Source organism: Pseudophryne corroboree, chromosome 4, assembly GCF_028390025.1.
Source record: "Pseudophryne corroboree isolate aPseCor3 chromosome 4, aPseCor3.hap2, whole genome shotgun sequence".
Lineage (NCBI taxonomy): Eukaryota > Metazoa > Chordata > Amphibia > Anura > Myobatrachidae > Pseudophryne > Pseudophryne corroboree.
This window is the reverse complement of record NC_086447.1, coordinates 8,186,968-8,259,056: the sequence shown is the minus strand read 5'-3', so window position 1 is coordinate 8,259,056 and position 72,089 is coordinate 8,186,968. Positions and strand designations below refer to the sequence as shown.

Genomic DNA, 72,089 nt, shown 5'->3' with positions numbered 1-72,089 from the left:
TGACACAGCCCCGGGCCGTTATACCACTGACTGACACAGCCCCGGGCCGTTATACCACTGACTGACACAGCCCCGGGCCGTTATACCACTGACTGACACAGCCCCGGGCCATTATACCACTGACTGACACAGCCCCGGGCCATTATACCACTGACTGACACAGCCCAGGTCTTTATACCACTGACTGACACAGCCGCAGACCACTATACCACTGACTGTCACAGCGCAGGGCCGTTATACCACTGACTGACACAGCCCCGGGCCGTTATACCACTGACTGACACAGCCCCGAGCCGCTATACCACGGACTGACACAGCCCTGGGCCATTATACCACTGACTGACACAGCCCCAGGCCGTTATACCACTGACTGACACAGCCCCGAGCCGCTATACCACGGACTGACACAGCCCTGGGCCATTATACCACTGACTGACACAGTCTCGATCCGTTATACCACTGACTGACACAGTCCCGGGACGTTATACCACTGACTGACACTGCCCTGGACCGTTATACCACTGACTGACACAGCCCCGGGCCGTTCTACCACTGACTGACACAGCACCAGGCTGTTCTACCACTGACTGACACAGCCCCGGGCAGTTATACCACTGACTGACACAGCCCAGGGCCGTTATAGCATTGACTGATACAGCCCCTTTGGCAGCCCCACAACACCTGATGGACACTCTGACTGACAGCCCCACAGCACAGCACCTGATGGACACTGACACAGCCCGACAGCACAGCCCCTAATGGACACTCTGACATAGCCCCACAGCACAGCCCCTAATGGACACTCTGACACAGCCCCACAGCACAGCCCCTAATGGACACTCTGACACAACCTCACAGCACAGCCCCTAATGGACACTCTGACACAACCTCACAGCAAAGCCCCTAATGGACACTCTAACACAACCTCACAGCACAGCCCCTAATGGACACTAACACAACCTCACAGCACAGCCCCTAATTGTCACTCTGAAACAACCTCACAGCACAGCCCCTAATGGACACTCTAACACAACCTCACAGCCCAGGCCCTAATGGACACTCTAACACAACCTCACAGCACAGCCCCTAATGGACACTAACACAACCTCACAGCACAGCCCCTAATTGTCACTCTGAAACAACCTCGCAGCACAGCCCCTAATGGACACTCTAACACAACCTCACAGCATAGCCCCTAATGGACACTGACACAGCCCCACAGCACAGCCCCTAATGGATACTCTGACATAGCCCCACAGCACAGCCCCTAATGGACACTCTGACACAACCTCACAGCTCAGCCCCTAATGGACACTCGACACAACCTCACAGCACAGCCCCTAATGGACACTATAATACAACCTCACAGCACAGTCCCTAATAGACACTGACACAACCTCACAGCACTGCCCCTAATGGACACTCTAACACAACCTCACAGCACAGCCCCAAATGGACACTCTGACACAGCCCCACAGCACAGCCACTAATAGACACAGACACAACCTCACAGCACAGCCCCTAATGGACACTCTGACACAGCCCCACAGCACAGCCCCGAATGGACACTCTAACACAACCTAACAGCACAGCTCCGAATGGACACTCTAACACAACCTCACAGCACAGCACCGAATGGACACTCTAACACAACCGCACTGCACAGCCCCTAACGTACACTCTAACACAACCTCACAGTACAGCCTCTAATGGACACTCTAACACAACCTTACAGCACAGCCCCTAATGGACACTGACACAGCCTCATAGCACAGCCCCAAATGGACACTCTGACTCAGCCCCACAGCACAGCCCCTGATAGAAACTGACTGACAGCCCCACAGCACAGCCCATAATGGACACTCTGACTGACAGCCAAACAGCACAGCACCTGATGGACACTCTGACACAACCTCACAGCACCTGATGGACACTCTGACACAGCCCCTGATGGACACTCTGTCTGACAGCCCCACAATACAGCCCCTGATGGATATTCTGACTGACAGCCCCACAGCAAAGCACCTGATGGACACTCTGGCTGACAGCCCCACAGCACAGCACCTGATGGAAACTGACTGACAGCCCCACAATACTGCCCCCTAATGGACACTCTGATACAGACCCACAGAACAGCCCCTGATGGACACTCTGGCTGACTGCCCCACAGCACAGCACCTGATGGACACTCTTGCTGACAGCCCCACAGCACAGCACCTGATGGATATTCTGACTGACAGCCCCACAGCACAGCCCCTGATGGACACTCTGACACAGCCACACTGCACAGCACCTGATGGATATTCTGACTGACAGCCCCACAGTACAGCCCCTAATGGACACTCTGACACAGTCCCACCAGCACAGCCCCTAATAGACACTGACACAACCTCACAGCACAGCCCCTAATGGACACTCTAACACAACCTCACAGCACAGCCCCTAATGGTCACTCTAACACAACCTCACAGCACAGTCCCTAATAGACACTGACACAACCTCACAGCACTGCCCCTAATGGACACTCTAACACAACCTCACAGCACAGCCCCTAATGGACACTCTGACACAGCCCCACAGCACAGCCACTAATAGACACTGACACAACCTCACAGCACAGCCCCTAATGGACACTCTGACACAGCCCCACAGCACAGCCCCGAATGGACACTCTAACACAACCTCACAGCACAGCTCCGAATGGACACTCTAACACAACCTCACAGTACAGCCCCTAATGGACACTCTAACACAACCTCACAGCACAGCCCATAATGGACACTGACACAGCCCCACAGCACAGCCCCTAATAGACACTGATACAACCTCACAGCACAGCCCCTAATGGACACTTTGACAGCAAAGCCCCAAATGGACACTCTAACACAACCTCACAGCACAGCCCCGAATGGACACTCTAACACAACCTCACAGCACAACCCCTAATGGACACTCTGACACAGCCCCACAGCACAGCACCTGATGGATATTCTGACTGACAGCCCCACAGCACAGCACCTGATGGACACTCTGACATAGCCCCACAGCACAGCACCTGATGAACACTCCTGACACAGACCCACAGCACAGCCCCTAATGAACACTCTGACTCAGCCCCATAGCACAGCCCCTGATGGAAACTGATTGACAGCCCCTCAATACAGCCCCCCTAATGGACACTCTGATACAGACCCACAGAACAGCCCCTGATGGACACTCTGCCCCACAGCACAGCACCTGATGGACACTCTGGCTAACAGCCCCACAGCACAGCACCTGATGGATATTCTGACTGACAGCCCCACAGCACAGCCCATGATGGACACTCTGACACAGCCACACAGCACAGCACCTGATGTACACTCTGACTTAGCTCCATAGCACAGCCCCTGATGGACACTCTGACACAGCCCCATAGCACAGCTTCTGATGGAAACTGACTGACAGCCCCTCAATACAGCCCCCTAATGGACACTCTGATACAGACCCACAGAACATGCCCTCATGGACACTCTGGCTGACTGCCCCACAGCACAGCACCTGATGGACACTCTTGCTGACAGCCCCACAGCACAGCACCTGATGGATATTCTGACTGACAGCCCCACAGCACAGCCCCTGATGGACACTCTGACACAGCCACACAGCACAGCACCTGATGGATATTCTGACTGACAGCCCCACAGTACAGGCCCTAATGGACACTCTGACACAGTCCCACCAGCACAGCCCCTAATAGACACTGACACAACCTCACAGCACAGCCCCTAATGGACACTCTAACACAACCTCACAGCACAGCCCCTAATGGTCACTCTAACACAACCTCACAGCACAGCCCCTAATGGACACTCTGACACAACCTCACAGCACAGCCCCTAATGGACACTCTGACACAGCCCCACAGCACAGCCACTAATAGACACTGACACAACCTCACAGCACAGCCCCTAATGGACACTCTGACACAGCCCCACAGCACAGCCCCGAATGGACACTCTAACACAACCTAACAGCACAGCTCCGAATGGACACTCTAACACAACCTCACTGCACAGCCCCTAACGTACACTCTAACACAACCTTACAGCACAGCCCCTAATGGACACTGACACAGCCTCATAGCACAGCCCCAAATGGACACTCTGACTCAGCCCCACAGCACAGCCCCGAATGGACACTCTAACACAACCTCACAGCACAGCTCCGAATGGACACTCTAACACAACCTCACAGTACAGCCCCTAATGGACACTCTAACACAACCTCACAGCACAGCCCATAATGGACACTGACACAGCCTCATAGCACAGCCCCAAATGGACACTCTGACTCAGCCCCACAGCACAGCCCCTGATAGAAACTGACTGACAGCCCCACAGCACAGCCCATAATGGACACTGACACAACCTCACAGCACAGCCCCTAATGGACACTCTGACACAGCCCCACAGCACAGCCACTAATAGACACTGACACAACCTCACAGCACAGCCCCTAATGGACACTCTGACTCAGCCCCACAGCACAGCCCCTGATAGAAACTGACTGACAGCCCCACAGCACAGCCCATAATGGACACTCTGACTGACAGCCAAACAGCACAGCACCTGATGGACACTCTGACACAACCTCACAGCACCTGATGGACACTCTGACACAGCCCCTGATGGACACTCTGACTGACAGCCCCACAATACAGCCCCTGATGGATATTCTGACTGACAGCCCCACAGCACAGCACCTGATGGACACTCTGGCTGACAGCCCCACAGCACAGCACCTGATGGATACTCCTGATACAGACCCACAGCACAGCCCCTAATGAACACTCTGACTCAGCCCCATAGCACAGCCCCTGATGGAAACTGACTGACAGCCCCACAATACTGCCCCCTAATGGACACTCTGATACAGACCCACAGAACAGCCCTTGATGGACACTCTGGCTGACTGCCCCACAGCACAGCACCTGATGGATATTCTGACTGACAGCCCCACAGCACAGCCCCTGATGGACACTCTGACACAGCCACACTGCACAGCACCTGATGGATATTCTGACTGACAGCCCCACAGTACAGCCCCTAATGGACACTCTGACACAGTCCCACCAGCACAGCCCCTAATAGACACTGACACAACCTCACAGCACAGCCCCTAATGGTCACTCTAACACAACCTCACAGCACAGCCCCTAATGGACACTCGACACAACCTCACAGCACAGCCCCTAATGGACACTCTAACACAACCTCACAGCACAGCCCCTAATGGACACTGACACAACCTCACAGCACAGCCCCTAATGGACACTCTAACACAACCTCACAGCACAGCCCCTAATGGTCACTCTAACACAACCTCACAGCACAGTCCCTAATGGACACTCGACACAACCTCACAGCACAGCCCCTAATGGACACTCTAACACAACCTCACAGCACAGCCCCTAATGGTCACTCTAACACAACCTCACAGCACAGTCCCTAATAGACACTGACACAACCTCACAGCACTGCCCCTAATGGACACTCTGACACAGCCCCACAGCACAGCACCTGATGGATATTCTGACTGACAGCCCCACAGCACAGCCCCTGATGGACACTCTGACACAGCCACACTGCACAGCACCTGATGGATATTCTGACTGACAGCCCCACAGTACAGCCCCTAATGGACACTCTGACACAGTCCCACCAGCACAGCCCCTAATAGACACTGACACAACCTCACAGCACAGCCCCTAATGGACACTCTAACGCAACCTCACAGCACAGCCCCTAATGGACACTCTGACACAGTCCCACCAGCACAGCCCCTAATAGACACTGACACAACCTCACAGCACAGCCCCTAATGGACACTCTAACACAACCTCACAGCACAGTCCCTAATAGACACTGACACAACCTCACTGCACTGCCCCTAATGGACACTCTAACACAACCTCACAGCACAGCCCCTAATGGACACTCTGACACAGCCCCACAGCACAGCCACTATTAGACACTGACACAACCTCACAGCACAGCCCCTAATGGACACTCTGACACAGCCCCACAGCACAGCCCCGAATGGACACTCTAACACAACCTAACAGCACAGCTCCGAATGGACACTCTAACACAACCTCTCTGCACAGCCCCTAACGTACACTCTAACACAACCTCACAGTACAGCCCCTAATGGACACTGACACAGCCCCACAGCACAGCCCCTAATGGACACTTTAACACAATCTCTCAACTCAACCCCTAATGGATACTCTGACACAGCCTCACAGCACAGCCCCAAATGGACACTCTGACTCAGCCCCACAGCACAGCCCCTGATAGAAACTGACTGACAGCCCCACAGCACAGCCCATAATGGACACTCTGACTGACAGTCCCACAGCACAGCACCTGATGGACACTCTGACTGACAGCCCCACAATACAGCACCTGATGGACACTCCTGACACAGACCCACAGCACAGCCCCTAATGAACACTCTGACTAAGCCCCATAGCACAGCCCCTGATGGAAACTGACTGACAGCCCCACAATATAGCCCCCTAATGGACACTCTGATACAGACCCACAGAACAGCCCCTGATGGACACTCTGGCTGACTGCCCCACAGCACAGCACCTGATGGATATTCTGACTGACAGCCCCACAGTACAGCCCCTAATGGACACTCTGACACAGTCCCACCAGCACAGCCCCTAATAGACACTGACACAACCTCACAGCACAGCCCCTAATGGACACTCTGACACAGCCCCACAGCACAGCCCCTAATAGACACTGACACAACCTCACAGCACAGCCCCTAATGGACACTCTGACACAGCCCCACAGCACAGCACCTGATGGATATTCTGACTGACAGCCCCACAGCACAGCACCTGATGGAAACTCTGACATAGCCCCACAGCACAGCACCTGATGAACACTCTGACTTAGCCCGACAGCACAGCCCCTAATGGACACTCTGACACAGCCCCACAGCACAGCACCTGATGAACACTCTGGCTGACAGCCCCACAGCTCAGCACCTGATGGATACTCTGACACAGCCCCATAGCACAGTCCTTAATGAACACTGATACAGCCCCACAGCACAGCCCCTAATGAACACTCTGACTCAGCCCCATAGCACAGCCCCTGATGTAAACTGACTGACAGCCCCTCAATACAGCCCCCTAATGGACACTCTGATACAGACCCACAGAACAGCCCCTGATGGACACTCTGGCTGACTGCCCCACAGCACAGCACCTGATGGACACTCTGGCTAACAGCCCCACAGCACAGCACCTGATGGATATTCTGACTGACAGCCCCACAGCACAGCCCCTGATGGACACTCTGACACAGACCCACAGCACAGCCCCTAATGAACACTCTGACTCAGCCCCATAGCACAGCCCCTGATGTAAACTGACTGACAGCCCCTCAATACAGCCCCCTAATGGACACTCTGATACAGACCCACAGAACAGCCCCTGATGGACACTCTGCCTGACTGCCCCACAGCACAGCACCTGATGGACACTCTGGCTAACAGCCCCACAGCACAGCACCTGATGGATATTCTGACTGACAGCCCCACAGCACAGCACCTGATGGACACTCTGGCTGACAGCCCCACAGCACAGGCCCTGATGGATATTCTGACTGACAGCCCCACAGCACAGCACCTGATGGACACTCTGGCTGACTGCCCCACAGCACAGCACCTGATGGATATTCTGACTGACAGCCCCACAGTACAGCCCCTAATGGACACTCTGACACAGTCCCACCAGCACAGCCCCTAATAGACACTGACACAACCTCACAGCACAGCCCCTAATGGACACTCTGACACAGCCCCACAGCACAGCCCCTAATAGACACTGACACAACCTCACAGCACAGCCCCTAATGGACACTCTAACACAACCTCACAGCACAGGCCCGAATGGACACTAACACAACCTCACAGCACAGCCCCTAATGGACACTCTGACACAGCCCCACAGCACAGCACCTGATGGATATTCTGACTGACAGCCCCACAGCACAGCACCTGATGGAAACTCTGACATAGCCCCACAGCACAGCACCTGATGAACACTCTGACTTAGCCCGACAGCACAGCCCCTAATGGACACTCTGACACAGCCCCACAGCACAGCACCTGATGAACACTCTGGCTGACAGCCCCACAGCTCAGCACCTGATGGATACTCTGACACAGCCCCATAGCACAGTCCTTAATGAACACTGATACAGCCCCACAGCACAGCACCTGATGAACACTCCTGACACAGACCCACAGCACAGCCCCTAATGAACACTCTGACTCAGCCCCATAGCACAGCCCCTGATGTAAACTGACTGACAGCCCCTCAATACAGCCCCCTAATGGACACTCTGATACAGACCCACAGAACAGCCCCTGATGGACACTCTGGCTGACTGCCCCACAGCACAGCACCTGATGGACACTCTGGCTAACAGCCCCACAGCACAGCACCTGATGGATATTCTGACTGACAGCCCCACAGCACAGCACCTGATGGACACTCTGGCTGACAGCCCCACAGCACAGCACCTGATGGACACTCCTGACACAGACCCACAGCACAGCCCCTAATGAACACTCTGACTAAGCCCCATAGCACAGCCCCTGATGGAAACTGACTGACAGCCCCACAATATAGCCCCCTAATGGACACTCTGATACAGACCCACAGAACAGCCCCTGATGGACACTCTGGCTGACTGCCCCACAGCACAGCACCTGATGGATATTCTGACTGACAGCCCCACAGTACAGCCCCTAATGGACACTCTGACACAGTCCCACCAGCACAGCCCCTAATAGACACTGACACAACCTCACAGCACAGCCCCTAATGGACACTCTGACACAGCCCCACAGCACAGCCCCTAATAGACACTGACACAACCTCACAGCACAGCCCCTAATGGACACTCTAACACAACCTCACAGCACAGGCCCGAATGGACACTCTAACACAACCTCACAGCACAGCCCCTAATGGACACTCTGACACAGCCCCACAGCACAGCACCTGATGGATATTCTGACTGACAGCCCCACAGCACAGCACCTGATGGAAACTCTGACATAGCCCCACAGCACAGCACCTGATGAACACTCTGACTTAGCCCGACAGCACAGCCCCTAATGGACACTCTGACACAGCCCCACAGCACAGCACCTGATGAACACTCTGGCTGACAGCCCCACAGCTCAGCACCTGATGGATACTCTGACACAGCCCCATAGCACAGTCCTTAATGAACACTGATACAGCCCCACAGCACAGCACCTGATGAACACTCCTGACACAGACCCACAGCACAGCCCCTAATGAACACTCTGACTCAGCCCCATAGCACAGCCCCTGATGTAAACTGACTGACAGCCCCTCAATACAGCCCCCTAATGGACACTCTGATACAGACCCACAGAACAGCCCCTGATGGACACTCTGGCTGACTGCCCCACAGCACAGCACCTGATGGACACTCTGGCTAACAGCCCCACAACACAGCACCTGATGGATATTCTGACTGACAGCCCCACAGCACAGCCCCTGATGGACACTCTGACACAGCCACACAGCACAGCACCTGATGAACACTCTGACTTAGCCCCATAGCACAGCCCCTAATGGACACTCTGACACAGCCCCATAGCACAGCCCCTGATGGAAACTGATTGACAGCCCCTCAAAACAGCCCCCTAATGGACACTCTAATACAGACCCACAGAACAGGCCCTGATGGACACTCTGGATGACTGCTCCACAGCACAGCACCTGATGGACACTCTGGCTAACAGCCCCACAGCACAGCACCTGATGGATATTCTGACTGACAGCCCCACAGCACAGCCCCTGATGGACACTCTGACTTAGCCCCATAGCACTGCCCCTAATGGACACTCTGACACAGCCACACGGCACAGCACCTGATGGATATTCTGACTGACATCCCCACAGCACAGCACCTGATGGACACTCTGACATAGCCCCACAGCACAGCCCCTAATGGACACTCTAACACAACCTCACATCACAGCCCCTAATGGACACTGACACAGCCCAACAGCACAGCCCCTAATGGATACTCTGACATAGCCCCACAGCACAGCCCTTAATGGACACTGACACAGCCCCACAGCACAGCCCCTAATGGACACTCTGACACAGTCCCACCAGCACAGCCCCTAATAGACACTGATACAACCTCACAGCACAGCCCCTAATGGTCACTCTAACACAACCTCACAGCACAGCCCCTAATGGACACTCTGACACAGCCCCACAGCACAGCCCCTAATAGACACTGACACAACCTCACAGCACAGCCCCTAATGTACACTCTGACACAGCCCCACAGCACAGCCCTGAATGGACACTAACACAACCTCACAGCACAGCCCCTAATGGACACTCTAACACAACCTCACAGCACAGCCCCTAATGGACACTCTGGCTCAGCCCCACAGCACAGCCCCTGATAGAAACTGACTGACATCCCCACAACACAGCCCCTAATGGACACTCTGACTGACAGCCCCACAGCACAGCACCTGATGGACACTCTGACACAACCTCACAGCACCTGATGGACACTCTGACACAGCCCCTGATGGATATTCTGACTGACAGCCCCACAGCACAGCACCTGATGGACACTCTGGCTGACAGCCCCACAGCACAGCACCTGATGGATACTCTGACACAGCCCCACAACACAGCACCTGATGAACACTCCTGACACAGACCCACAGCACAGCCCCTAATGAACACTCTGACTCAGCCCCATAGCACAGCCCCTGATGGAAACTGACTGACAGCCGCACAATACAGCCCCCTAATGGACACTCTGATACAGACCCACAGAACAGCCCCTGATGGACACTCTGGCTGACTGCCCCACAGCACAGCACCTGATGGAAACTGACTGACAGCCCCACAATACTGCCCCCTAATGGACACTCTGATACAGACCCACAGAACAGCCCCTGATGGACACTCTGGCTGACTGCCCCACAGCACAGCACCTGATGGACACTCTTGCTGACCGCCCCACAGCACAGCACAGCACCTGATGGATATTCTGACTGACAGCCCCACAGCACAGCCCCTGATGGACACTCTGACACAGCCACACTGCACAGCACCTGATGGATATTCTGACTGACAGCCCCACAGTACAGCCCCTAATGGACACTCTGACACAGTCCCACCAGCACAGCCCCTAATAGACACTGACACAACCTCACAGCACAGCCCCTAATGGACACTCTAACACAACCTCACAGCACAGCCCCTAATGGTCACTCTAACACAACCTCACAGCACAGTCCCTAATAGCCACTGACACAACCTCACAGCACTGCCCCTAATGGACACTCTAACACAACCTCACAGCACAGCCCCTAATGGACACTCTGACACAGCCCCACAGCACAGCCCCGAATGGACACTCTGACACAACCTCACAGCACAGCTCCGAATGGACACTCTAACACAACCTCACTGCACAGCCCCTAACGTACACTCTAACACAACCTCACAGTACAGCCCCTAATGGACACTCTAACACAACCTCACAGCACAGCCCATAATGGACACTGACACAGCCCCACAGCACAGCCCCTAATGGACACTTTAACACAACCTCTCAGCACAACCCCTAATGGATACTCTGACACAGCCCCACAGCACAGCCCCTAATAGACACTGATACAACCTCACAGCACAGCCCCTAATGGACACTTTGACAGCAAAGCCCCAAATGGACACTAACACAACCTCACAGCACAGCCCCGAATGGACACTCTAACACAACCTCACAGCACAGGCCCGAATGGACACTCTGACACAGCCCCACAGCACAGCACCTGATGGATATTCTGACTGACAGCCCCACAGCACAGCACCTGATGAACACTCCTGACACAGACCCACAGCACAGCCCCTAATGAACACTCTGACTCAGCCCCATAGCACAGCCCCTGATGGAAACTGATTGACAGCCCCTCAATACAGCCCCCCTAATGGACACTCTGATACAGACCCACAGAACAGCCCCTGATGGACACTCTGCCCCACAGCACAGCACCTGATGGACACTCTGGCTAACAGCCCCACAGCACAGCACCTGATGGATATTCTGACTGACAGCCCCACAGCACAGCCCATGATGGACACTCTGACACAGCCACACAGCACAGCACCTGATGTACACTCTGACTTAGCTCCATAGCACAGCCCCTGATGGACACTCTGACACAGCCCCATAGCACAGCTTCTGATGGAAACTGACTGACAGCCCCTCAATACAGCCCCCTAATGGACACTCTGATACAGACCCACAGAACATGCCCTCATGGACACTCTGGCTGACTGCCCCACAGCACAGCACCTGATGGACACTCTTGCTGACAGCCCCACAGCACAGCACCTGATGGATATTCTGACTGACAGCCCCACAGCACAGCACCTGATAGACACTCTGACACATCCTCACAGCACCTGATGGACACTCTGACACAGCCCCTGATGGACACTCTGACTGACAGCCCCACAATACAGCCCCTGATGGATATTCTGACTGACAGCCCCACAGCACAGCACCTGATGGACACTCTGGCTGACAGCCCCACAGCACAGCACCTGATGGATACTCCTGATACAGACCCACAGCACAGCCCCTAATGAACACTCTGACTCAGCCCCATAGCACAGCCCCTGATGGAAACTGACTGACAGCCCCACAATACTGCCCCCTAATGGACACTCTGATACAGACCCACAGAACAGCCCTTGATGGACACTCTGGCTGACTGCCCCACAGCACAGCACCTGATGGATATTCTGACACAGCCACACTGCACAGCACCTGATGGATATTCTGACTGACAGCCCCACAGTACAGCCCCTAATGGACACTCTGACACAGTCCCACCAGCACAGCCCCTAATAGACACTGACACAACCTCACAGCACAGCCCCTAATGGTCACTCTAACACAACCTCACAGCACAGCCCCTAATGGACACTCGACACAACCTCACAGCACAGCCCCTAATGGACACTCTAACACAACCTCACAGCACAGCCCCTAATGGACACTCGACACAACCTCACAGCACAGCCCCTAATGGACACTCTAACACAACCTCACAGCACAGCCCCTAATGGACACTCTGACACAGTCCCACCAGCACAGCCCCTAATAGACACTGACACAACCTCACAGCACAGCCCCTAATGGACACTCTAACACAACCTCACAGCACAGCCCCTAATGGTCACTCTAACACAACCTCACAGCACAGTCCCTAATAGACACTGACACAACCTCACAGCACTGCCCCTAATGGACACTCTGACACAGCCCCACAGCACAGCACCTGATGGATATTCTGACTGACAGCCCCACAGCACAGCCACTGATGGACACTCTGACACAGCCACACTGCACAGCACCTGATGGATATTCTGACTGACAGCCCCACAGTACAGCCCCTAATGGACACTCTGACACAGTCCCACCAGCACAGCCCCTAATAGACACTGACACAACCTCACAGCACAGCCCCTAATGGACACTCTAACACAACCTCACAGCACAGTCCCTAATAGACACTGACACAACCTCACTGCACTGCCCCTAATGGACACTCTAACACAACCTCACAGCACAGCCCCTAATGGACACTCTGACACAGCCCCACAGCACAGCCACTATTAGACACTGACACAGCCCCACAGCACAGCCCCGAATGGACACTCTAACACAACCTAACAGCACAGCTCCGAATGGACACTCTAACACAACCTCTCTGCACAGCCCCTAACGTACACTCTAACACAACCTCACAGTACAGCCCCTAATGGACACTGACACAGCCCCACAGCACAGCCCCTAATGGACACTTTAACACAATCTCTCAACTCAACCCCTAATGGATACTCTGACACAGCCTCACAGCACAGCCCCAAATGGACACTCTGACTCAGCCCCACAGCACAGCCCCTGATAGAAACTGACTGACAGCCCCACAGCACAGCCCATAATGGACACTCTGACTGACAGCCCCACAGCACAGCACCTGATGGACACTCCTGACACAGACCCACAGCACAGCCCCTAATGAACACTCTGACTAAGCCCCATAGCACAGCCCCTGATGGAAACTGACTGACAGCCCCACAATATAGCCCCCTAATGGACACTCTGATACAGACCCACAGAACAGCCCCTGATGGACACTCTGGCTGACTGCCCCACAGCACAGCACCTGATGGATATTCTGACTGACAGCCCCACAGTACAGCCCCTAATGGACACTCTGACACAGTCCCACCAGCACAGCCCCTAATAGACACTGACACAACCTCACAGCACAGCCCCTAATGGACACTCTGACACAGCCCCACAGCACAGCCCCTAATAGACACTGACACAACCTATCAGCACAACCCCTAATGGATACTCTGACATAGCCTCACAGCTCAGCCCCAAATGGACACTCTAACACAACCTCACAACACAGCCCCTAATGGACACTCTAACACAGCCCCACAGCACAGCCCCTAATGGACACTTTAACACAACCTATCAGCACAACCCCTAATGGATACTCTGACATAGCCTCACAGCTCAGCCCCAAATGGACACTCTAACACAACCTCACAACACAACCCCTAATGGACACTCTAACACAACCTCACAGCACAGCCCCTAATGGACACTCTGACACAGCCCCACAGCACAGCCACTATTAGACACTGACACAACCTCACAGCACAGCCCCTAATGGACACTCTGACACAGCCCCACAGCACAGCCCCTAATGGACACTGACACAGCCTCACAGCACAGCCCCAAATGGACACTCTGACTCAGCCCCACAGCACAGCCCCTGATAGAAACTGACTGACAGCCCCACAGCACAGCCCATAATGGACACTCTGACTGACAGTCCCACAGCACAGCACCTGATAGACACTCTGACACATCCTCACAGCACCTGATGGACACTCTGACACAGCCCCTGATGGACACTCTGACTGACAGCCCCACAATACAGCCCCTGATGGATATTCTGACTGACAGCCCCACAGCACAGCACCTGATGGACACTCTGGCTGACAGCCCCACAGCACAGCCCCTAATGAACACTCTGACTAAGCCCCATAGCACAGCCCCTGATGGAAACTGACTGACAGCCCCACAATATAGGCCCCTAATGGACACTCTGATACAGACCCACAGAACAGCCCCTGATGGACACTCTGGCTGACTGCCCCACAGCACAGCACCTGATGGATATTCTGACTGACAGCCCCACAGTACAGCCCCTAATGGACACTCTGACACAGTCCCACCAGCACAGCCCCTAATAGACACTGACACAACCTCACAGCACAGCCCCTAATGGACACTCTAACACAACCTCACAGCACAGCCCCTAATGGACACTCTGACACAGCCCCACAGCACAGCCCCTAATAGACACTGACACAACCTCACAGCACAGCCCCTAATGGACACTCTGACACAGCCCCACAGCACAGCACCTGATGGATATTCTGACTGACAGCCCCACAGCACAGCACCTGATGGAAACTCTGACATAGCCCCACAGCACAGCACCTGATGAACACTCTGACTTAGCCCGACAGCACAGCCCCTAATGGACACTCTGACACAGCCCCACAGCACAGCACCTGATGAACACTCTGGCTGACAGCCCCACAGCTCAGCACCTGATGGATACTCTGACACAGCCCCATAGCACAGTCCTTAATGAACACTGATACAGCCCCACAGCACAGCACCTGATGAACACTCCTGACACAGACCCACAGCACAGCCCCTAATGAACACTCTGACTCAGCCCCATAGCACAGCCCCTGATGTAAACTGACTGACAGCCCCTCAATACAGCCCCCTAATGGACACTCTGATACAGACCCACAGAACAGCCCCTGATGGACACTCTGGCTGACTGCCCCACAGCACAGCACCTGATGGACACTCTGGCTAACAGCCCCACAGCACAGCACCTGATGGATATTCTGACTGACAGCCCCACAGCACAGCACCTGATGGACACTCTGGCTGACAGCCCCACAGCACAGCACCTGATGGACACTCCTGACACAGACCCACAGCACAGCCACTAATGAACACTCTGACTAAGCCCCATAGCACAGCCCCTGATGGAAACTGACTGACAGCCCCACAATATAGCCCCCTAATGGACACTCTGATACAGACCCACAGAACAGCCCCTGATGGACACTCTGGCTGACTGCCCCACAGCACAGCACCTGATGGATATTCTGACTGACAGCCCCACAGTACAGCCCCTAATGGACACTCTGACACAGTCCCACCAACACAGCCCCTAATAGACACTGACACAACCTCACAGCACAGCCCCTAATGGACACTCTAACACAACCTCACAGCACAGCCCCTAATGGACACTCTGACACAGCCCCACAGCACAGCACCTGATGGATATTCTGACTGACAGCCCCACAGCACAGCACCTGATGGAAACTCTGACATAGCCCCACAGCACAGCACCTGATGAACACTCTGACTTAGCCCGACAGCACAGCCCCTAATGGACACTCTGACACAGCCCCACAGCACAGCACCTGATGAACACTCTGGCTGACAGCCCCACAGCTCAGCACCTGATGGATACTCTGACACAGCCCCATAGCACAGTCCTTAATGAACACTGATACAGCCCCACAGCACAGCACCTGATGAACACTCCTGACACAGACCCACAGCACAGCCCCTAATGAACACTCTGACTCAGCCCCATAGCACAGCCCCTGATGTAAACTGACTGACAGCCCCTCAATACAGCCCCCTAATGGACACTCTGATACAGACCCACAGAACAGCCCCTGATGGACACTCTGGCTGACTGCCTAACAGCACAGCACCTGATGGACACTCTGGCTAACAGCCCCACAGCACAGCACCTGATGGATATTCTGACTGACAGCCCCACAGCACAGCCCCTGATGGACACTCTGAATTAGCCCCATAGCACTGCCCCTAATGGACACTCTAACACAACCTCACATCACAGCCCCTAATGGACACTGACACAGCCCAACAGCACAGCCCCTAATGGACACTCTGACACAGTCCCACCAGCACAGCCCCTAATAGACACTGATACAACCTCACAGCACAGCCCCTAATGGTCACTCTAACACAACCTCACAGCACAGCCCCTAATGGACACTCTGACACAGCCCCACAGCACAGCCCCTAATAGACACTGACAACCTCACAGCACAGCCCCTAATGTACACTCTGACACAGCCCCACAGCACAGCCCTGAATGGACACTAACACAACCTCACAGCACAGCCCCTAATGGACACTCTAACACAACCTCACAGCACAGCCCCTAATGGACACTCTGGCTCAGCCCCACAGCACAGCCCCTGATAGAAACTGACTGACATCCCCACAACACAGCCCCTAATGGACACTCTGACTGACAGCCCCACAGCACAGCACCTGATGGACACTCTGACACAACCTCACAGCCCCTGATGGATATTCTGACTGACAGCCCCACAGCACAGCACCTGATGGATACTCTGACACAGCCCCACAACACAGCACCTGATGAACACTCCTGACACAGACCCACAGCACAGCCCCTAATGAACACTCTGACTCAGCCCCATAGCACAGCCCCTGATGGAAACTGACTGACAGCCGCACAATACAGCCCCCTAATGGACACTCTGATACAGACCCACAGAACAGCCCCTGATGGACACTCTGGCTGACTGCCCCACAGCACAGCACCTGATGGACACACTTGCTGATAGCCCCACAACACAGCACCTGATGGATATTCTGACTGACAGCCCCACAGCACAGCCCCTGATGGACACTCTGACACAGTTGTCAAAGTCAGAAAAATATCACGCTACACGTTGCCATATATACACCTCATGCGCTTGCCCGCTGCACATGCACTTTCTCTGGCGTGCGTGCACATACTCGCAGTTGCGTGATGGCGCCCCTACGGGCGTGCGCTTGAACGCATGGTTTGTGCAATTATGGTAGAGTTTGTGTGCGTCTAGCGTGCGACTCAATCGCTGCTTAATAAATCCATATAGCAGATTTAATAAGTTAATATTCCCCTAAATAATGTCAGCAAAGTATGGTAAGTCTAAGATGGCTCTTTGACCTTAGAGATTCCCAAAACAATAGCTTTCATGTTGGGAGGGCTTCACATGTTCTTATGCATAGTTAAGCACAGGAATAGTAATTGAAGATTAATTGTATTCCGAATAAATTACACCTAAGACCAGTCAGTTTCTTTCCCGCAGACGGAGTACAATAGCCTTTAATTACACTAAGCTTTGAGATTCAATGAAGAGGGCTAACACCTGTGTTTACGAATAGGGCTGGGTTTGTCTCCAGAAGAATGATTGCTGGGATGTCATTGTCTCAACTGAAAGTGGACAGTGAGACAGTATTCGCCAAACAATAGCTTCCCACAAGACAGGAATTTGAAACAAGTGTTAGTCATCACCCAACATTTTGCATAACCAAGATCACATGGCCAGCTCAGCTCACTGATACAGCTAGCCCACATGCTGTGAAAGACACACCCACAGGTTGCATGCAATACCTGAGAACTTGATATCAGAGCTCACTCTCCCAAAACCACAGATGGCAGATGTACTGTAGCTGCACACAGCTACCTAGCACCCAGAAGCATGGCTGGCTCATCACCAGGACTGACCTCCTTACGAAGGCTAAGTATTGTATACACATGGCTGATTGGCATAGAATAGTTTAAATATGTGTTTGTGGTAAAGTAGTTGTGAAATGATTGGCATAGAATAGTTAGTTTGGAGATACAAATGGCTTAAGGTTAATGATGCTTGTGCAGTTGTGTGATTGTTGGGTGTTTGTGATGATACTCTATGAAATCTGTAATGAATTGGAACAGTAGACAATCTGTAGCATAGCATCTCTGGTATACATTTATGGATGGTGATTTATAACAGATTATAGTAGTTTTACATCATGCATCTTGCTGAAGGTTAGAAGTCAAAACATACTTCCTTTTGTTACTGTAGTCATGTGCTTGTAGCAATAGCAGGCTGATACTGTGTTGGCTTTAAATTGTGAAAGGTGAGTTAGATGGTTTGGAAATGTAAAATCAGCACATATGCATTATATTGAAGCTTAGACATTTTGGAATATAGTGGAGTCTTATGTCTTCTGCTATGGTGTAGCAAAGAATGCCATGTGTTTGGACTTGCAAATCTAAAATGGCTACTAGCATTCCCTTTTAAATCATATGTTACAGACTTTGGAATCATGGGAGTTTTTTCCCAAAATGGAGTCTAGCTTCTGTCCCATGCGGTATTGTAGGAACCATTGTGTTGTTGCTGTGTGTTGTGTATACAGGGACAGCCAGCCTGGGTGAGCTCAAGTTTCTCAACACAAAGGTTCTCAGCATTGACTAACTGCGCAGCGATCGTTCCCACATGTGTAAATTCTCTGCAGACATTTTGTCTCTTATTAATGTTGTAAGCCATTCTCTCTCTCCTTCCCCTTAAATGTAATCGTGTCGTTATTGTATTTTATGTGTAGTAATTCGGTTAGGTATTTTATGTTATTTTGGTAGTGTATAACTTGTATTGTGTATTCTTTTGCAATTGAACGTTCATTCTCTCCCTTAAAGGTGTTAGAACCTTACACCGGTATTTGAGTGTTTATTATATAGCTAAAGGGTTCTCAGAGCGTCACAGACGCTCATACAGCTTTTAAGCTAACAAGGTTACACTGCATTACATCTACACATTATCACTGCACAAATGTTTACAGTATAAGTACATTCCTTAAGGTATAGTTATTAAAGATTAATTCTGTAAGTATCTTTGATGCCTGTGTTCACACCCTGTGCACAGCGTCTGCTACGCTAAGGGCGTACCCTTGCGGTACTTTTTGCGCCAATTGCGTACTGTGTTCATTAACCTTTTTAGAGTGTTTAAAGTACGACATATAATAGGCATTGTCACAGTCCCACCAGCACAGCCCCTAATAGACACTGACAACTTCACAGCACAGCCCCTAATGGACACTCTAACACAACCTCACAGCACAGACCCTAATGGTCACTTTAACACAACCTCACAGCACAGTCCCTAATAGACACTGACACAACCTCACAGCACAGCCCCTAATGGACACTCTGACACAGCCCCACAGCACAGCCCCTAATGGACACTTTAACACAACCTATCAGCACAACCCCTAATGGATACTCTGACATAGCCTCACAACACAGCCCCTAATGGACACTCTAACACAACCTCACAGCACAGCCCCTAATGGACACTCTGACACAACCTCACAGCACAGCCCCTAATGGACACTCTGACTCAGCCCCACAGCACAGCCCCTGATAGAAACTGACCGACAGCCCCACAGCTCAGCCCCTAATGGACACTCTGACTCAGCCCCACAGCACAGCCCCTGATAGAAACTGACCGACAGCCCCACAGCTCAGCCCCTAATGGACACTCTGACTGACAGCCCCACAACACCTGATGGACACTCTGACACAACCTCACAGCACCTGATGGACACTCTGACACAGCCCCTGATGGACACTCTGACTGACAGCCCCACAATACAGCCCCTGATGGATATTCTGACTGACAGCCCCACAGCACGGCACCTGATGGACACTCTGGCTGAAAGCCGCACAGCACCTGATGGATACTCTGACACAGCCCCACAGCACAGCACCTGATGAACACTCCTGACACAGACCCACAGCACAGCCCCTAATGAACACTCTGACTCAGCCCCATAGCACAGCCCCTGATGGAAACTGACTGACAGCCCCACAATACAGCCCCCTAATGGACACTCTGATACAGACCCACAGAACAGCCCCTGATGGACACTCTGGCTGACAGCCCCACAGCACAGCACCTGATGGACACTCTTGCTGACAGCCCCACAGCACAGCACCTGATGGATATTCTGACTGACAGCCCCACAGCACAGCCCCTGATGGACACTCTGACACAGCCACACAGCACAGCACCTGATGGATATTCTGACTGACAGCCCCACAGCACAGCCCCTGATGGACACTTTGACACAGCCACATTGCACAGCACCTGATGACCACTCTGACTTAGCCCCATAGCACAGCCCCTTAAGGACACTCTGACACAGCCCCACAGCACAGCTCCTGATGGATATTCTGACTGACAGCCCCACAGTTTAGCACCTGATGTACACGCTAACACAACCTCACAGCACAGCCCCTAATGGTCACTGACACAACCTCACAGTACAGCCCCTAATGGACACTCTAACACAACCTCACAGCACAGCCCCTAATGGACACTCTGACACAGCCCCACAGCACCGCCCCTAATAGACACTGACACAACCTCACAGCACAGCCCCTAATGGACACTCTGACACAGCCCCACAGCACAGCCCCGAATGGACACTCTAACACAACCTATCAGCACAACCCCTAATGGATACTCTGACATAGCCTCACAGCACAGCCCCAAATGGACATTCTAACACAACCTCACAACACAGCCCCTAATGGACACTCTAACACAACCTAACAGCACAGCCCCTAATGGACACTCTGACTCAGCCCCACAGCACAGCCCCGAATGGACACTCTAACACAACCTATCAGCACAACCCCTAATGGATACTCTGACATAGCCTCACAGCACAGCCCCAAATGGACATTCTAACACAACCTCACAACACAGCCCCTAATGGACACTCTAACACAACCTAACAGCACAGCCCCTAATGGACACTCTGACTCAGCCCCACAGCACAGCCCCTGATAGAAACTGACCGACAGCCCCACAGCACAGCCCCTAATGGACACTGTGACTGACTGCCCCACAGCACAGCACCTGATGGACACTCTGACACAACCTCACAGCACCTGATGGACACTCTGACACAGCCCCTGATGGACAATCTGACTGACAGCCCCTGATGGATATTCTGACTGACAGCCCCACAGCACGGCACCTGATGGACACTCTGGCTGACTGCCCCACAGCACAGCACCTGATGGACACTCTGACACAGCCACGCTGCACAGCACCTGATGGACACTTTGACACAGCCACATTGCACAGCACCTGATGACCACTCTGACTTAGCCCCATAGCACAGCCCCTTAAGGACACTCTGACACAGCCCCACAGCACAGCACCTGATGGACACTCTGATATAGCCCCACAGCACAGCACCTGATGAACACTTTGACTCAGCCCCACAGCACATCACCTGATGAACACTCTGGCTGACAGCCCCACAGCTCAGCACCTGATGGATACTCTGACACAGCCCCATAGCACAGTCCTTAATGAACACTGACACAGCCCCACAGCACAGCACCTGATGAACACTCCTGACACAGACCCACAGCACAGCCCCTAATGAACACTCTGACTCAGCCCCATAGCACAGCCCCTGATGGAAACTGACTGACAGCCCCTCAATACAGCCCCCTAATGGACACTCTGATACAGACCCACAGAACAGCCCCTGATGGACACTCTGGCTGACTGCCCCACAGCACAGCACCTGATGGACACTCTGGCTAACAGCCCCACAGCACAGCACCTGATGGATACTCTGACTGACAGCCCCACAGCACAGCCCCTGATGGACACTCTGACACAGCCACACAGCACAGCCCCTGATGGACACCCTGAGACACACAGCACAGCACCTGATGGACACTCTGACTTAGCCCCATAGCACAGCCCCTAATGGACACTCTGACACAGCCCCACAGCACAGCACCTGATGGACACTCTGACATAGCCCCACAGCACAGCCCCTGATGGACACCCTGAGACACACAGCACAGCACCTGATGGACACTCTGACACAGCACCTATTGGATACTCTGACACAGCCCCTGATGGACGCTCTGACAGCCTACCCTTAATAGTACAAAGACTGACAGAGCACAGCAGCAGAGCTCCTCGCAGTGTGTAAGCATGCAGGGAAATGAGGCTGATCCGCGGGAGGCTGAGCCTTTATAGACTCGAAGTCTAGCAAAAATCCAACGCGGGATGATGACTTTCGGCCTCTTATGCGATCCCGAGCCTGGTGGGGACTTCGTGAACCGGGCTCATGAATGACTCTACAGGCTATACTTGGATTTCTGGGAATCTGAACCACTCATCTCTAGTCACAACCAGTGTACCTGCCCCTATATTGTCATATACCCACCATGCTCCTGGTTCTCCTACAGTACAGCCATGTGTGTCACTGTTACACTCTGCTCCGTGTCCTGTGGTATCACCAGTAGATCAGTGACAGACTGCGTGTATGTATCATTCCAGACATCAGACCCTCTCAGCAGATCTATCCCTGGTGCCCGCGTACAGCCGCCATGCAGAGACTGAGGTTCTACAGGGTCCTAGTGATACCAGGTATACATACAGTACGTCTGGCCTTACAGAGAATGCTGCACATGGATCAGGGTGATAGACACGTCCTGTGGACCTCACCCAGATGTGACCAGACCTTTCTACATTTCATTATCCCCTATCCCTATACCGGTACCTGATGAGATCACCTGCTGACAGCTGTAACATCTCTGTATTCCAGTAACTATTATATGGGTATAACTGGTAGTTACTGACTGTGCTGAAACCTGAAGACACAATGACTGTGACATGCTGATGATGGAACTCATTTTATTACATTTACATTGGACATCACTCACAATACAATGAGCCGTTACTGTGACTCAATCTACATTTATCATCCATAATCTGTGCCCGGTGCCCCCAATCTGCAGGTACAGAGCGTCCGGGACCGCAGGGTCATGTGACATCAGGGACCCCATATATTAACCAACGCCCAAACTCCTGCATAAAAAAGAAAAACAGAGATAATGTGACGGATCTGCTCCGCGGCTCATTCTATTCCTCTCACATCATCATATTCCACAAGGTGAACAAATCATTATAGAATGTGATACAGTAATTATTACAGTGATAATAAATAGGACAAGTAATTCTCTTCTTTATACTATGATTATAAGCGATCACTCGGAGATATTATTGTTTAAATACATTAACCCTGTATTGACAACGGCATCCTATTTCTTCATGAGCTTGTGACACCTCTACAGCATCAGCCGTCCCATCCTGTCCTGCTACACCTGTTACATACATCCTGCTACACCTGTTACATACATCCTGCTACACCTGTTACATACATCCTGCTACACCTGTTACATACATCCTGCTACACCTGTTACTGTACATACATCCTGCTACACCTGTTACATACATCCTGATACACCTGTTACTGTACATACATCCTGATACACCTGTTACATACATCCTGATACACCTGTTACTGTACATACATCCTGATACACCTGTTACATACATCCTGATACACCTGTTACTGTACATACATCTTGATACACCTGTTACATACATCCTGATACACCTGTTACATACATCCTGATACACCTGTTACATACATCCTGATACATTCTGTTACATACATCCTGCTACACCTGTTACATACATACTGATACACCTGTTACATACACCCTGATACAACTGTTACATACATCCTGACACACCTGTTACTTACATACATCCTGACACACCTGTTGCATACATCCTGATACACCTGTTGCATACATCCTGCTACACCTGTTACATACATCCTGATTCACCTGTTACATACATCCTGATACACCTTTTACATACACCCTGATACAACTGTTACATACATCCTGCTACACCTGTTACATACATCCTGCTACACCTGTTACATACATCCTGATACACGATACATACATCCTGCTACACCTGTTACATACATCCTGCTACACCTGTTACATACATCCTGCTACACCTGTTACATACACCCTGCTACACCTGTTACATACATCCTGATACATGTCTGCTGCCCCCTGATGGATTATACATGTACTGCACCCAGTACAGAGCTTTTGTATAAAGGGGTCATTCTGACCCGATCGCACGTTGCAGTTTATCGCAGCGGTCAGATCTGGTCAGAACTGTACATGTGTCGGCACATGCCAGACGGCCAAAGGCCATCGGGTCACTACGATCGCCTCTGCCTGATTGACAGGCAGAGGTGGTCGCTGGGTGGATGCTCGAAGCGGCGGCGTTTGGCTGCCTTTTCGTGGGTGCGGTCCGGCCAATGCAGACGTGGCCAGAATGAACGAGGGGTGGGCCGTAGTGGCTGCATGAAGTCACACGCAGCCGCTGTGGGCAGGGGAGCAATGAGACGCTTCCGGTCAGCACGCTAAAGCTGCGCTGGCCGGGAGCTACTTTTGCAGTGCAAAGGCATCGCTGATGTGTGATGCCTTTGCACTTCTGCAGGGATGGGGTGGGGGTGGCACTGACATGCGGGGCGAGATAGCTGTGAGGGCCGCAGCGGCTGCGTGTGATGTCATGCAGCCCCCGCAGCCCGCCCCCTTCCCCCAATGGTCCTGGCACGCCTGCGTTGCCTGAACCGTGCCCCCTAAATGGCGGCCTAATGCCGCCAGCCTGCCCCCTCCCGCCCAGCGACCACCTCCACCTGGAAATTAGCACTGCGGCGCCACCGCATGCGCAGTTCAGACCCGATCGCTTGCTGTGCGAAAACCCACAGCAGCGATTGGGTGTGAATGAGGCCCCTTTTCCTCTGATGGGCAAAACCATGTGCAGTGCAGGTGGGGCAGATATAACATGTGCAGTGAAGGTAGGGTAGATATTAGAGATGTGCACTTGAAATTTTTCGGGTTTTGGGTTCGGTTCCGCGGCCGTGTTTTGGGTTCGACCGCGTTTTGGCAAAACCTCACCGAATTTTTTTTGTCGGATTCGGGTGTGTTTTGGATTCGGGTGTTTTTTTTCAAAAAACCCTAAAAACATCTTAAATCATAGAATTTGGGGGTCATTTTGATCCCAAAGTATTATTAACCTCAAAAACCATAATTTCCACTAATTTTCAGTCTATTCTGAACACCTCACAATATTATTTTTAGTCCTAAAATTTGCACCGAGGTCGCTGGATGACTAAGCTAAGCGACCCAAGTGGCCGACACAAACACCTGGCCCATCTAGGAGTGGCACTGCAGTGTCACGCAGGATGGCCCTTCCAAAAAACACTCCCCAAACAGCACATGACGCAAAGAAAAAAAGAGGCGCAATGAGGTAGCTGTGTGAGTAAGCTAAGCGACCCTAGTGGCCGACACAAACACCTGGCCCATCTAGGAGTGGCACTGCAGTGTCACGCAGGATGGCCCTTCAAAAAAACACTCCCCAAACAGCACATGACGCAAAGAAAAATTAAAGAAAAAAGAGGTGCAAGATGGAATTGTCCTTGTGCCCTCCCACCCACCCTTATGTTGTATAAACAGGACATGCACACTTTAACCAACCCATCATTTCAGTGACAGGGTCTGCCACACGACTGTGACTGAAATGACGGGTTGGTTTGGACCCCCACCAAAAAAGAAGCAATTAATCTCTCCTTGCACAAACTGGCTCTACAGAGGCAAGATGTCCACCTCATCATCATCCTCCGATATATCACCGTGTACATCCCCCTCCTCACAGATTATCAATTCGTCCCCACTGGAATCCACCATCTCAGCTCCCTGTGTACTTTGTGGAGGCAATTGCTGCTGGTCTATGTCTCCACGGAGGAATTGATTATAATTCATTTTAATGAACATCATCTTCTCCACATTTTCTGGAAGTAACCTCGTACGCCGATTGCTGACAAGGTGAGCGGCGGCACTAAACACTCTTTCGGAGTACACACTTGTGGGAGGGCAACTTAGGTAGAATAAAGCCAGTTTGTGCAAGGGCCTCCAAATTGCCTCTTTCCTGCCAGTATAAGTACGGACTGTCTGACGTGCCTACTTGGATGCGGTCACTCATATAATTCTCCACCATTCTTTCAATGGGGAGAGAATCATATGCAGTGCCAGTAGACGACATATCCGTAATCGTTGTCAGGTCCTTCAGTCCGGATCAGATGTCAGCATCAGCAGTCGCTCCAGACTGCCCTGCATCACCGCCAGCGGGTCGGCTCGGAATTCTGAGCCTTTTCCTCGCACCCCCAGTTGCGGGAGAATGTGAAGGAGGAGATGTTGACAGGTCGCGTTCCGCTTGACTTGACAATTTTCTCACCAGCAGGTCTTTCAACCCCAGCAGACTTGTGTCTGCCGGAAAGAGAGAGCCAAGGTAGGTTTTAAATCTAGGATCGAGCACGGTGGCCAAAATGTAGTGCTCTGATTTCAACAGATTGACCACCCGTGAATCCTTGTTAAGCGAATTAAGGGCTCCATCCACAAGTCCCACATGCCTAGCAGAATCGCTCTGTGTTAGCTCCTCCTTCAATGTCTCCAGCTTCTTCTGCAAAAGCCTGATGAGGGGAATGACCTGACTCAGGCTGGCAGTGTCTGAACTGACTTCACGTGTGGCAAGTTCAAAGGGCAGCAGAACCTTGCACAACGTTGAAATCATTCTCCACTGCGCTTGAGACAGGTGCATTCCACCTCCTATATCGTGCTCAATTGTATAGGCTTGAATGGCCTTTTGCTGCTCCTCCAACCTCTGAAGCATATAGAGGGTTGAATTCCACCAAGTTACCACTTCTTGCTTCAGATGATGGCAGGGCAGGTTCAGGCGTTTTTGGTGGTGCTCCAGTCTTCTGTACGTGGTGCCTGTACGCCGAAAGTGTCCCGCAATTCTACTGGCCACCGACAGCATCTCTTGCACGCCCCTCTCGTTTTTTAAATAATTCTGCACCACCAAATTCAAGGTATGTGCAAAACATGGGGCGTGCTGGAATTTGCCCATATTTAATGCACACACAATATTGCTGGCGTTGTCCGATGCCACAAATCCACAGGAGAGTCCAATTGGGGTAAGCCATTCCGCGATGATCTTCCTCAGTTGCCGTAAGAGGTTTTCAGCTGTGTGCGTATTCTGGAAACCGGTGATACAAAGCGTAGCCTGCCTAGGAAAGAGTTGGCGTTTGCGAGATGCTGCTACTGGTGCCGCCGCTGCTGTTCTTGCGGCGGGAGTCCATACATCTACCCAGTGGGCTGTCACAGTCATATAGTCCTGACCCTGCCCTGCTCCACTTGTCCACATGTCCGTGGTTAAGTGGACATTGGGTACAGCTGCATTTTTTAGGACACTGGTGACTCTTTTTCTGAGGTCTGTGTACATTTTCGGTATCGCCTGCCTAGAGAAATGGAACCTAGATGGTATTTGGTACCGGGGACACAGTACCTCCAACAAGTCTCTAGTTGCCTCTGCAGTAATGATGGATACCGGAACCACGTTTCGCACCACCCAGGATGCCAAGGCCTCAGTAATCCGCTTTGCAGCAGGATGACTGCTGTGATATTTCATCTTCCTCGCAAAGGACTGTTGGACAGTCAATTGCTTGGTGGAAGTAGTAAAAGTGGTCTTACGACTTCCCCTCTGGGATGACCATCGACTCCCAGCAGCAACAACAGCAGCGCCAGCAGCAGTAGGCGTTACACGCAAGGATGCATCGGAGGAATCCCAGGCAGGAGAGGACTCGTCAGAATTGCCAGTGACATGGCCTGCAGGACTATTGGCATTCCTGGGGAAGGAGGAAATTGACACTGAGGGAGTTGGTGGGGTGGTTTGCGTGAGCTTGGTTACAAGAGGAAGGGATTTACTGGTCAGTGGACTGCTTCCGCTGTCGCCCAAAGTTTTTGAACTTGTCACTGACTTATGATGAATGCGCTGCAGGTGACGTATAAGGGAGGATGTTCCGAGGTGGTTAACGTCCTTACCCCTACTTATTACAGCTTGACAAAGGCAACACACGGCTTGACAAATGTTGTCCGCATTTCTGTTGAAATACTTCCACACCGAAGAGCTGATTTTTTTTGTATTTTCACCAGGCATGTCAATGGACCTATTCCTCCCAAGGACAAAAGGTGTCTCCCCGGGTGCCTGACTTAAACAAACCACCTCACCATCAGAATCCTCCTGGTCAATTTCCTCCCCAGCGCCAGCAACACCCATATCCTCCTCATCCTGGTGTACTTCAACACTGACATCTTCAATCTGACTATCAGGAACTGGACTGCGGGTGCTCCTTCCAGCACTTGCAGGGGGCGTGCAAATGGTGGAAGGCGCATGCTCTTCACGTCCAGTGTTGGGAAGGTCAGGCATCGCAACCGACACAATTGGACTCTCCTTGTGGATTTGTGATTTCGAAGAACGCACAGTTCTTTGCTGTGCTTTTGCCAGCTTGAGTCTTTTCTTTTTTCTAGCGAGAGGCTGAGTGCTTCCATCCTCATGTGAAGCTGAACCACTAGCCATGAACATAGGCCAGGCCCTCAGCCGTTCCTTGCCACTCCGTGTGGTAAATGGCATATTGGCAAGTTTACGCTTCTCCGACGACAATTTTATTTTAGATTTTTGAGTCCTTTTTTACTGATATTTGGTGTTTTGGATTTTACATGCTCTGTACTATGACATTGGGCATCGGCCTTGGCAGACGACGTTGCTGGCATTTCATCGTCTCGGCCATGACTAGTGGCAGCAGCTTCAGCACGAGGTGGAAGTCGATCTTGATCTTTCCCTATTTTTGGAACCTCAACATTTTTGTTCTCCATATTTTAATAGGCACAACTAAAAGGCACCTCAGGTAAACAATGGAGATGGATGGAAACTAGTATACTTATGGATGACGAGCGACTGCCGACACAGAGGTAGCTACAGCCGTGGACTACCGTACTGCATCTGCTGCTAATATAGACTGGATGATAATGAGATAAAAATAATATATATATATATATATATATATATATATATATATATATATATATATATATCACACTAGTACTGCAGCCGGACAGGTATATATATATTATGTAATGACGGACCTGCTGGACACTGTCTGTCAGCACTGCAGACTCCTAAAGTAAGCTACTAGTATCAAGAAGATAGAAAAAAAAACCACGGGTAGGTGGTATACAATTATGGATGGACCAGCGACTGCCGACACAGAGGTAGCTACAGCCGTGGACTACCGTACTGTGTCTGCTGCTAATATAGACTGGATGATAATGAGATAAAATTAAAATATATATATATAATATCACTAGTACTGCAGCCGGACAGGTATATATTTATTATGTAATGACGGACCTGCTGGACACTGTCTGCAGAATGCGTTTATAAAAACACCACACAACGAGTGTTTAACTTTTTCAGGCAGACAATCACAATATACTGGTGGTCAGCAGACAATCACAATATACTGGTGGTCAGTGGTCACTGGTCAGTCACACTGGCAGTGGCACTCTGGCAGCAAAAGTGTGCACTGTACTTAAAATATGTACTCCTGCTATAACTGCTCCCCAGTCTCCCCCACAATTACTGTGTGAGCAGTGAGCACTCAGCACAGTCAGATATACAGTATTACATATGATGATGCAGCACACTGAGGCTGAGCACAGATATGGTATGTGACTGTGTCACACTGTGTATCGTTTTTTTTCAGGCAGAGAACGGATTAATTAAACTGGTGGTCACTGGTCACACTATCAGCAAGTAGTAGTACTCCTATATGCTCCCCAAAATTAGTAAATCAAGTGTCTCTAACTCTCTACTCTCTACTCTAGTCTAAACGGAGAGGACGCCAGCCACGTCCTCTCCCTATCAATCTCAATGCACGTGTGAAAATGGCGGAGACGCGCGGCTCCTTATATAGAATCCGAGCCTCGCGAGAATCCGACAGCGGGATGATGACGTTCGGGCGCGCTCGGGTTAGCCGAGCAAGGTGGGAAGATTCGAACCTGCCTCGGACCCGTGTAAAAAGGCTGAAGTTCGGGGGAGTTCGGTTTCCGAGAAACCGAACCCGCTCATCACTAGTAGATATAACATGTGCAGTGCAGGTGGGGCAGATATAACATGTGCAGTGCAGGTGGGGCAGATATAACATGTGCAGTGCAGGTGGGGCAGATATAACATGTGCAGTGCAGGTGGGGCAGATATAACATGGCAGTGCAGGTGGGGCAGATATAACATGGCAGTGCAGGTGGGGCAGATATAACATGTGCAGTGCAGGTGGGGCAGATATAACATGTGCAGTGCAGGTGGGGCAGATGTAACAGGTGCAGTGCAGGTGGGGCAGATGTAACAGGTGCAGTGCAGGTGGGGCAGATGTAACAGGTGCATAGGGAGTTAGATTTGGGTGGGTTATATTGTTTCAGTGCAGGGTAAATACTGGCTGCTTTATTTTTACACTGCAATTTAGTGTGTGACTCCAAATCCAGACCTCCATGGGTTAATAAATGTGGTTTCCATTGATAATTTTTGTGTGATTTTGTTGTCAGCACATTCAACTATGTAAAGAACAAAGTATTTAATAAGAATATTTAATTCATTCAGATCTAGGACGTGTTATTTTAGTGTTCCCTTTATTTTTTTGAGCAGTGTATAATACAGGTTTATATCTTACTGAGGTGTTCAGCATTTATTGTGGAAAACGCATGGACTCATTATTGTGATACAGGTGCGGGATGGTTACAGCGGACGCCAAGGTCATATGACAGATGCTAGACAATGGTAGAGTAGAGGGTCAGGAGTACCAGGGCTGGGAGGCCGAGCAGTGGTCTAGTTTACTTCTTGGATAAATGGAGAAGAAACATTGGTATAAGGTCATTGATGACATGCTGTAATGTGCATTGTGTGTGTGTTATTATTGTGTCATTATCAGTGATCCCCCGCTCATCCTCCTGTCTATCTGTGTGTTACCCAGATGCTGCGCTCCACTTACACACAGGCTCCATGCTGTAATGTGTATCGTGTGTGTGTTATTATTATGTGGCATTATCATTGATCCCCCGCTCATCCTCCTGTCTATCTGTGTGTGACCCGGACGCTGCGCTCCACTTACACACAGGCTCCATGCTGTAATGTGCATCATGTGTGTATTATTATTATGTAGCATTATCAGTGATTCCCCCGCTCATCCTCCTGTCTATCTGTGTGTTACCCGGACGCTGCGCTCCACTTACACACAGGCTCCATGCTATAATGTGCATCATGTGTGTGTTATTATTATGTGTCATTATCAGTGATTCCCCCTCTCATCCCCCTGTCTATCTGTGTGTTACCCGGACGCTGCGCTCCACTTACACACAGGCTCCATGCTGTAATGTGCATCATGTGTGTGTTATTATTATGTGTCATTATCAGTGATTCCCCCGCTCATCCTCCTGTCTATCTGTGTTTTACCCAGATGCTGCGCTCCACTTACACACAGGCTCCATGCTGTAATGTGCATCGTGTGTGTGTTATTATTATGTGTTATTATCAGTGATTCCTCCGCTCATCCTCCTGTCTATCTGTGTGTGACCCGGATACTGCGCTCCACTTACACACAGGCTCCATGCTGTAATGTGCATCGTGTGTGTGTTATTATTATGTGTTATTATCAGTGATTCCTCCGCTCATCCTCCTGTCTATCTGTGTGTTACCTGGATGCTGTGCTCCACTTACACATAGGCTCCATGCTGTATTGTGCATCGTGTGTGTGTTATTATTATGTGTCATTATCAGTGATTCCCCCGCTCATCCTCCTGTCTATCTGTGTGTTACCCGGACGCTGCGCTCCACTTACACACAGGCTCCATGCTGTAATGTGCATCATGTGTGTGTTATTATTATGTGTCATTATCAGTGATTCCTCCGCTCATCCTCCTGTCTATCTGTGTGTGACCCGGATACTGCGCTCCACTTACCCAAAGGAATAAAGCATCGTTTTGTACAGAGACCGTCACAGCACTTCTTGTTGCCATCACATTTCCAGTCATTTTCACACTCCGGCATAGTGTTATTTCCACAAGACACTGGAAGATCCTTTGACAGGACAATACACTTCCCTGGCTTATCACCTGGATAGAGGAAAGGAGAGAAGCCTCATTACCTGGTAACCCATAGTAGTTGCACTGGAAACTCTGTTACTGCGTGATCAGATGCGCTGTCGTGACAATGGACCTAATTCCAAGTTGATCACAGCAGGCTCTTTGTTAGCAGTTGGACAAAACCATGTGCACTGCAGGGGAGGGGCAGATGTAACATGTGCAGAGATAGTTAGATTTGGGTGGGGTGTGTTCAATCTGCAATCTAATTTGCAGCCAGTATTTACCCTGCACAGAAACAAAGTAACCCACCCAAATTTAACTCTCTCTGCACATGTTATATCTGCCCCTCCCCTGCAGTGCACATAGTTTTGCACAATTGCTAACAAAATTCCTGCTGCGATCAACTTGGAATTACCCCCACTGTCGGCAGCTATGATCAACATTGTTAAAATGTTGACAGGCAGCATGTCAGCATACCATCACACTTTTCTATGAAGTGAATCAGACTCGGAAAGTGGGTGTGCCCTCGGCTGGGAGGGGCATGGCCTCGCCAAATGGACCCATTTTCCAGCCTTTTGGGGGTGTGCCCTGTGCTAGTCGAGCTGCTTCGGAGCCCCCTGCTCGCCTCCCCGCTCTGTTTAGAAGCCATGGTCATTTGCACGCCATCTATTTAGTTATCACTTGCTGAGCAGAGCAGCGGTGATAAGAGGCTCCCCATCCCCCCCCCCCCCCCCCCCCCGGAGGACACTGCGAACCACAGGTGGGACAGCAGGACAGTGTCCGCATAGGGGACTGTCTCCCTGGAATCGGGACAGTTGGGAGGTATGTGTCAGCATTTTACAGTAAAAGGGGCAGTGTGTGAGGTGCTGGGTACAGGGGGCAGTGTGTGAGGTGCTGGGTACAGGGAGCAGTGTGTGAGGTGTTGGGTACAGGGGGCAGTGTGTGAGTTGCTGGGTACAGGGGGCAGTGTGTGAGGTGCTGGGTACAGGGGGCAGTGTGTGAGTTGCTGGGTACAGGGGGCAGTGTGTGAGGTGCTGGGTACAGGGGGCAGTGTGTGAGGTGCTGGGTACAGGGGCAGTGTGTGAGGTGATGGGTACAGGGGCAGTGTGTGAGGTGCTGGGTACAGGGGGCAGGGTGTGAGGTGTTGGGTACAGGGGGCAGGGTGTGAGGTGCTGGGTACAGGAGGCAGTGTGTGAGGTGCTGGGTACAGAGGGCAGTGTGTGAGGTGCTGGGTACCGGGAGCAGTGTGTGAGGTGTTGGGTACAGGAGGCAGTGTGTGAGATGCTGGGTACAGGGAGCAGTGTGTGAGGTGCTGTGTACAGGGAGCAGTGTGTGAGTTGCTGGGTACAGGGGGCAGTGTGTGAGGTGCTGGGTACAGGGGGCAGTGTGTGAGGTGTTGGGTACAGGAGGCAGTGTGTGAGATGCTGGGTACAGAGGGCAGTGTGTGAGGTGCTGGGTACCGGGAGCAGTGTGTGAGGTGTTGGGTACAGGAGGCAGTGTGTGAGATGCTGGGTACAGGGAGCAGTGTGTGAGGTGCTGTGTACAGGGGGCAGTGTGTGAGGTGCTGGGTACAGGGGGCAGTGTGTGAGGTGTTGGGTACAGGAGGCAGTGTGTGAGATGCTGGGTACAGGGGGCAGTGTGTGAGATGCTGGGTACAGGGAGCAGTGTGTGAGGTGCTGGGTACAGGGGGCAGTGTGTGAGGTGCTGGGTACAGGGGGCAGTGTGTGAGGTGCTGGGTACAGGGGGCAGTGTGTGAGTTGCTGGGTACAGGGGGCAGTGTGTGAGGTGCTGGGTACAGGGGGCAGTGTGTGAGTTGCTGGGTACAGGGGGCAGTGTGTGAGGTGCTGGGTACAGGGGGCAGTGTGTGAGGTGCTGGATACAGGGGGCAGTGTGTGAGGTGCTGGGTACAGGGGGCAGTGTGTGAGGTGCTGGGTACAGGGGGCAGTGTGTGAGGTGCTGGGTACAGGGAGCAGTGTGTGAGGTGTTGGGTACAGGGGGCAGTGTGTGAGTTGCTGGGTACAGGGGGCAGTGTGTGAGGTGCTGGGTACAGGGGGCAGTGTGTGAGGTGCTGGGTACAGGCGGCAGTGTGTGAGATGCTGGGTACAGGGGGCAGGGTGTGAGGTGCTGGGTACAGGGGCAGTGTGTGAGGTGCTGGGTACAGGGGGCAGTGTGTGAGGTGCTGGGTACAGGGGGCAGTGTGTGAGGTGCTGGGTACAGGGGGCAGTGTGTGTGAGGTGCTGGGTACAGGGGGCAGTGTGTGAGGTGCTGGGTACAGGGGGCAGTGTGTGAGGTGCTGGGTACAGGGGCAGTGTGTGAGGTGCTGGGTACAGGGGGCAGTGTGTGTGAGGTGCTGGGTACAGGGGGCAGTGTGTGAGGTGCTGGGTACAGGAGGCAGTGTGTGAGGTGCTGGGTACAGGGGGCAGTGTGTGAGGTGCTGGGTACAGGAGGCAGTGTGTGTGAGGTGCTGGGTACAGGAGGCAGTGTGTGAGGTGCTGGGTACAGGGGGCAGTGTGTGAGGTGCTGGGTACAGGGGGCAGTGTGTGAGGTGCTGGGTACAGGAGGCAGTGTATGAGCTGCTGGGTACAGGGGGCAGTGTGTGAGGTGCTGGGTACAGGAGGCAGTGTGTGAGGTGCTGGGTACAGGGGGCAGTGTGTGTGAGGTGCTGGGTACAGGGGGCAGTGTGTGAGGTGCTGGGTACAGGGGCAGTGTGTGAGGTGCTGGGTACAGGGGGCAGTGTGTGTGAGGTGCTGGGTACAGGGGGCAGTGTGTGAGGTGCTGGGTACAGGGGGCAGTGTGTGAGGTGCTGGGTACAGGAGGCAGTGTGTGAGGTGCTGGGTACAGGGGCAGTGTGTGAGGTGCTGGGTACAGGGGGCAGTGTGTGTGAGGTGCTGGGTACAGGGGGCAGTGTGTGAGGTGCTGGGTACAGGAGGCAGTGTGTGAGGTGCTGGGTACAGGGGGCAGTGTGTGAGGTGCTGGGTACAGGAGGCAGTGTGTGTGAGGTGCTGGGTACAGGAGGCAGTGTGTGAGGTGCTGGGTACAGGGGGCAGTGTGTGAGGTGCTGGGTACAGGGGGCAGTGTGTGAGGTGCTGGGTACAGGAGGCAGTGTATGAGCTGCTGGGTACAGGGGGCAGTGTGTGAGGTGCTGGGTACAGGGGGCAGCGTGTGAGGTGCTGGGTACAGGGGGCAGTGTGTGAGGTGCTGGGTACAGGGGGCAGTGTGTGAGGTGCTGGGTACAGGGGGCAGTGTGTGAGGTGCTGTGTACAGGTAGCAGTGTGTGAGGTGTTGGGTACAGGAGGCAGTGTGTGAGGTGTTGGGTACAGGGGGCAGTGTGTGAGGTGCTGGGTACAGGGGCAGTGTGTGAGGTGCTGGGTACAGGGGGCAGCGTGTGAGGTGTTGGGTACAGGGGGCAGTGTGTGAGGTGCCGGGTACAGGGGGCAGTGTGTGAGTTGCTGGGTACAGGGGGCAGTGTGTGAGGTGCTGTGTACAGGGAGCAGTGTGTGAGGTGTTGGGTACAGGGGGCAGTGTGTGAGGTGTTGGGTACAGGGGGCAGTGTGTGAGGTGCTGGGTACAGGGACAGTGTGTGAGGTGCTGGGTACAGAGGGCAGTGTGTGAGGTGCTGGGTACAGGGGGCAGTGTGTGAGGTGCTGGGTACAGGGGGCAGTGTGTGAGGTGCTGGGTATAGGGGGCAGTGTGTGTGGTGCTGGGTACAGGGGGCAGTGTGTGAGGTGCTGGGTACAGGGGGCAGTGTGTGAGGTGCTGGGTACAGGTGCAGTGTGTGAGGTGCTGGGTACAGGGAGCAGTGTGTGAGGTGCTGGGTACAGGGGGCAGTGTGTGAGGTGCTGGGTACAGGGGGCAGTGTGTGAGGTGCTGGGTACAGGGGGCAGTGTGTGAGGTGCTGGGTATAGGGGGCAGTGTGTGAGGTGATGGGTATTATTATTATTACATTTTATTTATAGGGCGCCACAAGTGTTTCGCAGCGCCGTACAAAGGACAGTACAGGGAGACAAAACTTAGCATAACAGTAAATAAATAACAAAAATGGAGTGCATGTAACAAAGAGCACCACAATTCTCAAAACATAATACAGCTTAGATGTATGTAGCGAAGGAGTAATCATTGTACTACTTGGGGCTGGCGGCCATAGATAGAGATAAGCCTTTACCAGCAGGAGAGAAAGCAGGTAAAGATGGTCGCTGAGTGAAATGTGTCAAGAAGAGGGTTTAGACAAGAGGAAAGAGGGCCCTGCTCTGAAGAGCTAACAATCTAGTGGGGAGGGGCAACAGACAGATGACATGAGGTGCAAGCAGGTAGAAGCCTGATGGTGGTATGCGAGCAAAGCAGAGATGTCCAAGGCATGGGGCAGGGGGATGGAGGAGCAGCCTAAGGACTAGGTTATGCATTGGAGGGGTACGCTTTGATGAATAGGTGGGTTTTCAATGCCCGTTTGAAGCTTTGCAAGGTCGGGCAGAGTCTAATGGAGTGGGGGAGCGCATTCCACTGAAGGGGTGCAGCACGGGCAAAATCCTGAACTCGTGCATGGGAAGCAGTGACCAAGGCAGAGGAGAGGCGACGGTCATCAGCCGACCGTAGTGGGCGGGAGGGAGTATGAAGGGAGAGGAGGTTGGAGATGTAGGGAGCAGTGGAATTAGAGATGGCCTTGTATGTGAGGGTGAGGAGTTTGAAGAGGATTCTGTAGGGGAATGGGAGCCAGTGTAGATTTTGTTGAAGGGGAGTGGCAGAAGTGGAGCGGCGGGAGAGGAAGATGAGCCTAGCTGCAGAGTTGAGGACAGATTGGAGGGGAGCGATGTGGGAGCAAGTGAGGCCAGTGAGGAGCACATTGCAGTAGTCAAGTCGTGAGATGACCAGTGAGTGGATGATAAGTTTAGTTGCATTCTGGGAGAGAAATGGCCTGATGCGAGCAATGTTGCGTAGCTGGAACCGACAAGATTGCGCCAGAGCTTGGATGTAGGGTGCAAAGGAGAGGGAGGAGTCAAGAGTGACGCCCAGGCAGCGGAGTTGGGGAACGGGGGAGATGATAGTGTTGTCAACAGTGATAGAGATGTTTGTAGGGGGTGTTGCTCTGGCTGGGGGAAAGATAATAAGTTCAGTTTTATCCATGTTGAGCTTCAGAGAGCGCTCAGACATCCAGGAGGAGATGGCAGAGAGGCAGCTGGAGACCTGAGAGAGGACAGAGGGGGACAGATCAGGAGAGGAGAGGTAGAGTTGTGTGTCATCAGCATAGAGGTGGTATTGAAGGCCAAAGGAGTTAATGAGCGCACCCAGGGAAGAGGTGTAGAGGGAGAACAGAAGGGGGCCTAGGACAGAACCCTGAGGGACACCAACAGGAAGGATGGAAGGGTGTGAGGTGGTTCCGGAGGCAGACACAGAGAAGGAGCGGTTAGTGAGGTATGAGGTAAACCAGTCAAGGACGGTGCTAGAGAGGCCAACATTTTGGAGTGTGCGGAGGAGGAGAGGGTGATCCACGGTGTCAAAGGCAGCAGAGAGGTCCAGAAGGATGAGCAAAGAGAAGTGGCCCTTGGATTTGGCCGAAAGCAGGTCACTGGTGACTTTCACCAGGGCAGTCTCGGTGGAGTGGAGTGGGCGAAAGCCAGATTGTAGTGGATCAAGGATGGAGTGGTCAGAGAGGTAGCTTGTGAGACGGCTGTAGACCAGTCGTTCAAGTAGTTTGGAGGCGAAAGGGAGAAGAGAGATGGGGCGGTAGCTAGTGAGTGATGAAGGGTCGAGGTTGGCTTTTTTGAGAATAGGGGACACCAGAGCATGTTTGAATGGTGAGGGAAAGATGCCAGTAGAGAGCGATAGGTTAAAGAGGTGAGCAAGGTGGGAGCATGCAGAGGGGGGGAGAGAGCGGAGAAGACGGGAGGGGAGGGGGTCCAAGTGGCAGGTTGTGGGGGGAGAGGATAAGATGAGGGAGTGGACTTCCTTGTCTGAGGTGGGACGGAAGCAGGACAGAGTGGGATAGATGGACGGGAGGGATGGTGGGAGCAGGGGGGCAGCAGAGGGGTGACGGGAGGAGATGTAATTTTGAATATCCTCAATTTTGGAGATGAAGAAGGAGGCAAAGTCAGTGGGAGTGAGGGAGGAGGGGAGGGGAGGAGGAGGGGGCGAAGGAGAGTGTTGAAAGTTTCAAAGAGTCGGCGTGGACTGGAGGACTGAGAAGAGATGAGTGTTTGGAAAAAGGATTGCTTGGCGAGAGAAAGAGCAGAGCTATAGGAAGAGAGGATAAACTTGAAATGGAGAAAGTCCGCCAGAGAGTGGGATCTCCTCCAGGAGCATTCTGCAGACCGTGAACATTTTTGTAGGAATCGTGTGAGTTTGGTGTGCCAGGGTTGGGGTTTGGAGCGGCGGAGGGGGACAGATGAGAGGGGGGCCACAGAGTCAAGAGCAGCAGTAAGGGAAGAGTTATAGAAGGAGGCTGCCTGGTTCGGACAAGTCATAGTGGAAAGAGGAGAGAGGGAGGTCTCGAGGGAGGACATGATAGCGGGGTTTAGGGACCCGAGATTACGTCTGGTGATGGTGGGTCTGGGTGTGGGTGTAAAGTAAGCATAGAACTTGCAGTCATGAGATGAGAGTCATGTAGGAGTGAGATAAAGTACCTATCACAATTCATAAAGTAAGCATAGAACTTGCAGTCATGAGATGAGAGTCATGTAGGAGTGAGATAAAGTACCTATCACAATTCATAAAGTAAGCATAGAACTTGCAGTCATGAGATGAGAGTCATGTAGGAGTGAGATAAAGTACCTATCACAATTCATAAAGTAAGCATAGAACTTGCAGTCATGAGATGAGAGTCATGTTGGAGTGAGATAAAGTACCTATCACAATTCATAAAGTAAGCATAGAACTTGCAGTCATGAGATGAGAGTCATGTAGGAGTGAGATAAAGTACCTATCACAATTCATAAAGTAAGCATAGAACTTGCAGTCATGAGATGAGAGTCATGTAGGAGTGAGATAAAGTACCTATCACAATTCATAAAGTAAGCATAGAACTTGCAGTCATGAGATGAGAGTCATGTAGGAGTGAGATAAAGTACCTATCACAATTCATAAAGTAAGCATAGAACTTGCAGTCATGAGATGAGAGTCATGTAGGAGTGAGATAAAGTACCTATCACAATTCATAAAGTAAGCATAGAACTTGCAGTCATGAGATGAGAGTCATGTAGGAGTGAGATAAAGTACCTATCACAATTCATAAAGTAAGCATAGAACTTGCAGTCATGAGATGAGAGTCATGTAGGAGTGAGATAAAGTACCTATCACAATTCATAAAGTAAGCATAGAACTTGCAGTCATGAGATGAGAGTCATGTAGGAGTGAGATAAAGTACCTGAGGAAGACAAGAGAAGATAGGGGGTCACGTCAGCTGAAGCATCTCCGATTATCTCCAAGGTCATATCGCCATACTTAACACTAACATACTTCACAGCTAAGATGCTACACAGCCAGAGGCTTATACAGCCAGTATGTACTGATTAAATAAAGATACAGTCTAGATTGCTAACAGCACCCACCCACCCACTGAGACCCCACCCACAACAAAAGGTCAGCTACAGGTGTGAACAACAATAGAGCAGGACATCCCCCACTAGTACACAGTGAATTCCTACTATAGTAGTGGTTAGGAATAACTATAAACAAAGACACAGGTTACCTATCACAATTCATAAAGTAAGCATAGAACTTGCAGTCATGAGATGAGAGTCATGTAGGAGTGAGATAAAGTACCTATCACAATTCATAAAGTAAGCATAGAACTTGCAGTCATGAGATGAGAGTCATGTAGGAGTGAGATAAAGTACCTATCACAATTCATAAAGTAAGCATAGAACTTGCAGTCATGAGATGAGAGTCATGTAGGAGTGAGATAAAGTACCTATCACAATTCATAAAGTAAGCATAGAACTTGCAGTCATGAGATGAGAGTCATGTAGGAGTGAGATAAAGTACCTATCACAATTCATAAAGTAAGCATAGAACTTGCAGTCATGAGATGAGAGTCATGTAGGAGTGAGATAAAGTACCTATCACAATTCATAAAGTAAGCATAGAACTTGCAGTCATGAGATGAGAGTCATGTTGGAGTGAGATAAAGTACCTATCACAATTCATAAAGTAAGCATAGAACTTGCAGTCATGAGATGAGAGTCATGTAGGAGTGAGATAAAGTACCTATCACAATTCATAAAGTAAGCATAGAACTTGCAGTCATGAGATGAGAGTCATGTTGGAGTGAGATAAAGTACCTATCACAATTCATAAAGTAAGCATAGAACTTGCAGTCATGAGATGAGAGTCATGTAGGAGTGAGATAAAGTACCTATCACAATTCATAAAGTAAGCATAGAACTTGCAGTCATGAGATGAGAGTCATGTAGGAGTGAGATAAAGTACCTATCACAATTCATAAAGTAAGCATAGAACTTGCAGTCATGAGATGAGTCATGTAGGAGTGAGATAAAGTACCTATCACAATTCATAAAGTAAGCATAGAACTTGCAGTCATGAGATGAGAGTCATGTAGGAGTGAGATAAAGTACCTATCACAATTCATAAAGTAAGCATAGAACTTGCAGTCATGAGATGAGAGTCATGTAGGAGTGAGATAAAGTACCTATCACAATTCATAAAGTAAGCATAGAACTTGCAGTCATGAGATGAGAGTCATGTAGGAGTGAGATAAAGTACCTATCACAATTCATAAAGTAAGCATAGAACTTGCAGTCATGAGATGAGAGTCATGTAGGAGTGAGATAAAGTACCTGAGGAAGACAAGAGAAGATAGGGGGTCACGTCAGCTGAAGCATCTCCGATTATCTCCAAGGTCATATCGCCATACTTAACACTAACATACTTCACAGCTAAGATGCTACACAGCCAGAGGCTTATACAGCCAGTATGTACGGATTAAATAAAGATACAGTCTAGATTGCTAACAGCACCCACCCACCCACTGAGACCCCACCCACAACAAAAGGTAAGCTACAGGTGTGAACAACAATAGAGCAGGACATCCCCCACTAGTACACAGTGAATTCCTACTATAGTAGTGGTTAGGAATAACTATAAACAAAGACACAGGTTACCTATCACAATTCATAAAGTAAGCATAGAACTTGCAGTCATGAGATGAGAGTCATGTAGGAGTGAGATAAAGTACCTATCACAATTCATAAAGTAAGCATAGAACTTGCAGTCATGAGATGAGAGTCATGTAGGAGTGAGATAAAGTACCTATCACAATTCATAAAGTAAGCATAGAACTTGCAGTCATGAGATGAGAGTCATGTTGGAGTGAGATAAAGTACCTATCACAATTCATAAAGTAAGCATAGAACTTGCAGTCATGAGATGAGAGTCATGTAGGAGTGAGATAAAGTACCTATCACAATTCATAAAGTAAGCATAGAACTTGCAGTCATGAGATGAGTCATGTAGGAGTGAGATAAAGTACCTATCACAATTCATAAAGTAAGCATAGAACTTGCAGTCATGAGATGAGAGTCATGTAGGAGTGAGATAAAGTACCTATCACAATTCATAAAGTAAGCATAGAACTTGCAGTCATGAGATGAGAGTCATGTAGGAGTGAGATAAAGTACCTATCACAATTCATAAAGTAAGCATAGAACTTGCAGTCATGAGATGAGAGTCATGTAGGAGTGAGATAAAGTACCTATCACAATTCATAAAGTAAGCATAGAACTTGCAGTCATGAGATGAGAGTCATGTAGGAGTGAGATAAAGTACCTATCACAATTCATAAAGTAAGCATAGAACTTGCAGTCATGAGATGAGAGTCATGTAGGAGTGAGATAAAGTACCTATCACAATTCATAAAGTAAGCATAGAACTTGCAGTCATGAGATGAGAGTCATGTAGGAGTGAGATAAAGTACCTATCACAATTCATAAAGTAAGCATAGAACTTGCAGTCATGAGATGAGAGTCATGTAGGAGTGAGATAAAGTACCTATCACAATTCATAAAGTAAGCATAGAACTTGCAGTCATGAGATGAGAGTCATGTAGGAGTGAGATAAAGTACCTGAGGAAGACAAGAGAAGATAGGGGGTCACGTCAGCTGAAGCATCTCCGATTATCTCCAAGGTCATATAGCCAGTGGCAGTGTGTGAGGTGATGGGTACAGGAGGCAGTGTGTGAGATGCTGGGTACAGGGGCAGTGTGTGAAGTGCTGGGTACAGGGGGCAGTGTGTGAGGTGCTGGGTACAGGGGGCAGTGTGTGAGGTGCTGGGTACAGGAGGCAGTGTGTGAGGTGCTGGGTACAGGGGGCAGTGTGTGTGGTGCTGGGTACAGGGGGCAGTGTGTGAGGTGCTGGGTACAGGGGGCAGTGTGTGAGTAGCTGGGTACAGGGGGCAGTGTGTGAGGTGCTGGGTATAGGAGGCAGTGTATGAGGTGCTGGGTAAAGGGGGCAGTGTGTGAGGTGCTGGGTACAGGAGGCAGTGTATGAGGTGCTGGGTACAGGAGGCAGTGTATGAGGTGCTGGGTAAAGGGGGCAGCGTGTGAGGTGCTGGGTACAGGGGGCAGTGTGTGAGGTGCTGGGTACAGGGGGCAGTGTGTGAGGTGCTAGGTACAGGGGGTAGTGTGTGAGGTGCTGGGTACAGGAGGCAGTGTATGAGGTGCTGGGTACAGGAGGCAGTGTATGAGGTGCTGGGTAAAGGGGGCAGCGTGTGAGGTGCTGGGTACAGGGGGCAGTGTGTGAGGTGCTGGGTACAGGGGGCAGTGTGTGAGGTGCTGGATACAGGGGGCAGTGTGTGAGTAGCTGGGTACAGGGGGCAGTGTGTGAGGTGCTGGGTACAGGGGTCAGTGTGTGAGGTGCTGGGTACAGGGGGCAGTGTGTGAGGTGCTGGGTACAGGAGGCAGTGTGTGAGGTGCTGGGTACAGGGGGCAGTGTGTGAGGTGCTGGGTATAGGGGCAGCGTGTGAGGTGCTGGGTACAGGGGGCAGTGTGTGAGGTGCTGGGTATAGGGGGCAGTGTGTGAGGTGCTGGGTACAGGGGGCAGCGTGTGAGGTGCTGGGTACAGGGGGCAGTGTGTGAGGTGCTGGGTACAGGGGGCAGTGTGTGAGGTGCTGGGTACAGGAGGCAGTGTGTGAGGTGCTGGGTACAAGCGGCAGTGTGAGAGGTGCTGGGTACAGGGGTCAGTGTGTGAGGTGCTGGGTACAGGGGGCAGCGTGTGAGGTGCTGGGTACAGGGGGCAGTGTGTGAGGTGCTGGGTACAGGAGGCAGTGTGTGAGGTGCTGGGTACAGGAGGCAGTGTGTGAGGTGCTGGGTACAGGGGGCAGTGTGTGAGGTGCTGGGTACAGGAGGCAGTGTGTGAGGTGCTGGGTACAGGGGGCAGTGTGTGAGGTGCTGGATACAGGGGGCAGTGTGTGAGTAGCTGGGTACAGGGGGCAGTGTGTGAGGTGCTGGGTACAGGGGTCAGTGTGTGAGGTGCTGGGTACAGGGGGCAGTGTGTGAGGTGCTGGGTACAGGGGCAGTGTGTGTGGTGCTGGGTACAGGGGCAGTGTGTGAGGTGCTGGGTACAGGGGGCAGTGTGTGAGGTGCTGGGTACAGGGGGCAGTGTGTGAGGTGCTGGGTACAGGGGCAGTGTGTGAGGTGCTGGGTACAGGAGGCAGTGTGTGAGGTGCTGGGTACAGGGGGCAGTGTGTGAGGTGCTGGGTACAGGCGGCAGTGTGTGAGGTGCTGGGTACAGGGGCAGTGTGTGAGGTGCTGGGTACAGGGGGCAGTGTGTGAGGTGCTGGGTACAGGGGGCAGTGTGTGTGGTGCTGGGTACAGGAGGCAGTGTGTGAGGTGCTGGGTACAGGGGGCAGTGCGTGAGGTGCTGGGTACAGGGGGCAGTGTGTGAGGTGCTGGGTACAGGCGGCAGTGTGTGAGGTGCTGGGTACAGGGGCAGTGTGTGAGGTGCTGGGTACAGGGGGCAGTGTGTGTGAGGTACTGGATACGGAAGGCAGTGTGTGAGGTGCTGGGTACAGGAGGCAGTGTGTGAGGTGCTGGGTACAGGGGGCAGCCTGTGAGTTGCTGGGTACAGGGGCAGTGTGTGAGGTGCTGGGTACAGGGGGCAGTGTGTGTGGTGCTGGGTACAGGGGCAGTGTGTGAGGTGCTGGGTACAGGGGGCAGTGTGTGAGGTGCTGGGTACAGGAGGCAGTGTGTGAGGTGCTGGGTACAGGGGCAGTGTGTGAGGTGCTGGGTACAGGAGGCAGTGTGTGAGGTGCTGGGTACAGGGGCAGTGTGTGAGGTGCTGGGTACAGGGGGCAGTGTGTGAGGTGCTGGGTACAGGGGCAGCGTGTGAGGTGTCCAGGGGGCAGTGTGTGTGGTGCTGGGTACAGGGGGCAGTGTGTGAGGTGCTGGGTACAGGGGGCAGTGTGTGAGGTGCTGGGTACAGGGGGCAGTGTGTGAGGTGCTGGGTACAGGGGGCAGTGTGTGAGGTGCTGGGTACAGGGGGCAGTGTGTGTGGTGCTGGGTACAGGGGCAGTGTGTGAGGTGCTGGGTACAGGGTGCAGTGTGTGAGGTGCTGGGTACAGGGGGCAGTGTGTGAGGTGCTGGGTACAGGGGGCAGTGTGTGTGGTGCTGGGTACAGGGGCAGTGTGTGAGGTGCTGGGTACAGGGGGCAGCGTGTGAGGTGCTGGGTACAGGGGGCAGTGTGTGAGGTGCTGGGTACAGGGGGTAGTGTGTGAGGTGCTGGGTACAGGGGCAGTGTGTGAGGTGCTGGGTACAGGGGGCAGTGTGTGAGATGCTTGGAACAGGGGGCAGTGTATGAGGTGCTGGGTACAGGGAGCAGTGTGTGAGGTGCTGGGTACAGGGGGCAGTGTGTGAGGTGCTGGGTACAGGAGGCAGTGTGTGAGGTGCTGGGTACAGGCGGCAGTGTGTGAGGTGCTGGGTACAGGGGCAGTGTGTGTGGTGCTGGGTACAGGGGGCAGTGTGTGAGGTGCTGGGTACAGGAGGCAGTGTGTGAGGTGCTGGGTACAGGGGGCAGTGTGTGAGGTGCTGGGTACAGGGGGCAGTGTGTGAGGTGCTGGGTACAGGCGGCAGTGTGTGAGGTGCTGGGTACAGGGGCAGTGTGTGAGGTGCTGGGTACAATGTCAGTGTGTGAGGTGCTGGGTACAGGGGGCAGTGTGTGAGGTGCTGGGTACAGGGGGCAGCGTGTGAGGTGCTGGGTACAGGGGGCAGTGTGTGAGGTGCTTGGTACAGAGGGCAGTGTGTGAGGTGCTGGGTACAGGGGTAGTGTGTGAGGTGCTGGGTACAGGAGGCAGTGTGTGAGGTGCTAGGTACAGGGGGCAGTGTGTGAGGTGCTGGGTACAGGGGACAATGTGTGAGGTGCTGGGTACAGGGGGCAGTGTGTGAGATGCTGGGTACAGGGGGCAGTGTGTGAGATGCTGGGAACAGGGGGCAGTGTGTGAGGTGCTGGGTACAGGGAGCAGTGTGTGAGGTGCTGGGTACAGGGGGCAGTGTGTGAGGTGCTGGGTACAGGAGGCAGTGTGTGAGGTGCTGGGTACAGGGGTAGTGTGTGAGGTGCTGGGTACAGGGGGCAGTGTGTAAAGTGCTGGGTACAGGGGGCAGTGTGTGAGGTGCTGGGTACAGGGGGCAGTGTGTGAGGTGCTGGGTACAGGGGCAGTGTGTGAGGTGCTGGGTACAGGGGCAGTGTGTGAGGTGATGGGTACAGGGGGCAGTGTGTGAGGTGCTGGGTACAGGGGGCAGTGTGTGAAGTGCTGGGTACAGGGGGCAGTGTGTGAGGTGCTGGGTACAGGGGCAGTGTGTGAGGTGCTGGGTACAGGGGCAGTGTGTGAGGTGATGGGTACAGGGGGCAGTGTGTGAAGTGCTGGGTACAGGGGGCAGTGTGTGAGGTGCTGGGTACAGGGGGCAGTGTGTGAGGTGCTGGGTACAGGGGGCAGTGTGTGAGGTGCTGGGTACAGGGGGCAGTGTGTGTAAGGTGCTGGGTACAGGGGGCAGTGTGTGAGGTGCTGGGTACAGGGGGCAGTGTGTGAGGTGCTGGGTACAGGGAGCAGTGTGTGAGGTGCTGGGTACAGGGGGCAGTGTGTGAGGTGCTGGGTACAGGAGGCAGTGTGTGTGAGGTGCTGGGTACAGGGGCAGTGTGTGAGGTGCTTGGTACAGGGGCAGTGTGTGAGGTGTTGGGTTCAGGGGGCAGTGTATGAGGTGCTGGGTACAGGGGGCAGTGTGTGAGGTGCTGGGTACAGGGGGCAGTGTGTGAGGTGCTGGGTACAGGGGGCAGTGTGTGAGGTGCTGGGTACAGGAGGCAGTGTGTAAAGTGCTGGGTACAGGGGCAGTGTGTGAGGTGCTGGGTACAGGGGCAGTGTGTGAGGTGCTGGGTACAGGGGCAGTGTGTGAGGTGCTGGGTACAGGGGTCAGTGTGTGAGGTGCTGGGTACAGGGAGCAGTGTGTGAGGTGCTGGGTACAGGGGGCAGTGTGTGAGGTGCTGGGTACAGGAGGCAGTGTGTGAGGTGCTGGGTACAGGGGGCAGTGTGTGAGGTGCTGGGTACAGGGGGCAGTGTGTGAGGTGCTGGGTACAGGGGGCAGTGTGTAAAGTGCTGGGTACAGGGGTAGTGTGTGAGGTGCTGGGTACAGGGGTCAGTGTGTGAGGTGCTGGGTACAGGGAGCAGTGTGTGAGGTGCTGGGTACAGGGGGCAGTGTGTGAGGTGCTGGGTACAGGGGGCAGTGTGTGAGGTGCTGGGTACAGGAGGCAGTGTGTGAGGTGCTGGGTACAGGGGGCAGTGTGTGAGGTGCTGGGTACAGGGGGCAGTGTGTGAGGTGCTGGGTACAGGGAGCAGTGTGTGAGGTGCTGGGTACAGGGGGCAGTGTTTGAGGTGCTAGGTACAGGGGGCAGTGTGTGAGGTGCTGGGTACAGGAGGCAGTGTGTGAGGTGCTGGGTACAGGGGGCAGTGTGTGAGGTGCTGGGTACAGGGGGCAGTGTGTGAGGTGCTGGGTACAGGGGGCAGTGTGTGAGGTGCTGGGTACAGGGGCAGTGTGTGAGGTGCTAGGTACAGGGGGCAGTGTGTGAGGTGCTGGGTACAGGAGGCAGTGTGTGAGATGCTGGGTACAGGGGCAGTGTGTGAGGTGCTGGGTACAGGGGGCAGTGTGTGAGATGCTGGGAACAGGGGGCAGTGAGCGTTGGGCTGGGTCAGTACCTGGAGAGGAGACTCCCTGGGAATACCCAGTGCTGTAGGGGAGGAACTATTCCCCTTCTTCTGAAGGGTGGACACCAACAGCAGTATCACCACTATTTGCCTTTTTTTCTTCTTTATATTTTTTTCTTCAACACATTTTCCCCAGCGTCAGGATATTGAGATAAACATTTCTAACATGTGCCATATGGTTTAAACGGGTGATCAGTAAAGTGTTTAGCATTGACCTATTTTAAGTGGTCTTCTAGACACAATACTGACCTTCCTCCTTTCTTTCAGGTCCCATTAATACAGAAATTTCTGTACTGGTCAGGAGAAACGGGTGCCAGACTAATAAGTGATATTTCTGATATTTTTCTCTCTTGTGATTAACAGACCAGAACATTCTTTATTATTTTACATACTCTTTTGTGTTTCTTCTCACACTTCTTAGGATCGGAGACGGATATCTGTTTTTAATTGGTAATAATAAAATTAATAAATGTTTTATTGTATTTTCATCTCCTAAATTGAAGAATTTTTCTTTCTTTCATAAGAGTGCGCCCACACAAGAGCATTTCTCTTTCTCCCCTTGTCAGTACTCGTACTTTCTAGCTCTGGGCGCACCACCAACAGGGACTACAATTGAAAGGTTTTTTCCCTTCCAACAATGTAATTGTCCAACTTTGGTTTTCTATTATCTGTTACAATTTATCACACACCAGTGCCCAGTCGCCCTCTCTTTCTGATGTAGAGTTTGTGACAGGAACATTCGGGATGACACACCTAGAAATACCTATAGTATATAGCGTTGTCTTGCCCTGGTAAAGCACACATATAGACAGAGCCAGCCTTAAGCATAGGCAAACTAGGCAAATGCATAGGGCATTTGGTATGCTTAGGGGCACCAGCAGGTTCTGCTGATTAAAATGATATGCGGCATGCCTATATTCTGTGTGTGACTGCGGCTGTATCTGCATACGAAATGCTACGTTTCAGTGTATTCCTGGAAATCACTGTAATGTAGCATTTCATATACAGATACAGCCACAGTCGCACACAGAATATAGGCATGCCGCATATCATTTTAATCAGCAGAAGCTGCTTGTGCGTCCTAGCCACATAGTAATGCAGATAATAAGATGCATTTTCATAAACAAAAGGCGCCGACGTTAGCAGAGCTGCCAGCTGACTTATGCCAGGCATTTCCTGCAGAACTAGCGTTGGTGCTAGGGGGCACCAGCCAAAATCTTGTCTAGGGCATCATATGGGTTAGGGGCTGCTCTGCATATAGATACATTATACAGAATATTATACCTGCAGGTGTCAGTTACCTATTGTTGTGTCAGTCACAGTGTATAGATGTCATGTCGCTATTGTGTAACTCAGGCAGTTGTGTCACTTACCTAGAGGCGCTGGTTCTGCTGCTGGGACGGAGCCCAAATAGCAGAGGAGGAGCAGCAGGAAGGAGCCGGTTACTGCAGACATGTCTGAGTGCTGGAGGTGTATGACACCCAGGAGACATCCCAGGTGCTTTATAGGAGCCACACAAGGAAGGAGGAACAGAGAGCAGGACACACACTAATTATATTAATTCACAATCGTGTCTTCTCACACTGCACAACAGGGAATCCTGCCAGCGGAAGGCGTTGTGTAACTCTCAGCACCATTCTCACAGCAGGCTTACTGAGTAGGTAAGAAAGGGTTAATTTAAAAAAAGGGGGTTATGTCCCCCCTCCTAAAAAATATAACCAGCCCTAGACCTTTACTACAGAAACATTGGGGGGAAATCCATTACAAGGTGCCCCTGTTTATCCAGTAACCAGAAGGAGGCTAAAACATCCGGAGGTAATGCCATAGCAGCATAGGGCAAGTGTGTATCTAGGGGCAACATAAAGTACTCGCACCACCCATATTCTCCACTACCCACGTATATCCCCACCACACATATTCTCCACTACCCACGTATATCCCCACCACACATATTTTCCACTACCCACGTATATCCCCACCACACATATTCTCCACTACCCACGTATATCACCACCACACATATTCTCCACTACCCACGTATATCCCCAACACACATATTCTCCACTACCCACGTATATCCCCACCACACATATTCTCCACTACCCACGTATATCCCCAACACACATATTCTCCACTACCCACGTATATCCCCACCACACATATTTTCCACTACCCACGTATATCCCCACCACACATATTCTCCACTACCCACGTATATCACCACCACACATATTCTCCACTACCCACGTATATCCCCAACACACATATTCTCCACTACCCACGTATATCCCCACCACACATATTCTCCACTACTCACGTATATCCCCACCACACATATTCTCCACTACCCACGTATATCCCCACCACACATATTCTCCACTACCCACGTATATCCCCACCACACATATTCTCCACTACCCACGTATATCCCCACCACACATATTCTCCACTACCCACGTATATCCCCACCACACATATTCTCCACTACCCACGTCTATATCCCCATCACCCATATTCTCCACTACCCACGTATATCCCCACCACACATATTCTCCACTACCCACGTATATCCCCACCACACATATTCTCCACTACCCACGTATATCCCCACCACACATATTCTCCACTACCCACGTACATCCCCACCACACATATTCTCCACTACCCACGTATATCCCCACCACACATATTCTCCACTACCCACGTATATCCCCACCACACATATTCTCCACTACCCACGCATATACCCACCACACATATTCTCCACTACCCACGTATATCCCCACCACACATATTCTCCACTACCCACGTATATCCCCACCACACATATTCTCCACTACCCACGTATATCCCCACCACACATATTCTCCACTACCCACGCATATACCCACCACACATATTCTCCACTACTCACGTATATCCCCACCACACATATTCTCCACTACCCACGTATATCCCCACCACACATATTCTCCACTACCCACGTATATCCCCACCACACATATTCTCCACTACCCACGTATATCCCCACCACACAGAAAATACAAAACATATCTATATGTACCCCATACTGCCACTCTGTGCCTCTATCTGTACCACATACTGCCTCTGTGCCTCTACGTGTACCCCATACTGCCTCTCTGTGCCTCTATCTGTACCTCATACTGCCTCTCTGTGCCTCTATCTGTACCCCATACTGCCTCTCTGTGCCTCTACCTGTACCTCATACTGCCTCTCTGTGCCTCTACCTGTACCTCATACTGCCTCTCTGTGACTCTAACTGTACCCCATACTGCCTCTCTGTGCCTCTATCTGTACCTCATACTGCATCTCTGTGCCTCTACCTGTACCCAATTTTTTCTCTCTGTGCCTCTACCTGTACCCCTTACTGCCTCTCTGTGCCTCTACCTGTACCCCATACTGCCTCTCTGTGCCACTACCTGTACCCAACATTTCCTCTCTGTGCCTCTACCTGTACCCCATACTGCCTCTCTGTGCCTCTACCTGTACCTTATACTGCCTCTCTGTGCCTCTACCTGTACCCCATACTGCCTCTCTGTGCCTCTACCTGTACCCCATACTGCCTCTCTGTGCCTCTACATGTACCCCTTACTGCTTCTCTGTGCCTCTACCTGTACCCCATACTGCCTCTCTGTGCCTCTGTCTGTACCTCATACTGCCTCTCTTTGCCTCTACCTGTACCTCATACTGCCTCTCTGTGCCTCTACCTGTACCTCATACTGCCTCTCTGTGCCTCTATCTGTACCTCATACTGCCTCTCTGTGCCTCTACCTGTACCCAATTTTTTCTCTCTGTGCCTCTACCTGTACCCCTTACTGCCTCTCTGTGCCTCTACCTGTACCCAACATTTCCTCTCTGTGCCTCTACCTGTACCCCATACTGCATCTCAGTGCCTCTACCTGTACCCCATACTGCATCTGTGTGCTCTACCTGCACCCCATACTGCCTCTCTGTACCTCTACCTGTACCACATACTGCCTCTCTGTGCCTCTACCTGTACCTTATACTGCCTCTCTGTGCCTCTACCTGTACCCCATACTGCCTCTCTGTGCCTCTACCTGTACCCCATACTGCCTCTCTGTGCCTCTACATGTACCCCTTACTGCTTCTCTGTGCCTCTACCTGTACCCCATACTGCCTCTCTGTGCCTCTGTCTGTACCTCATACTGCCTCTCTTTGCCTCTACCTGTACCTCATACTGCCTCTCTGTGACTCTAACTGTACCCCATACTGCCTCTCTGTGCCTCTACCTGTACCTCATACTGCCTCTCTGTGCCTCTACCTGTACCCAATATCTCCTCTCTGTGACTCTAACTGTACCCCATACTGCCTCACTGTGCCTCTACCTGTACCTCATACTGCCTCTCTGTGCCTCTACCTGTATCTCATACTGCCTCTCTGTGACGCTAACTGTACCCCATACTGCCTCTCTGTGCCTCTACCTGTACCTCATACTGCCTCTCTGTGCCTCTACCTGTACCTCATACTGCCTCTCTGTGACTCTAACTGTACCCCATACTGCCTCTCTGTGCCTCTACCTGTACCCAATATCTCCTCTCTGTGCCTCTACCTGTACCTCATACTGGCTCTCTGTGCCTCTATCTGTACCACATACTGCCTCTCTGTGCCTCTACCTGTACCCAATATCTCCTCTCTGTGCCTCTACCTGTACCTCATACTGCCTCTCTGTGCCTCTATCTGTACCCCATACTGCCTCTCTGTGCCTCTACCTGTACCCCATACTGCCTCTCTGTGCCTCTATCTGTACCTCATACTGCCTCTCTGTGCCTGTATCTGTACCCCATACTGCCTCTCTGTGCCTCTACCTGTACCCAATATCTCCTCTCTGTGCCTCTACCTGTACCTCATACTTGCTCTCTGTGCCTCTATCTGTACCCCATACTGCCTCTCTGTGCCTCTACCTGTACCCCATACTGCCTCTCTGTGACTCTAACTGTACCCCATTCTGCCTCTCTGCCTCTACCTGTACCCAATATCTCCTCCCTGTGCCTCTACCTGTACCTCATACTGCCTCTCTGTGCCTCTATATGTACCACATACTGCCTCTCTGTGCCTCTACATGTACCCCATACTGCCTCTCTGTGCCTCTATCTGTACCTCATACTTCCTCTCTGTGCCTCTACCTGTACCTCATACTGCCTCTCTGTGACTCTAACTGTACCCCATACTGCCTCTCTGTGCCTCTACCTGTACCAAATATCTCCACTCTGTGCCTCTACCTGTACCTCATACTGCCTCTCTGTGCCTCTACCTGTACCCCATACTGCCTCTCTGTGCATCTACCTGTACCCCATACTGCCTCTCTGTGTCTCTACCTGTACCCCATACTGCCTCTCTGCGCCTCTATCTGTATCCCATACTGCCTCTCTGTGCCTCTACCTGTACCCCATACTGCCTCTCTATACATCTACCTGTACCCCATACTGTCTCTCTGTGCCTCTACCTGTACCCCATACTGCCTCTCTATACATCTACCTGTACCCCATACTGTCTCTCTGTGCATCTACCTGTACCCCATACTGCCTCTCTGTGCATCTACCTGTACCTCATACTGCCTCTCTGTGCATCTACCTGTACCTCATACTGCCTCTCTGTGCCTCTACCTGTACCTCATACTGCCTCTCTGTGACTCTAACTGTACCCCATACTGCCTCTCTGTGCCTCTACCTGTACCCAATATCTCCTCTCTGTGCTTCTACCTGTACCTCATACTGCCTCTCTGTGCCTGTATCTGTACCCCATACTGCCTCTCTGTGCCTCTACCTGTACCCAATATCTCCTCTCTGTGCCTCTACCTGTACCTCATACTGCCTCTCTGTGCCTCTATCTGTACCCCATACTGCCTCTCTGTGCCTCTACCTGTACCCCATACTGCCTCTCTGTGCCTCTATCTGTACCTCATACTGCCTCTCTGTGCCTGTATCTGTACCCCATACTGCCTCTCTGTGCCTCTACCTGTACCCAATATCTCCTCTCTGTGCCTCTACCTGTACCTCATACTGCCTCTCTGTGCCTCTATCTGTACCCCATACTGCCTCTCTGTGCCTCTACCTGTACCCCATACTGCCTCTCTGTGACTCTAACTGTACCCCATACTGCCTCTCTGTGCCTCTACCTGTACCCCATACTGCCTCTCTGTGCCTCTACCTGTACCCAATATTTCATCTCTGTGCCTCTACCTGTACCCCATACTGCATCTCAGTGCCTCTACCTGTACCCCATACTGCCTCTGTGTGCTCTACCTGTACCCCATACTGCCTCTCTGTGCCTCTACCTGTACCACATACTGCCTCTCTGTGCCTCTACCTGTACCTCATACTGCCTCTCTGTGCCTCTACCTGTACCCCATACTGCCTCTCTGTGCCTCTACCTGTACCTCATACTGCCTCTCTTTGCCTCTATCTATACCTCATACTGCCTTTCTGTGCCTCTAACTATACTCCTATACTGCATGTCTGTGCCTCTACCTGTACCCCATACTGCCTCTCCGTGCCTTTACCTGTACCCCATACTGCCTCTCTGTGCCTCTACCTGTACCCCATACTGCCTCTCTGTGCATCTACCTGTACCCCATACTGCCTCTCTGTGCTTCTACCTGTTCCCCATACTGCCTCTCTGTGCATCTACCTGTACCCCATACTGCCTCTCTGTGCCTCTACCTATACCCCTATACTGCATCTCTGTGCATCTACCTGTACCCCATACTGCCTCTCTGTGCTTCTACCTGTACCCCATACTGCCTCTCTGTGCATCTACCTATACCCCATACTGCCACTCTGTGCCTCTACCTGTACCCCATACTGCCTCTCTGTGCATCTACCTGTACCCCACACTACCTCTCTGTGCTTCTACCTGTACCCCATACTGCCTCTCTGTGCATCTACCTATACCCCATACTGCCTGTCTGTGTACTACCTGTACCTCATACTGCCTCTCTGTGCCTCTACCTGTACCACATACTGCCTCTCTGTGCCTCTACCTGTACCCCATACCATCTATCTATGACACTATCACCCAGTGTGAAGCACACTATGTAATCCCCAGTATAAGGGTATGACCTCAGGATATCACTTCCCTCAGTAGTGTCCGTCCAGTAGTCAGGGAACAGTGAGGTGTGCAGCCCACATTAGAGGAATCAGGAATAGAGGTGGCAGTACCCAGAGTGTGGAGGATGTGTGATACCCAGGTAAGTGTACGGGTTGGTGTAAGGTGAGTATGTAGGTAAGTTGGAAAAGTAGGGTGACTGATTCCTGTAACCTGGTGTCCTAGGTACAGGTTCTATACATCTTCAGAGAAGTCAGAAGTACGTGTCCACCTTAGAGAATTATTACAATTATTTTCCAAAAGAAGTTTCAACTTAATGAAGAAATCAGTTTATCAGTAGAAGTCTACTGGCAATTAATTACAATCTGAGCATTCATAATGTTTCAATTACAATTAATCACAGTGTAATAATGAGTTACACAAGGAGATGTTGTACATTTTTATTATGCTAGAACTCTGCAAACTAAAGTCTTTCTCCACTGGAACTGTGAACCGTTACCTGTATCAATTCATATATACTACACCTGTGTCCATATACACTATGCAGACATTCGTACGCCTGACCATTACACCAGCAGGGACTGTAACGACATTGTATACAAATACATATACTTTATTATGGAGTTGTTTCCACTCTACCTGGAAGGCTTTCCACAAGATGTTGGAGTGTATCTGTGGTGTGCTGCCCAGTCATTCTGCAGAGCATTTATGAGGTCAGGCAGTGATGTTGGACGAGTAGGCCTGGCTCGCAATCTTCGTTCCAGTTCATCCTAAAGGTGCTGGGTGGGGTTGAGATCAGGGCTCTGTGTGGGCCAGTCATGTTCTTCCACACCAAACTATGTCTTTATAGTCCTTGCTTTGGACACTGGGGCAGTCATGTTGGAATAGAAAAAGGTTTTCCCCAAACTGTTGCTACAAAGTTGGAAGCTTAGCATTGTCCAAAATACCTTGGTATGCTGAAGCAGAAAGATTTCCCGTCACTGGAGATAATGCACAACCCTACTAAGTCAGTAAGATACCAGGGAGTAACAACCAGACTGAGACCCCTCCACTGCACAACCCTACTAAGTCAGTAAGATACCAGGGAGTAACAACCAGACTGATACCCCTCCACTGCACAACCCTGCAAATTCAGTAATATACCAGGGAGTAACACCCAGACTGAGACCCATCCACTGCACAACCCTGCCAAGTCAGTAATATACCAGGAAGTAACACCCAGACCGAGACCCCTCCACTGCACAACCCTGCCAAGTCAGTAATATACCAGGGAGTAACACCAAGACTGAGACCCCTATACTGCACAACCCTGCCAAGTCAGTAATATACCAGGGAGTAACACCAAGACTGAGGCCCCTCCACTGCACAACCCTGCCAAGTCAGTAATATACCAGGAAGTAACACCCAGACTGAGACCCCTCCACTGCACAACCCTGCCAAGTCAGTAATATACCAGGGAGTAACACCCAGACCAAGACCCCTCCACTGCACAACCCTGCCAAGTCAGTAATATACCAGGGAGTAACACCCAGACCAAGACCCCTCCACTGCACAACCCTGCCAAGACAGTAATATACCAGGGAGTAACACTGAGACTGAGACCCCTCCACTGCACAACCCTGCAAATTCAGTAATATACCAGGGAGAAACACCCAGACTGAGTCCTCTCCACTGCACAACCCTGCCAAGTCAGTAATATACCAGGGAGTAACACCCAGACCAATACCCCTCCACTGCACAACCCTGCCAAGTCAGTAAGATACCAGGGAGAAACACCCAGACTGAGTCCTCTCCACTGCACAACCCTGCCAAGTCAGTAATATACCAGGGAGTAACACCCAGACCGAGACCACTACACTGCACAACCCTGCCAAGTCAGTAATATACTAGGGAATAACACCCAGACCGAGACCCCTCCACTGCACAATACTGCCAAGTCAGTAATATACCAGGGAGTAACACCCAGACTGAGACCCCTCCACTGCACAACCCTGCCAAGTCAGTAATATACCAGGGAGTAACACCCAGACTGATAGCCCTCCACTGCACATCGCTGCCAAGTCACTAAGATACCAGGGAGTAACACCCAGACTGATACCCCTCCACTGCACAACCCTGCCAAGTCAGTAATATACCAGGGAGTAACACCCAGACTGAGACCCCTCCACTGCACAACCCTGCCAAGTCAGTAAGATACCAGGGAGTAAAACTTAGACCATGACCCCTCCACTGCAAGACCCTACCAAGTCAGCAAGATACCAGGGAGTAACACCCAGACCGAGACCACTCCACTGCACAACCCTGTCAATTCAGTAATATATCACGGAGTAACACCCAGACCGAGACCCCTCCACTGCACATACCTGCCAAGTCAGTAACATACCAGGGAGTAACACCCAGACTGAGACCCCTCCACTGCACACCTCTGCCATGTCAGTAACATACCAGGGAGTAACACCCAGACCGAGACCCCTCCACTGCACAACCCTGCCAAGTCAGTAACATACCAGGGAGTAACACCAAGACTGAGACCTCTCCACTGCACAACCCTGCCAAGTCAGTAAGATACCAGGGAGTAACACCCAGACTGAGACCCCTCCACTGCACAACCCTGCCAAGTCAGTAAAATACCAGGGAGTGACACCCAGACTGAGACCCCTCCACTGCACAACACTGCCATGTCAGTAACATACCAGGTAGAAACACCCAGACCGAGACCCCTCCACTGCACAAACCTGCCAAGTCAGTAACATACCATGGAGTAACACCAAGACTGAGACCCCTCCACTGCACAACCCTGCCAAGTCAGTAACATACCATGGGGTAACACCCAGACTGAGACCCCTCCACTGCACAACCCTGACAAGTCAGTAATATACCAGGGAGTAACACCCAGACCGAGACCCCTCCACTGCACAACCCTGCCAAGTCAGTAATATACCAGGGAGTAACACCCAGACTGAGACCCCTCCACTGCACAACCCTGACAAGTCAGTAATATACCAGGGAGTAACACCCAGACCGAGACCCCTCCACTGCACAACCCTGCCAAGTCAGTAAGATACCAGGGAGTAAAACTCAGACCATGACCCCTCCACTGCAAGACCCTACCAAGTCAGCAAGATACCAGGGAGTAACACCCAGACCGAGACCAATCCACTGCACAACCCTGTCAATTCTGTAATATATCACGGAGTAACACCCAGACCGAGACCCCTCCACTGCACAACCCTGCCAAGTCAGTAACATACCAGGGAGTAACACCAAGACTGAGACCTCTCCACTGCACAACCCTGCCAAGTCAGTAAGATACCAGGGAGTAACACCCAGACTGAGACCCCTCCACTGCACAACCCTGCCAAGTCAGTAAAATACCAGGGAGTGACACCCAGACTGAGACCCCTCCACTGCACAACACTGCCATGTCAGTAACATACCAGGTAGAAACACCCAGACCGAGACCCCTCCACTGCACAAACCTGCCAAGTCAGTAACATACCATGGAGTAACACCAAGACTGAGACCCCTCCACTGCACAACCCTGCCAAGTCAGTAATATACCAGGGAGTAACACCCAGACCGAGACCATTCCACTGTACAACCCTGCCAAGTCAGCAAGATACCAGGGAGTAACACCCAGACTGAGACCCCTACACTGCACACCTCTGCCATGTCAGTAACATACCAGGGAGTAACACCCAGACCGAGACCCCTCCACTGCACAACCCTGCCAAGTCAGTAACATACCAGGGAGTAACACCAAGACTGAGACCTCTCCACTGCACAACCCTGCCAAGTCAGTAAGATACCAGGGAGTAACACCCAGACTGAGACCCCTCCACTGCACAACCCTGCAAATTCAGTAATATACCAGGGAGTAACACCCAGACTGAGACCCCTCCACTGCACAACCCTGCCAAGTCAGTAAGATACCAGGGAGTAACACCCAGACTGATTGCCCTCCACTGCACAACCCTGCCAATTCAGTAATATACCAGGGAGTAACACCCAGACAGAGACCCCTCCACTGCACAACCCTGCCAAGTCAGCAAGATACCAGGGAGTAAAACTCAGACCTTGACCCCTCCACTGCACAACTCTACCATGTTAGCAAGATACCAGGGAGTAACACCCAGACCGAGACCACTCCACTGCACAACCCTGCCAAGTCAGTAATATACCAGGGAGTAACACCCAGACTGATACCCCTCCACTGCACAACCCTGCCAAGTCAGTAAGATACCAGGGAGTAAAACCCAGACTGATACCCCTCCACTGCACAACCCTGCAAATTCAGTAATATACCAGGGAGTAACACCCAGACTGAGACCCCTCCACTGCACAACCCTGCCAAGTCAGTAAGATACCAGAGAGTAACACCCAGACTGATACCCCTCCACTGCACAACCCTGCCATTTCAGTAATATACCAGGGAGTAACACCCAGACTGAGACCCCTCCACTGCACAACCCTGCCAAGTCAGTAAGATACCAGGGAGTAAAACTCAGACCATGACCCCTCCACTGCACAACCCTACCAAGTCAGCAAGATACCAGGGAGTAACACCCAGACCGAGACCACTCCACTGCACAACCCTGCCAAGTCAGTAATATACCAGGGAGTAACACCCAGACTGAGACCCCTCCACTGCACAACCCTGCCAAGTCAGTAAGATACCAGGGAATAAAACTCAGACCATGACCCCTCCACTGTACAACCCTACCAAGTAAGCAAGATACCAGGGAGTAACACCCAGACTGAGACCACTCCACTGCACAACCCTGCCAAGTCAGTAACATACCAGGGAGTAACACCCAGACTGAGACCCCTCCACTGAACAACCCTGCCAAGTCAGTAACATACCAGGGAGTAACACCCAGACTGAGACCCCTCCACTGCACAACCCTGCCAAGTCAGTAACATACCAGGGAGTAACACCCAGACTGAGACCCCTCCACTGCACACCCCTGCCATGTCAGTAACATACCAGGGAGTAACACCCAGACCGAGACCCCTCCACTGCACAACCCTGCCAAGTCAGTAACATACCAGGGAGTAACACCAAGACTGAGACCTCTCCACTGCACAACACTGCCAAGTCAGTAACATACCAGGTAGAAACACCCAGACCAAGACCCCTCCACTGCACAACCCTGCCAAGTCAGTAACATACCAGGGAGTAACACCCAGACCGAGACCCCTCCACTGCACAGCCCTGCCAAGTCAGTAACATACCAGGGAGTAACACCCAGACCGAGACTACTGTACTGCACAACCCTGCCAAGTCAGTAATATACCAGGGAATAACACCCAGACCGAGACCCCTCCACTGCACAATCCTGCCAAGTCAGTAATATACCAGGGAGTAACACCCAGACTGAGACCTCTCCACTGCACAACCCTGCCAAGTCAGTAACATACCAGGGAGTAACACACAGACCGAGACCACTGCACTGCACAACCCTGCCAAGTCAGTAATATACCAGGGAGTAACACACAGAACGAGACCACTCCACTGCACAACCCTGCCAAGTCAGTAACATACCAGGGAGTAACACACAGACCGAGACCACTGCACTGCACAACCCTGCCAAGTCAGTAATATACCAGGGAGTAACACCCAGACTGAGACCCCTCCACTGCACAACGCTGCCAAGTCAGTAATATACCTGGGAGTAACACCCAAACTGATAGCCCTCCACTGCACATCGCTGCCAAGTCACTAAGATACCAGGGAGTAACACCCAGACTGATACCCCTCCACTGCACAACCCTGCCAATTCAGTTATATACCAGGGAGTAACACCCAGACTGAGACCCCTCCACTGCACAACCCTGCCAAGTCAGTAAGATACCAGGGAGTAACACCCAAACTGATAGCCCTCCACTGCACATCGCTGCCAAGTCACTAAGATACCAGGGAGTAACACCCAGACTGATACCCCTCCACTGCACAACCCTGCCAATTCAGTTATATACCAGGGAGTAACACCCAGACTGAGACCCCTCCACTGCACAACCCTGCCAAGTCAGTAAGATACCAGGGAGTAAAACTCAGACCATGACCCCTCCACTGCACAACCCTGCCAAGTCAGTAACATACCAGGGAGTAACACCCAGACTGAGACCCCTCCACTGCACAACCCTGCCAAGTCAGTAACATACCAGGGAGTGACACCCAGACTGAGACCCCTCCACTGCACAACCCTGCCAAGTCAGTAAGATACCAGGGAGTAACACCCAGACTGAGACCCCTCCACTGCACAACCCTGCCAATTCAGTAATATACCAGGGAGTAACACCCAGACTGAGACCCCTCCACTACACAACCCTGCCAAGTCAGAAAGATACCAGGGAGTAACACCCAGACTGATACCCCTCCACTGCACAACCCTGCCAAGTCAGTAAGATACCAGGGAGTAACACCCAGACTGAGACCCCTCCACTGCACAACCCTGCCAAGTCAGTAAGATACCAGGGAGTAACACCCAGACTGAGACCCCTCAACTGCACAACCCTGCCAAGTCAGTAAGATACCAGGGAGTAACACCCAGACTGAGACCCCTCCGCTGCACAACCCTGCCAAGTCAGTTAGATACCAGGGAGTAAAACTCAGACCATGACCCCTCCACTGCACAACCCTGCCAAGTCAGCAAGATACCAGGGAGTAACACCCAGACCGAGACCACTCCACTGCACAACCCTACCATGTCAGCAAGATACCAGGGAGTAACACCCAGACCGAGACCACTCCACTGCACAACCCTACCAAGTCAGCAAGATACCAGGGAGTAACACCCAGACTGAGACCCCTCCACTGCACAACCCTACCAATTCAGCAAGATACCAGGGAGTAACACCCAGACCGAGACCCCTCCACTGCACAACCCTGCCAAGTCAGTAAGATACCAGGGAGTAAAACTCAGACCATGACCCCTCCACTGCACAACCCTACCAAGTCAGCAAGATACCAGGCAGTAACACCCAGACCGAGACCACTCCACTGCACTATCCTGCCAAGTCAGTAACATACCAGGGAGTAACACCCAGACTGAGACCCCTCCACTGCACAACCCTGCCAAGTCAGTAACATACCAGGGAGTAACACCCAGACTGAGACCCCTCCACTGCACAACCCTGCCAAGTCAGTAACATACCAGGGAGTAACACCCAGACTGAGACCCCTCCACTGCACACCCCTGCCATGTCAGTAACATGCCAGGGAGTAACACCCAGACCGAGACCCCTCCACTGCACAACCCTGCCAAGTCAGTAACATACCAGGGAGTAACACCCAGACTGAGACCCCTCCACTGCACAACCCTGCCAAGTCAGTAAGATACCAGGGAGTAAAACTCAGACCATGACCCCTCCACTGTACAACCCTACCAAGTCAGCAAGATACCAGGGAGTAACACCCAGACCAAGACCACTCCACTGCACAACCCTGCCAAGTCAGTAACATACCAGGGAGTAACACCCAGACTGAGACCCCTCCACTGCACAACCCTGCCAAGTCAGTAACATACCAGGGAGTAACACCCAGACTGAGACCCCTCCACTGCACAACCCTGCCAAGTCAGTAACATACCAGGGAGTAACACCCAGACTGAGACCCCTCCACTGCACACCCCTGCCATGTCAGTAACATACCAGGGAGTAACACCCAGACCGAGACCCCTCCACTGCACAACCCTGCCAAGTCAGTAACATACCAGGGAGTAACACCAAGACTGAGACCTCTCCACTGCACAATCCTGCCAAGTCAGTAAGATACCAGGGAGTGACACCCAGACTAAGACCCCTCCACTGCACAACACTGCCAAGTCAGTAACATACCAGGTAGAAACACCCAGACCAAGACCCCTCCACTGCACAACTCTGCCAAGTCAGTAACATACCAGGGAGTAACACCCAGACCGAGACCCCTCCACTGCACAGCCCTGCCAAGTCAGTAACATACCAGGGAGTAACACCCAGACCGAGACTACTCCACTGCACAACCCTGCCAAGTCAGTAATATACCAGGGAATAACACCCAGACCGAGACCCCTCCACTGTACAATCCTGCCAAGTCAGTAATATACCAGGGAGTAACACCCAGACTGAGTTCTCTCCACTGCACACCCCTGCCAAGTCAGTAACATACCAGGGAGTGACACCCAGACTGAGACCACTGCACTGCACAACCCTGCCAAGTCAGTAATATACCAGGGAGTAACACCCAGACTGAGACCCCTCCACTGCACAACCCTGCCAAGTCAGTAATATACCTGGGAGTAACACCCAAACTGATAGCCCTCCACTGCACATCGCTGCCAAGTCACTAAGATACCAGGGAGTAACACCCAGACTGATACCCCTCCACTGCACAACCCTGCCAATTCAGTTATATACCAGGGAGTAACACCCAGACTGAGACCCCTCCACTGCACAACCCTGCCAAGTCAGTAAGATACCAGGGAGTAATACCCAGACTGAGACCCCTCCACTGCACAACCCTGCCAATTCAGTAATATACCAGGGAGTAACACCCAGACTGAGACCCCTCCACTGCACAACCCTGCCAAGTCAGTAAGATACCAGGGAGTAACACCCAGACTGAGACCCCTCCACTGCACAACCCTGCCAATTCAGTTATATACCAGGGAGTAACACCCAGACTGAGACCCCTCCACTGCACAACCCTGCCAAGTCAGTAAGATACCAGGGAGTAACACCCAGACTGAGACCCCTCCACTGCACAACCCTGCCAAGTCAGTAAGATACCAGGGAGTAACACCCAAACTGATAGCCCTCCACTGCACATCGCTGCCAAGTCACTAAGATACCAGGGAGTAACACCCAGACTGATACCCCTCCACTGCACAACCCTGCCAAGTCAGCAAGATACCAGGGAGTAAAACTCAGACCATGACCCCTCCACTGCACAACCCTGCCAAGTCAGCAAGATACCAGGGAGTAACACCCAGACCGAGACCACTCCACTGCACAACCCTACCAAGTCAGCAAGATACCAGGGAGTAACACCCAGACTGAGACCCCTCCACTGCACAACCCTGCCAAGTCAGTAACATACCAGGGAGTAACACCCAGACCGAGACCACTCCACTGCACAACCCTGCCAAGTCAGTAATATACCAGGGAGTAACACCCAGACTGAGACCCCTCCACTGCACACCCCTGCCAAGTCAGTAAGATACCAGGGAGTAAAACTCAGACCATGACCCCTCCACTGCACAACCCTACCAAGTCAGCAAGATACCAGGGAGTAAAACTCAGACCATGACCCCTCCACTGCACAACCCTACCAAGTCAGTAATATACCAGGGAGTAACACCCAGACCGAGACCACTCCACTGCACAACCCTGCCAAGTCAGTAATATACCAGGGAGTAACACCCAGACTGAGACCCCTCCACTGCACACCCCTGCCAAGTCAGTAAGATACCAGGGAGTAAAACTCAGACCATGACCCCTCCACTGCACAACCCTACCAAGTCAGCAAGATACCAGGCAGTAACACCCAGACCGAGACCACTCCACTGCACTATCCTGCCAAGTCAGTAACATACCAGGGAGTAACACCCAGACTGAGACCCCTCCACTGCACAACCCTGCCAAGTCAGTAACATACCAGGGAGTAACACCCAGACTGAGACCCCTCCACTGCACAACCCTGCCAAGTCAGTAACATACCAGGGAGTAACACCCAGACTGAGACCCCTCCACTGCACACCCCTGCCATGTCAGTAACATACCAGGGAGTAACACCCAGACCGAGACCCCTCCACTGCACAACCCTGCCAAGTCAGTAACATACCAGGGAGTAACACCAAGACTGAGACCCCTCCACTGCACAACCCTGCCAAGTCAGTAACATACCAGGGAGTAACACCCAGACTGAGACCCCTCCACTGCACACCCCTGCCATGTCAGTAACATACCAGGGAGTAACACCCAGACCGAGACCCCTCCACTGCACAACCCTGCCAAGTCAGTAACATACCAGGGAGTAACACCAAGACTGAGACCTCTCCACTGCACAACACTGCCAAGTCAGTAACATACCAGGTAGAAACACCCAGACCAAGACCCCTCCACTGCACAACCCTGCCAAGTCAGTAACATACCAGGGAGTAACACCCAGACCGAGACCCCTCCACTGCACAGCCCTGCCAAGTCAGTAACATACCAGGGAGTAACACCCAGACCGAGACTACTGTACTGCACAACCCTGCCAAGTCAGTAATATACCAGGGAATAACACCCAGACCGAGACCCCTCCACTGCACAATCCTGCCAAGTCAGTAATATACCAGGGAGTAACACCCAGACTGAGACCTCTCCACTGCACAACCCTGCCAAGTCAGTAACATACCAGGGAGTAACACACAGACCGAGACCACTGCACTGCACAACCCTGCCAAGTCAGTAATATACCAGGGAGTAACACACAGAACGAGACCACTCCACTGCACAACCCTGCCAAGTCAGTAACATACCAGGGAGTAACACACAGACCGAGACCACTGCACTGCACAACCCTGCCAAGTCAGTAATATACCAGGGAGTAACACCCAGACTGAGACCCCTCCACTGCACAACGCTGCCAAGTCAGTAATATACCTGGGAGTAACACCCAAACTGATAGCCCTCCACTGCACATCGCTGCCAAGTCACTAAGATACCAGGGAGTAACACCCAGACTGATACCCCTCCACTGCACAACCCTGCCAATTCAGTTATATACCAGGGAGTAACACCCAGACTGAGACCCCTCCACTGCACAACCCTGCCAAGTCAGTAAGATACCAGGGAGTAACACCCAAACTGATAGCCCTCCACTGCACATCGCTGCCAAGTCACTAAGATACCAGGGAGTAACACCCAGACTGATACCCCTCCACTGCACAACCCTGCCAATTCAGTTATATACCAGGGAGTAACACCCAGACTGAGACCCCTCCACTGCACAACCCTGCCAAGTCAGTAAGATACCAGGGAGTAAAACTCAGACCATGACCCCTCCACTGCACAACCCTGCCAAGTCAGTAACATACCAGGGAGTAACACCCAGACTGAGACCCCTCCACTGCACAACCCTGCCAAGTCAGTAACATACCAGGGAGTGACACCCAGACTGAGACCCCTCCACTGCACAACCCTGCCAAGTCAGTAAGATACCAGGGAGTAACACCCAGACTGAGACCCCTCCACTGCACAACCCTGCCAATTCAGTAATATACCAGGGAGTAACACCCAGACTGAGACCCCTCCACTACACAACCCTGCCAAGTCAGAAAGATACCAGGGAGTAACACCCAGACTGATACCCCTCCACTGCACAACCCTGCCAAGTCAGTAAGATACCAGGGAGTAACACCCAGACTGAGACCCCTCCACTGCACAACCCTGCCAAGTCAGTAAGATACCAGGGAGTAACACCCAGACTGAGACCCCTCAACTGCACAACCCTGCCAAGTCAGTAAGATACCAGGGAGTAACACCCAGACTGAGACCCCTCCGCTGCACAACCCTGCCAAGTCAGTTAGATACCAGGGAGTAAAACTCAGACCATGACCCCTCCACTGCACAACCCTGCCAAGTCAGCAAGATACCAGGGAGTAACACCCAGACCGAGACCACTCCACTGCACAACCCTACCATGTCAGCAAGATACCAGGGAGTAACACCCAGACCGAGACCACTCCACTGCACAACCCTACCAAGTCAGCAAGATACCAGGGAGTAACACCCAGACTGAGACCCCTCCACTGCACAACCCTACCAATTCAGCAAGATACCAGGGAGTAACACCCAGACCGAGACCCCTCCACTGCACAACCCTGCCAAGTCAGTAAGATACCAGGGAGTAAAACTCAGACCATGACCCCTCCACTGCACAACCCTACCAAGTCAGCAAGATACCAGGCAGTAACACCCAGACCGAGACCACTCCACTGCACTATCCTGCCAAGTCAGTAACATACCAGGGAGTAACACCCAGACTGAGACCCCTCCACTGCACAACCCTGCCAAGTCAGTAACATACCAGGGAGTAACACCCAGACTGAGACCCCTCCACTGCACAACCCTGCCAAGTCAGTAACATACCAGGGAGTAACACCCAGACTGAGACCCCTCCACTGCACACCCCTGCCATCTCAGTAACATGCCAGGGAGTAACACCCAGACCGAGACCCCTCCACTGCACAACCCTGCCAAGTCAGTAACATACCAGGGAGTAACACCCAGACTGAGACCCCTCCACTGCACAACCCTGCCAAGTCAGTAAGATACCAGGGAGTAAAACTCAGACCATGACCCCTCCACTGTACAACCCTACCAAGTCAGCAAGATACCAGGGAGTAACACCCAGACCAAGACCACTCCACTGCACAACCCTGCCAAGTCAGTAACATACCAGGGAGTAACACCCAGACTGAGACCCCTCCACTGCACAACCCTGCCAAGTCAGTAACATACCAGGGAGTAACACCCAGACTGAGACCCCTCCACTGCACAACCCTGCCAAGTCAGTAACATACCAGGGAGTAACACCCAGACTGAGACCCCTCCACTGCACACCCCTGCCATGTCAGTAACATACCAGGGAGTAACACCCAGACCGAGACCCCTCCACTGCACAACCCTGCCAAGTCAGTAACATACCAGGGAGTAACACCAAGACTGAGACCTCTCCACTGCACAATCCTGCCAAGTCAGTAAGATACCAGGGAGTGACACCCAGACTAAGACCCCTCCACTGCACAACACTGCCAAGTCAGTAACATACCAGGTAGAAACACCCAGACCAAGACCCCTCCACTGCACAACTCTGCCAAGTCAGTAACATACCAGGGAGTAACACCCAGACCGAGACCCCTCCACTGCACAGCCCTGCCAAGTCAGTAACATACCAGGGAGTAACACCCAGACCGAGACTACTCCACTGCACAACCCTGCCAAGTCAGTAATATACCAGGGAATAACACCCAGACCGAGACCCCTCCACTGTACAATCCTGCCAAGTCAGTAATATACCAGGGAGTAACACCCAGACTGAGTTCTCTCCACTGCACACCCCTGCCAAGTCAGTAACATACCAGGGAGTGACACCCAGACTGAGACCACTGCACTGCACAACCCTGCCAAGTCAGTAATATACCAGGGAGTAACACCCAGACTGAGACCCCTCCACTGCACAACCCTGCCAAGTCAGTAATATACCTGGGAGTAACACCCAAACTGATAGCCCTCCACTGCACATCGCTGCCAAGTCACTAAGATACCAGGGAGTAACACCCAGACTGATACCCCTCCACTGCACAACCCTGCCAATTCAGTTATATACCAGGGAGTAACACCCAGACTGAGACCCCTCCACTGCACAACCCTGCCAAGTCAGTAAGATACCAGGGAGTAATACCCAGACTGAGACCCCTCCACTGCACAACCCTGCCAATTCAGTAATATACCAGGGAGTAACACCCAGACTGAGACCCCTCCACTGCACAACCCTGCCAAGTCAGTAAGATACCAGGGAGTAACACCCAGACTGAGACCCCTCCACTGCACAACCCTGCCAATTCAGTTATATACCAGGGAGTAACACCCAGACTGAGACCCCTCCACTGCACAACCCTGCCAAGTCAGTAAGATACCAGGGAGTAACACCCAGACTGAGACCCCTCCACTGCACAACCCTGCCAAGTCAGTAAGATACCAGGGAGTAACACCCAAACTGATAGCCCTCCACTGCACATCGCTGCCAAGTCACTAAGATACCAGGGAGTAACACCCAGACTGATACCCCTCCACTGCACAACCCTGCCAAGTCAGCAAGATACCAGGGAGTAAAACTCAGACCATGACCCCTCCACTGCACAACCCTGCCAAGTCAGCAAGATACCAGGGAGTAACACCCAGACCGAGACCACTCCACTGCACAACCCTACCAAGTCAGCAAGATACCAGGGAGTAACACCCAGACTGAGACCCCTCCACTGCACAACCCTGCCAAGTCAGTAACATACCAGGGAGTAACACCCAGACCGAGACCACTCCACTGCACAACCCTGCCAAGTCAGTAATATACCAGGGAGTAACACCCAGACTGAGACCCCTCCACTGCACACCCCTGCCAAGTCAGTAAGATACCAGGGAGTAAAACTCAGACCATGACCCCTCCACTGCACAACCCTACCAAGTCAGCAAGATACCAGGGAGTAAAACTCAGACCATGACCCCTCCACTGCACAACCCTACCAAGTCAGTAATATACCAGGGAGTAACACCCAGACCGAGACCACTCCACTGCACAACCCTGCCAAGTCAGTAATATACCAGGGAGTAACACCCAGACTGAGACCCCTCCACTGCACACCCCTGCCAAGTCAGTAAGATACCAGGGAGTAAAACTCAGACCATGACCCCTCCACTGCACAACCCTACCAAGTCAGCAAGATACCAGGCAGTAACACCCAGACCGAGACCACTCCACTGCACTATCCTGCCAAGTCAGTAACATACCAGGGAGTAACACCCAGACTGAGACCCCTCCACTGCACAACCCTGCCAAGTCAGTAACATACCAGGGAGTAACACCCAGACTGAGACCCCTCCACTGCACAACCCTGCCAAGTCAGTAACATACCAGGGAGTAACACCCAGACTGAGACCCCTCCACTGCACACCCCTGCCATGTCAGTAACATACCAGGGAGTAACACCCAGACCGAGACCCCTCCACTGCACAACCCTGCCAAGTCAGTAACATACCAGGGAGTAACACCAAGACTGAGACCCCTCCACTGCACAACCCTGCCAAGTCAGTAATATACCAGGGAGTAACACCCAGACTGAGACCCCTCCACTGCACAACCCTGCCAAGTCAGTAACATACCAGGGAGTAACACCCAGACCGAGACCCTTCCACTGCACAACCCTGCCAAGTCAGTAAAATACCAGGGAGTGACACCCAGACTGAGACCCCTCCACTGCACAGCCCTGCCAAGTCAGTCACATACCAGGCAGTAACACCCAGACTACGACCCCTCCACTGCACAACCCTGCCAAGTCAGTAATTTACCTGGGAGTAACACCCAGACTGATACCCCTCCACTGCACAACCCTGCCAAGTCAGTAAGATACCAGGGAGTAACACCCAGACTGAGACCCCTCTACTGCACAACCCTTCAAATTCAGTAATATACCAGGGAATAACACCCAGACTGAGACCCCTCCACTGCACAACCCTGCCAAGTCAGTAAGATACCAGGGAGTAACACCCAGACTGATTGCCCTCCACTGCACAACCCTGCCAATTCAGTAATATACCAGGGAGTAACACCCAGACTGAGACCCCTCCACTGCACAACCCTGCCAAGTCAGCAAGATACCAGGGAGTAAAACTCAGACCTTGACCCCTCCACTGCACAACCCTGCCAAGTCAGTAATATACCAGGGAGTAACACCCAGACCGAGACCACTCCACTGCACTATCCTGCCAAGTCAGTAACATACCAGGGAGTAACACCCAGACTGAGACCTCTCCACTGCACAACACTGCCAAGTCAGTAACATACCAGGTAGAAACACCCAGACCGAGACCACTCCACTGCACAACCCTGCCAAGTCAGTAATATACCAGGGAGTAACACCCAGACCGAGACTACTGCACTGCACAACCCTGCCTAGTCAGTAATATACCAGGGAGTAACACCCAGACTGAGACCCCTCCACTGCACAATCCTGCCAAGTCAGTAATATACCAGGGAGTAACACCCAGACTGAGACCCCTCCACTGCACAATCCTGCCAAGTCAGTAACATACCAGGGAGAAACACCCAGACTGAGTCCTCTCCACTGCACAACCCTGCCAAGTCAGTAACATACCAGGTAGTAACACCCAGACCGAGACCACTGCACTGCACAACCCTGCTAAGTCAGTAATATACCAGGGAGTAACACCCAGACTGAGACCCCTCCACTGCACATCGCTGCCAAGTCACTAAGATACCAGGGAGTAACACCCAGACTGATACCCCTCCACTGCACAACCCTGCCAATTCAGTAATATACCAGGGAGTAACACCCAGACTGAGACCCCTCCACTGCACAACCCTGCCAAGTCAGTAAGATACCAGTGAGTAAAACTCAGACCATGACCCCTCAACTGCACAACCCTACCAAGTCAGCAAGATACCAGGGAGTAACACCCAGACCGAGACCACTCCACTGCACAACCCTGCCAAGTCAGTAATATACCAGGGAGTAACACCCAGACTGAGACCCCTCCACTGCACAACCCTGCCAAGTCAGTAAGATACCAGGGAGTAAAACTCAGACCATGACCCCTCCACGGCAAGACCCTACCAAGTCAGCAAGATACCAGGGTGTAACACCCAGACCGAGACCACTCCACTGCACAACCCTGCCAAGTCAGTAAGATACCAGGGAGTAACACCCAGACTGAGACCCCTCCACTGCACAACCCTGCCAAGTCAGTAACATACCAGGGAGTAACACCCAGACTGAGACCCCTCCACTGCACACCCCTGCCATGTCAGTAACATACCAGGGAGTAACACCCAGACCGAGACCCCTCCACTGCACAACCCTGCCAAGTCAGTAACATACCAGGGAGTAACACCAAGACTGAGACCTCTCCACTGCACAACCCTGCCAAGTCAGTAAGATACCAGGGAGTAACACCCAGACTGAGACCCCTCCACTGCACAACCCTGCCAAGTCAGTAAAATACCAGGGAGTGAC

The 72,089-nt window shown here is 52.1% G+C and overlaps 1 protein-coding gene across 2 annotated transcripts; it reads right to left on the bottom strand.

Annotated features, from left to right (window-relative positions):
- Positions 1 to 23,807: 23,807 nt before the first annotated feature.
- Positions 23,808 to 49,712, bottom strand: LOC134911051 (antileukoproteinase-like). 2 transcript variants are annotated; one of them, XR_010176292.1, is made up of 3 exons: positions 49,599 to 49,712; positions 32,911 to 33,063; positions 23,808 to 23,998 (listed from the first exon to the last, which is right to left on the bottom strand). XR_010176292.1 is itself a non-coding variant. In XM_063919445.1 (3 exons), the coding sequence occupies exons 1-3, from the start codon at positions 40,452 to 40,454 to the stop codon at positions 23,964 to 23,966; spliced, it is 255 nt and encodes an 84-aa protein (XP_063775515.1). In that variant the 5' UTR covers positions 40,455 to 40,524; the 3' UTR covers positions 23,808 to 23,963. The 2 variants fall into 2 exon arrangements, 1 of the variants encoding a protein (XP_063775515.1); XM_063919445.1 differs by lacking the exon at positions 49,599 to 49,712 and adding an exon at positions 40,388 to 40,524.
- Between the last annotated feature and the right edge of the window lie 22,377 nt (positions 49,713 to 72,089).

Excerpts from the sequence above, each read along its gene's own strand:
- LOC134911051 (XM_063919445.1), bottom strand. The coding sequence starts at position 40,454 with ATGACCTTGGAGATAATCGGAGATGCTTCAGCTGACGTGACCCCCTAT. Across the intron at positions 33,064-40,387 it reads TCTTCTCTTGTCTTCCTCAG|GTGATAAGCCAGGGAAGTGT; the intron begins GTACTTTATCTC and ends TCCTCTATCCAG. Across the intron at positions 23,999-32,910 it reads ACGATGCTTTATTCCTTTGG|GAGTTTGGGCGTTGGTTAAT; the intron begins GTAAGTGGAGCG and ends TTTTTTATGCAG.